The sequence below is a fragment of the Alosa pseudoharengus genome, unplaced genomic scaffold (assembly GCF_046254945.1).
Source record: "Alosa pseudoharengus isolate Yale_2024_CS ecotype anadromous, Long Island Sound unplaced genomic scaffold, YU_APseudo_1.1 YU_APseudo_1.1_scf_21, whole genome shotgun sequence".
Lineage (NCBI taxonomy): Eukaryota > Metazoa > Chordata > Actinopteri > Clupeiformes > Clupeidae > Alosa > Alosa pseudoharengus.
Genome location: NW_027468674.1, coordinates 33,066,085 through 33,137,540, shown reverse-complemented (window position 1 = coordinate 33,137,540; position 71,456 = coordinate 33,066,085). Strand labels below are relative to the sequence as shown.

Sequence of the window (71,456 nt, the reverse complement as noted above, 5' to 3'; positions counted from 1 at the left end):
CCTTAACGTTCCATCCAATCTTTCCCCTTCCTTTTCTTCGTGGCGCAGTCAAGCGAAAACACATGGCCGTAGCCGAGGCACTGGGCTACATGAAGCTAACGTTATGGGAAATACCGCCAAACACGTTAGCCTACGTTATTTACATTGAAAATGGCAAACAATCGAACATCTCAGTTTCAGGATATTTCGAGACAAATCTTACCTGAATATATGAGGTCTGTTTGCAAGTTTAGAAACGGACTTCAGGCGCCCACGAACACCATCATCCGCCCCTCAAGAATGCTTCCTAGCGATTTAGATTTTTAAAAATAATGTTCCACCTTTAAATGACAAAAACTTAATCCTTTCAACGCCGATAGTGTTTTCGTAACCTAGGCTAAGACAGTTTTCGAAACAATCTGGAGTGAGTCGAATAATTTAGTAGAGTTGGGGAAAATAGGAGGTGGTGAGTGGGTAGTCCCTCTTTACAAGCCTTTAAGGTGGCTGAGAAACGTTGGGTGTTCTGTTTTTTATTTTTTCTTTATCTTGCCCTCGCTCTCTCTATCTCTCCCACTCTCTTCTTTTTTATCTAGGCGGGGTCTTGGGTCGTTTAAACCAATGACACAAACCCGTAAGAGCCAGCCTCGCCCCCTACACGTATCTCACAGCCCATTCTCTAGACTAGAGATTAGCTCTCGGTGTGCGGACTCAACTCCACTGAAGTGGTTTATAACTCGAAAGCCGTGACTGTGCTCGAAAGTAAGAATTTGCCATTAGACCAATTCTCCAATGTTTCGGGATTCCAAGTTTCTTCTAACTAGCCTAGGCCTACTATGTACCGCGTACACAATGTTGTGTAGGCTACGTGGTGCATAGTTGTGAGTTTGCATACCAGTGAATCTTATTTTTAGAATAAGTAGAACTTTATTGTCCAATTTATTCAAGCTATTCTTTTCAATTAATTGATAGGCTAAATCGTGGCCTACTGCTATCATTATGGAATCCCACCTTCTTCCTTGCCTTTGATTGATGAGAAAAACAGGATCAAACCAACTGCCTTAGAGGATGTCTATAGTGTGCAAAGAAATACATATTAATTAATTACTTTTTTAATGTTGTTTATACCTTGAATTTGCTCCAATTTTATATGATTTACAAGGTTAGGCTGCTCAGAACAGAAAAGCTTATTGGCTTCTTGGCCTACTAATAGCCAGCAACATTATATTCCACCACCATTACACTGGCCTGCCTGTTTTGGTAGAAACAGAAAGGTAGGGCAAAGGAAATGGCAATGGGCTTCATGCAGTGCCAGCCAGCATGCTCTTTCAATTAAGTGTATCACATTTCCCACTTTTCAATTATCAAGCACAGACTGGCCGCCATATGCTCATGTATTGATCTGAAGATCAACTATTGTCCACCCCATAATAAGCCCATGCTTGGCCATGAAACCACAACTGGGTGTTTAATCGTTTAAAAAGGAAGAAACGATTTCATCATTGTTTGCCTGCAGGAATTGTTCTTTGGTCTCTCTTCAAAATAAGGTCTTTAATATTCTTAATCTCTCGTTGTACCAGGTAAAATGGTCAAATACAATGAAATAATTCAAGTCATTTTCTTTTAAGAGATTTGGTTGTTCTCTAGAAATGAAATGAAAGTGAAACTGTATTAACTGTGTGTTTAACCTGTAAAAGAAACTCTGTTTTTGCAATGAAACAATTACCAGTAAATCAAGTTGGCAGCCTGAGGATTTTTTTAACAAAGAAGTGTTCAGCCCTCAGCATCGTCAGATATGATATAGTCTGCCACATTTAGGGAAGGAGACTGTTTGCCAAGGTGACTGCGCCGAGGAGATTGCAGTATCTTGCTGCTGCATGTAGGCTGTTTGTGCATTGCGAGGCAGATGGATTCAGGGCCCTCGTTTCTGCAGTATCCCCTACATGGGAGTCCTAGCACTCCCACCTCTTGATGGCTCTGGAAGTTTTTCTAAGCTGCTGATTCAGTATTTTATCTGTGCCAACAATTACTTGCTGCATGGTCTTTCAGTCTTTTATCTTGTATCACACAAATGGAATATATACATAAATTATTATTATTTTAAAAACTGATACTATTGAACTATTTGAAACTGATATCCCTCAATATCATTTCCAATTTGCTGAGTGTCGTACATGCAAAGGGCACCGGGGATAGAGGGAGAAGTGGTTTACCCACTGAAGCTGGGAGATGCAGGTGTAGGGATTTGCAACAGTATTGCAAATGAGTCATGCGGCGAGGTCTGACACTGAATAAGACCCCTTTTCATGTTGTGACTCCTATATCCATGCTCACAAATATACAGGCAGACTTCAGAGCTGGTCACGGGGGTCTGTGGCACAAAGCCATGGACGGTGCACTTCTAAGGCACCCGCCCTATTCAGCCGTGTTGGATCCATGGTGTTCAATCTCTGGTGCTTTAGCACCTTCTCCAACACTGTCTGCTTGTGGATACATTTAAGTGGGTTTACGTAAATTGTTGCAGAAACCTGGTGTTCAGAGCACAACCGCAAAGCTTTGTCGTCATTTGTCAATTGGCCAATTAACCTCCTCTTTTAAAATTTGCACTGCAGATCATTCTTACTGTCACTCGCCAATGTAAGACATAGATGCACACTTAGGGCAGCCGTGGCCTACTGGTTAGCACTTTGGACTTGTAACCGGAGGGTTGCCGGCTCAAACCCCGACCAGTAGGAAGTGGCTGAAGTGCCCTTGAGCAAGGCACCTAACCCCTCACTGCTCCCCGAGCGCCGCTGTTGTAGCAGGCAGCTCACTGCATCGGGACTAGTATGTGCTTCACCACACTGTGTGCTGAGTGTGTTTCACTAATTCACAGATTGGATAAATGCAGAGACCAAATTTCCCTCACAGGATCAAAAGAGTATATATACTTATATATACAAAACATACTCACTCAAGATACACACTCTTTATCTTGCCCTCCCTCTTTGTCTCCTTCCTTTCTTTTTGAGAAATACAAAGTACATAGAGATATATGATCGGCCTAAGATGATGAAATACTCTCTGACATTATTCCTTTTGTTTCTTTGCAGGCATCTCTCATAACAAGCAGTGAAATGTATGTTTTCCTCATCAGAAGCCGGCCCGCCTCTAACCCTGGATCAGGCTCTTGTTCTCTGCTGCCCGCCAGCGCTCCATGATGGATGGGCTTTGTGAAGATCCTGGGTGAGGCCTTTGTTTTTTGGAGCTGTTACACAGGCCAGTGTGTGGCATCCCTCTCCTGCCTGAATCTGCACAACACACTCTGGGCTGCCTAGACAGAATGGTCGTCCTGACGCTAGTGTGTGTGTGTGTTTGGGGTGTAGGTGGCTGGGTGGCTGGGTGGATGTGTGTGAGCTGGTGTCGTTCGTTGAGGAGAGGGTTGGGCAATGTGAGACCCCCATCGGGTTCGCTTGAACTTGTGAAATAGGATTGACACCACACTCAAATGAGCTCCTGCCATTGCAGAGGCAGAGACAGAAGCCCCCCAGGAGGCTAACTTGAATCAATTCTGGTAATGATGTTTGTAATTTAGGAGGCTAATGACATGCACTATGAGCTGGAAGATTATGTCTGCATGATGCTTTTCACTCACAAGTGGTCCAGCCATCTTTTACTGATTTTTTTCACATTTGGTTAATAATGAATGAAAACAAAAATCTGAATAATCTTCTTTAAAGGGGTGGTTTAAACACCCTGAACTACAATTCAGTGATCTAAAAATCATTTGGAAAATATGGTTTGAAAAACACAGGTTTCGATTGCAGGCCTTTTTGTATAAATTGAAGGGAGCTTGGTAGACTTGTTCTGTGAGCAGGTTACAGGGGAGTGTGTTGTGTGTGTGTGTGTGTGTGTGTGTGTGTGTGTGTGTGTGTGTGTGTGTGTGTGTGTGTGTGTGTGTAGATGCGTAGGATAGGAGAGGAGTGGCTCCTGCTCCAGATCGCACAGCTCTGAACAGATGTTGTCTGTCCTCTCAGATTAACCACTGTATACGACTGAGCAGCTAATTGTGTATTTACCCTTTGGGTGTACTGAAGCCTGCATCCTGTGTGATGGGGATCAACCCCCCCCCCCCCCTTCTGATGATATTGTACTATTAACCACTGCGTCTGTGTTTATGATTTATGTTTGTGTGATGTATGCATATCTATGTGAACTTGCACAGAAGTCAAACATTTGTCCAAACATTTAGGATCACAAATTACACAAATTAGCATGTCAGAGACAAGGGAGGACATGGGAGACGCTGAAAAGAGGAGTTCAGAAATGCACACACTCACTCACTCTCACACACACACACACACACACACACACACACACACACACACACACACTTATGATCATTCTAAGATGGGGGGTGCAGCATGCGCTTTGCCTTTGTGCTGGTCATTAAAAACCTATTTGAAGACATTGTCAATAGGTGAAAAGACAACACACAGGATGCTAGACGCCACCCCCCCCCCCAGCACCAACCCATCGACCGTTTCTCATTAATATGCAAATCAGCTTGCTTGTTGTTAGGTTGGAAGAAAAGCTGTCATGTCTTGGGTGACAAGCTCAATGCTTGTGTTTGGACGGCAGGCTTGCAGTTTTTGGAGAACATGTCTTATCTTTGTTTAGGCAGTGAATCAAAAATGCAAACATCACTTCATTAGCATCTGTCAGGCAGCTTAAAGCTATGATTTTTAATACATGAGTAAACACCGTGAATGGCTAACCAGGGCCTTGTTATTCTGCCGCTTTCTTTTATCTCCATTTTGTGCCCCATTTAATTTCTCAAAAGGGAACTTACTTTATCTTCTACAGTCACTGCAGGCCAATTAAGGGTCTAAACACCTACCCACTAAGGCTAGGTTGGGTTACCACCAGTCATCACTTGACAGCCATGTCGGCTTTGTGTGCTTGTATTATGGTCTCAGCCTATTGGGATGTGTGGCCACTTTTCCTGTTGTTTGTCTTTTTCAACCCCCCCCCAAAACACGATAAGTGATACTTGATGAGTCTTATCTACCACAGAATGTCACTTGCAGAGGGAGTGAGGGTGAGATGAAACCGGACCCATGTGTGCAGGGCCACAGCGGACCAGTGGAGGTGTATAGGGGGAAAGCAGAGTGCTTGAGGAAGCTGATTGCAAGGGTCTGTCTGGCATCTTATGGAGGCCTGAGTTGTCTTGTGTGCTTTCATGTAATCATCACTGGGCCTCTCCAGGCCCTCTCCAATATTTTTTGATTGGAGAACACAGACGGGATTGAATTGGACCTTTAATGAGTATCTTGTACTGCAGTGTAGCGTTTCATCAGGAGCTTTCTGCATGGTCTAATTTTCGGAAGTAGCAGAAAATAGTAGTCTCCAATGGAAATCATTAGCCATAAAGAAAAACACTTCTATTAACCTCAGACCTCGGCTGGGAAATATCTTTGTCAAAAAGTACATTGCTGGTGACTATATAATGGCCAATAAAAAGCACTGAATGCTTTGGTTATGACCCTTTGGACTATATGCTGTGCATGAACTGAACTGCAGTTTGGACAAATAAACCCCACTAAAATGAAGACAGTGAAAGCAGAAGAGTATCTTGAGAAGAATATAAGCAGTGCTTAAGAAGGCAGGGAAATCTGCCAAAAGCCCTTCCACTGGTAAAATATGAATCACATTCCAGCACCCAAAACTGAGGGAACATGTTTATTTCATTCAAATCTATTCATTCTTACAGAAAGGGAGGGACAGAGACTGAAAAACTGAGAGAGAGAGTGAGAGTGTGTGTGTGTGTGTGTGTGTGTGAGAGAGAGAGAGAGAGAGAGAGAGAGAGAGAGAGAAAGAGATGAGGGCTGGAGAAGTGATAATTCAGGGTGAATAAATGTCATCTGGCCCTCTGGGAGAAAGCTCGATTTATGGGCAGGAATTTGAACTGTAGACACTTGTGTCAAAGCATCAGGTCACCCGGGTTAGTTGAGTGTACAGTTCTATCTCACTGCCAAGCAGGACCAAAGCGACTGGAATCAATGAATAAATGATTGTAAACATATGACAAGTGTTCTGCTAGAAATCACTGTGTATCTACAGACCAGGGTACAAGAGCCATGAAATTAAAAGAGATGAGAACTGATAAAATATGGAACAGAGCCAGGCAAGGGGGGAATAAAAGGGAAAATGTAGGGAAAACACACATTTTTCATTCATTTTGGCACACACCATGCAGTATGCAGTGGTATACTTGAATGTGAGAGGATACACCTTTTTTAGTGAATGTGCACACGCATGTGCGCACACGCACACACACTCACACATGCCCGTACACACACACACACACACACACACACACACACACACACACACACACACACACACACACACTGCACAAACTGGTTTGCATTTATATTCATCTATCCATCTCTGTCTTTTGTCAGTGTGGTTTCATTTCCCTGCGTGTGAGTTATGCATGCAGATAGCAGAAATCCCACTAATAGGATATTTCTTTACTGTCTGCATGCAAAACAAAATGTCAAAATGCAGATAAAAAAACTCAACTCTTACTTTAGTGGAAACAAATTAAGTTTGTGGCAATATTGCAGAGGACTGAAGTTCTATGATGGCACTCGGCAGCAGCCCCAGACAGGAAAACATCTTTGAATTAGAGAAGTGTTTCCCTCTCTGATTCCCCTGAGTTGAGTTTTCATGCCTGTGGTGTTTCACACTTCAAAACACATCAAAATGCTACTTCACATTAAAGGTGCAGTCCATGATTATAATCCACATTTTTTTGGTCAAATTCAACAAATTGCTCCTTGTAGTCCTTAAGCCGTCTGTTTTGTGTTTGTGCTAAAACAACTCTGTGTTTGTATCTGTAGATAGGCTCTCTGTAGGTGGTCAAGCATAGTGGCTCGGACCAAGCCATAACAGTTTCTTAGCCAATCAAAACAGTGCTTCAGAAGCATGGAAAGGAGGGGTGTTATTTGATTGGCTGCTGAGTTTAAATATTAACAGCCTTTTGTGAAACAAAAACTTGTGGACTGCAGCTAAGGTTCCCTAAATATTAGTTCAGAAATATTAGTTTAAGGATTTTGAATATGTTTAAGTTTGGATCAATTGTCAATAGCTAATGGTTTGCTTATGTTAACTAATGTAAACCTAATTCAATTATAATATTGGTCAGTTAATTAGTTAACATCAGCATATAAGCTTCCACATTAACAAACCTTAAGAAAGTATTAAGACCTATTCAACCTGAATTAATTAAAATGCAACCATTAATAATGAAATGTTAATGTACTTTTACCTGTCTTGGAAGTAGAAGCCAAGAGCTGAACATTTTTATAGGTTTATGTCTGTCAAAAAAAAAAGAATTCAGATCATTTTGTAATATGTCTTAAGAAGCTTTCCATATTACCCACTACTGAATATCAACTACCTGATTCTGTTTCGGTGAGTTTTTGTGAGTGTGGCACTTAATTTGAATGAGCCCTTTGTATGCCAACTCACATAGTCTCTCTTTTCTTTATTCAGATGCAAGGGCCCAGTGCCATTGTTTCTGCTGGCTGCCCGGAGGAGTTCCTCCGTGGCTATGCTAGGACACAGAGAGTAGCCCAAGAAACCGAGAAAGATGGTGTGTGTGTGTGTGAGAGAGAGAGAGAGAGAGAGAGAGGGAGAGCGATTGAGAAAAAAAGAGATTGAGAAAGAGAAAGAGAGATAATGTGTGTGTGTGTGTGTATGTGTGTGTGTGTGTGTGTGTGTGTGTGTGTGTGTGTGGACTGAGTGATGGCTGTAGAGGTAGAGTGTTAGCGGTGATGAGTGTGGGTGTTTATTGGGGGACTCGGGGCTGAATGCATTGTTTTGGATGGGGGACTGTACTGCTCAGGCGCCCCACTGGAATCCTCCCTCCCAATATGCAGGAGGTGTAGAGTAGAGTAGAGGGGGATTGTTGCCTGCGGGGTTGGGAGTAGAAGAATGACCCGCAATGTTTCTGCTCCCCTGCTTCTTTAAGAGCCTGGTCTGGAGTGGTCAGATAACAGGGTCACCAGACGACGGACTAGGGCAAAACAGATGTCCCTCAGTGGAGGCCCACAAAAAGATCACCCAGAATGAACGCAGTGCCTTTCCCCAGCAGTCATGATTATATATCTAATAGTTAATGCCCTCATTATCTTGCCATAGAGTTTAACAGAAAGCCTGAGGTTGAGGAAAACGATAGTTTCCTTTCGCCTGGGAACATTACTCCTCCCAGTGTCTCTCCTCACTCTCCTGTCTGCTTTCCATTCTGGTGGCATGACAAAGCAAGGACAGCATCTTCCATTTTTCTATTTGGAACGACACCTTTGGCATGCGGTGATAAGGGTGAGGGAGAAACATCATGCACTTCTGCACGCTCCACAAAGCAGAAGGAACCAAATACTTGGGGCGTGAGAGCCAGCCACCGGCCGTACTCATCAAACGTACAGCCCTGGCTCTCAGCCGCTGAGGATAAGGCAGCAGACATGATGGGTAGAAAGAGAGAGAGAGAGAGAGAGAGAGAGAGAGAGAGAGAGAGAGAGAGAGGAGATGTGTTTGTCAGCGAGCTCAAGGTATTGTGTGGAGAGCATAGACAGTAAACCACTCTTTCTACCCTGTCTTAACTCATATCATGGAAGGAGACATGGCATGAGAATCATTGCTGTGCTAAGAGCTTTGACATCCAGCACTTGAAGCAAAAATACAGTTCTCAGAATTCAACAGAATATTGGAGATGAGCAGGATTACAGAGCTTGTGCAATCATTTTTCATTTATTTTCAGAAAACTCCTTCTTTGGGTTGTGAAATAATCACATTGACATTTCTTCTATGATCTCTATGGGACCCTGACGCATATTTTTTTTCTCACCATATCTGACATTGCATCATTGGGCTGAAGTCGTGGAACCGCTCACCTTAAGTTGATAGTGCTTTGGAGGAGGCACACAGCTCATTCTTTATTTATGATTTCATTTCCTCAAGCTCAACTTGCACAGGGTTTTTTTTTTGTGTGGCTCATGCGTGGCTGGTGGATCCCAGGCTCTGTGGTTAGCCTTCAGGAGATGATGTAGGTAAAAGGATCTACATACACAACATTCATCATCCGCAGGAGAAGACGCTTCCTGCTAGCACGGTCCCCTTCCTTAAGACCTTCAGGGCATCCGCACATCCATACAGATTACCAAATCAGATCGATGCAGGGGAGTGAGGGCTGAGGGGTGGGGGGGCAGAACACCACTGTTACAGACTTACTAGTGAAGGTTACCTGCCTCCCTAAAACCTAGCCCCTCCAAGCAGCGGGGACCTATGATGCCTCTAAGCCTATGATAACAACCAAGGCCACTCTAATCACCGGCCCTGAGCCCAGACAGGAAATGATAAGAAAGTTGGGTTTGGAATCAGGAGACGGAGAATTTAATTAGGTCAGCGCATTTGAGGAAGCGTTGATGTGCATTCTGATTCATCTCCTCCTCTCCTCTCTGGGCTCAGTTGGAGGGTGTCACCTGCATGCAAATGACGCCTTTTTCTTTTCCATGAAAAAAACTACTTGAATGCTTTGAGGTCATTGTCTATTTCAAACTAAATCAGTCTTCTCCCTGGAAGTGGTAACAAAGCTTTGGGAGGGAGATTAAATGGAAGCTTCGCCACAAGTCTTTCTGAGAGGGACGTTGACAGGAATTTATTATATCAGTACACTGATGAGGAAACTTGACAAATATATTCACATACATCAATACAGACTAGATATAACAAATTATTTAAGAATTATAAATTCTTCTAAATGATTTCATGTGTTTTTCAGAAACAGGGTTACAGTGACTTTCTGACTTGAAGAAATAGACAAAGAGGAGATAAGCATGTACATGGTCCCTTTCACTTCTAGGATCACAGCTGGGCATATCCTTTTCACTGGGAACTGGAAACAAATAAGCTGTTTTGAATATAGGTCTCTATCAGTCATTTTCTACTCTGTAAGGCATCAAATATTGGCGTACTGACATGTTGAATGGAAGATGCATGCCCTAGTTCCGTGTCTTTTTAAGCATGCAGTTTTCCAGGTTCGACAGGAATATTCCTGCCTTGTTTCACTGCAAATCACTTTCAGATACCCATTTATGTTCATTGGAGAGAGCATGATGCATTTATTGATCAGTGTTGCTGTTACTTCCTCACTGCAAAGCCCTTTTCCCCTTACGTCCCCATAGTGATTATTATCTTCAACATGTTGATTTGTTTATTTATATTGACAGTATGACGTCATGAATCAATCAGTTCCATGCTATATTAGTGTGTAGCAATGTAATTTCATTGGACAGGTATGTACTATTGTGCCCCACTGTAAAAATAATATGCAATGATTGCTATCTGTAATATAGTGTAGTAGCTAGGTTTGCAATAGAAAATACAGACTGGAGAAGGTAGAAGGAGTAAGGAGGTAATAAAAGCAACAGATTGTGTGTGTGAGTGTGTGAGTGCCTGAGTGTGTGCATGCCTGGCAGTCTGCATCTCCAGAACAACAGCCACAGTACATCTGCAAAGCTTTGAAATAGCAGCTCACCAACTAGTAGGAAGTTGGTTGGTGCACTAAGGAAGAGGAAATCGAAATTGCCCACATACATGGCAGGCAACACTTTTCGGGGCAGAAGGAGGCCTCCCATGTCACAGAGGCAGTAATTTGTTCTGAAATGGGGGGAAATATCGCTGTGCTGTCACTGCAGTCTCAAGCCTCACTCGGCAGGATGCATTTCGCTGACACGTCCCTATCCGCAGGAAGAGGATGAACTCTACACTCCTCCTCCAAGGGAGAAAGACACTTTCTCTCTCTCTCTATCTCTCTCTCTCTCTCTCTCATACACACACACACACACACACACACACACATACACCCAGTGAGAGAGAGGTAGAGAGACAGACCTGGCTTATGAGAGAGGGGGATGGAGGTTAAAAGCAGAAGAGAGGACTGTCAGTGTTAGAACAATAGACCTTGGCAGCGTTAGTCCTGATGCCACAGGAATACAGGGACACCATTAAGAACCGCTCTGGCTCTCCTACTTTTTGAATGGTCTCTGCTACCTGGCAGATTGGAGTCTCCTTGCCGGCATTTCCTTGGCACTGATGCTATCCACAAATCGATGAGCTCTTCCTCTAAACCCTGTTGTCAAATTCTTGTCGGTGTCATTTGTTTTGTTAGAATACTGCAAATTCATGCACTGGATCAATAAACAAAAGGGAGACCATGGAAGCAATGATGCACCTGGCATTATCTATCAAATCTGAGGGTTCATCTCAAACGATAGTGGAGATGAATGTTTGGAAGGGACTGATAAATTAGCAAAGCTGATGTTTCATTTGGAATGTTTCTCCCTCAAGAGTTATTCTGCGTAATTGAATTCGCAATTTAGCCCCACAGCTGGAGCGCGGCTGTTAACAGTGATCTAAAAAGAGAACACTCTGGAGCCATGTCTTCCAAACAAACTGCACTTAGAAGAAGGAGAATATTTTCCCCTCTTTATCAGAACACCTGTCTGGGACTGGCTCACGCTGTCCATGTGGTGTTGTTTCTTTAGGAAATTCATATTGACTCTGAAACCATCATGAACTGATGACTCTCATCAAGCTATCCTCTCTAATGACTTGTCCTCTCATTAACAAGACATATGACTGAGAAGCAGGCACTGAGAGGCCAGAGCTCCATTATTTATGTAACCTCTTCTTGTGGTTCAGAAGTGACAATAGATGAGATACAAAATGACCTACAGATGTGTTATATACTCCACCTCTATCAATTACTGTAATACTCAGTGCAAATTTGGAGAATGCATCTTTGTCCTGTTAACAACTGGTAAAGAATCCCAGAATTTTATAAAGCTAATGGTACTAAGGAACCAATTGCAGTGAACATCCAATGGACATCTAACGATACACACAAAATGGTGGCATCTAGTTTGTTTCATGATGTTTGGCCTTTGCAGCTGCAGCCATGTTGTGGGTGACACCTGTAGTATGTGTAACCTTTCAGTCTGCTCTGTAACTCATTTCACATTAAATGTCAAATGAGACGGATATGAGTCAATTAACCTAAAGGGCAACCCCCCCCCCCCCCCCCGCTCGCTTCCAGTTTTCCTTCGTCAATTCAAAAACTTCAATGAAATATCCTCGCCTGCTTTTCTCCCAGTGGAAAAAAATAACATTTTAGAATCTTTCAATAAAATATCCCTTTGCCTAGGCTTGCCTGCTGTTATTGCGCCATTAATTTCTTCACTGCAGTCAAGGAGACAACGCTGGGCTGGGTTGTGAGAGAGGCTTACTAATGCAGTCTGTAAATGAAATGCCCTCCGTGTTCATTCTAATAAATAAATAAAAAGAGCAGTTCTCTCTTGTCAGAGCTGGTTGTTTTTTATCCAGTCCATCCACAACAGCAAAATCCATTTGCCTATTCAGTTTGAAAAATCTACCCTTCAGATTTACCCCACCCCCAACACACACATGAGAGAAACTGAACAGCCGGACTGGACACCAGGGTCATTTATATAAGGCTGTGCCTTCAGATATTCCTGGAATGAGATTTATCTTAAAACAGACATATGAAATTCTAATCTAATGTGAATTGTTATCTTGAGATAATAGAATCAGTTACACATGTAGAAGCACTCATCTTGTTAATTGAAACTGTGTTAATGAATCCTAATTGGACATTCAATTTCACTTTCGCACTGAATACAACACGCATAGAAAATGTCTCTCTAATGCTGCACAGTACTACATCATTCTATTTATAGAAATACTAAACTCATCTTCATTATGATATAGAGTTGTTATGGAAACAACAGACCCTCCAACTGTATACCACAGAAGCTGAGAAATAGCCATATATGTCTTTAGAATATCGACTAGATAGTAACATACTCCAAAACAAGAAAAACATTTAATAACCCGTCTACGTTGTGTAATATTTTAGGGAAACAGATAATGAAATGAATATTGGAAAAGTATTGGAATTTGCCTGTCTTAGCTGACTTTCCAAACCAGATACCACAAAACTGATGTGTGTTGACCTGATTTGGTCGTTTAGTAGGTTTTGCATCTGTGAAAGCCATGATAAGATGAATGTTACATGACTGGAACCATCAAAGAAGGCAGGAGCCATAGAAGTCAAGATGGAAGATAGCTCCGTCTTCCCCATTCAGAAGATCTCGTATTGAAGTGTAGGAATGTTACACTCCTTGGAAGAGCTTGAGTGTCTGACTTGCATCACAGACATCATTTTAGTGCGAGAAGCATCCCTCCTAATCTGTGAAATTGGATAGAAATAAGTTTCTCACCAAATGGGATTAAATTGTAGGGGCTGCAGTGTTAGCCACGCAGGGAGAATGTATGAAAGGAGTGATATGCATGTTCCCTCTTTTAACACATGCACATGCAGATGCACCTTCCACCCCTCCTCTAGCTTTCTGTAATAGGCAAAGTGTTAAGGTAACAGACTGCCTGCTAAATATGCTACTCCAAGGGACCAACAGGGATGTGAATACAATTTGCTGTTAGTTTTCATACTCATTTCATAAACTACATTTAACCAAACTAACCATAGCAAATAAGAAACCACCTTGAAATAGGGTGAAATATACATATCCTACATTACCATATCTAGAAAGGACTGCAATTGAGAAAAAAAAGTCTATTCAATGTCTGTATATATTATGTTGATGATGGGCATAAACATCTGCATCATATCTGAGGCTCAGTGCATTACCCTTTTAAAATCATGCATAATCAGCCGGGGTTTTAAGCTTTAAACAGTTCCTCTTCTATGAGTGTCAAGACAAGCTGGGAATGTAGGAAGCAGTAAGGCCTAAATACGTGGCTCATTCCTGCGAGAGGCCAAATGGCCATGCACAGTGCACACACAAACACACACACACACATACACACACACAGAGAGAAAGAGAGAAAGAGAGAGAGAGAGAGAGAGAGAGATGAAAGTGTGTTTTGAGCTTTATGCACAGTGCTCTCTCTCCAGCCACAGATTAACATTGCCATTTAACCCAGGCCAGCCAGTGCTTGGCCAGATCTGCAGTGGGGTGCCTTTGAGTTCCCCAGAGCCCGTGAGATGACACAGAGATATGCGCTCAACCTCCCACTGCTATGCACCACGGACCACAACACAGATGCCGATCTCCTGTGCACCGGCAACGGGATAGATGTCTTTTCTCGTGCTGCAGTTTCGCAAATAATTTCGGAGGGCTGGTTCAGGGAACACAGAGAGCCGGTGGGGGTGAGGGGTCATTTCTCCAGGAACCCGACTCCCCCTGTTTGTGGAGAAATGTTTATCAGAGGGGCACGGCAGGAGGGGCAGCATGGTTTAGCATATTTATGATTCATTAGGTTTGGCACCGGGAGGTGGTGGTGGAGCCGGAGTCTGCCCGGGTGTGAATCACCAGAGAGGAGGGTATGGATCACAAGCAAGCCAGGCATTACTCAACGCCTGTTAACCAACACGCTCGGTATTATGGGTCTTGGTAATTAACTGCTCTCACCAGAGGGTAAAACTATTGTACAGTGTGCAAGGGAGGGTGGGGGTTATATGTGTTAGCATGGATTTGGGCCTGGGTTTGCCTGTGTGTAGGAAGGTGGGAGGTGGATGTAAGTGTGGTTTTTGTGTATGTTTAAGTGCCTCCTTTAGTAAGGTGTGTAGCCACTCAATGGAGGGGAAAACAGGCTTCAATAATTGGTAAACCCACCCATGGCATAACTGGTCACATCCAAGCATGAAGAAGCTACACGACACATACTTGTTTTTTTTTCAATCTGGAAAAGTAAGGACGAAAAAATAATACGACCAATGCGATGGATACAACTTTGAGCGTCAAACCCATTCTAATGAGTTACTTCTCACTCAGAAGAGACTGGGGGACAGTGCCTGATCATTAAGCTTGCAGTTGACTTATCACCTTCTCACTATTCCACACTTTATGAATTTCCCTCTCTTGCTTAAATGAGACGGCTTGCATAAGCACAGCGCAGGAACGAGACATCCACTTGCTTAAAATAATGGAGCCCTCTGCCAGACTTGGTAATAAGTGGCATAATGAAGGAGGAACACAGGGAGAGGGAAAGAGGTTGGCCCATTTTTTTTTTTGTCTCAAGCCTGAGGGGGCTGGGCACACCCTATGTGAGGCAACCTACTTTTTTTGCCCCAATCGCTCAGGAAAAAAAAAAAATGAAGGAGGGGTAAAGAATCCTGGGCAATCTGTTCTCCACGGCCCCATTGTCTTCTCTGCAGCGTGGAAGCTTAAGCCAGCTCTCCTCCTCTCTTAATTGTCCCACTCTGTTGTTTGTCCGTTGTTCTCCTGTTGACTGTGAATACATCATTAACAGCTAAAACAAACATGTAGACATGAGGAGTTCCACAGAAACTAATCACTAAACAAAAGGGTGTTTGGCCACCGAGGCAGAGGGGGGTGCAAGGATGCAGAGGAGTGTGTGTGTGTGGGTGTGTGTGCGCGTGTGGGAGTGTGTGTGTGGAAATTTTATCTTCAGGCTGTGTAAGAAATGATTATTTTATGTCACCACATTGCGTTCGTTAATAATACACTTGCATGGCGCTGAATGGCATTTTGTTTAATATGAATGTTTTATCAACATAATTCATACACGGCCAATATAAAAGTGAAATTATTTTGTTAGCCCTTTTCCACCCTCTCTCCCGCACTCTCTCTTTTTACTCTCTGGGGAATGAGCCTCCATCATACTTATCGCTTGTGCATCTGCATTGTAAATTAAATTGAACAAGGGCATGGCATTAGGATGCAAATTAAAGACCTTCCAAACCGTTCAAATAATGGAGAGTGGAGAAACCAAGAGGGCGTTGAGGAAAGTATTGAAGTTATGCCTCACTGCGCTTATGAGGCCTCATAACAATATTCAGGGATAATTTGTACAATATTCATAAGAACTTTTGTCAACACGGTGATAAAAAAATATTAGCCTGCTCATTTACAAATGTTGTTGCCTGAACAAGGCAGGGTTTTAAATGCAAATATTTGCTTGTTGGAAAGAATTATGTGCACCAAGGATTGTCAAATTTAATCCACCAGTAAGCATCAGTCAGTTGAATTTCAAAACATTTTCAAGAATTCTGCCACATGTCAAAAGTGTGAATTTTGCCACATGTCAAAAAAAGTGTTTTGACAAAACCGAAAATATTTCCTCAATTATTGCAGGAAATGTTTTGCCCATATTGACTGCTGTGTGATTAAGACTTTTTTGTAGCTGCTCCTCTTAGTGGCGGATGTAAAACTGTCATTGTTGAAAAATCTATGACTCTTTAACTTTGATTCAGATCCTAATTTTTTTGAGCATTAAGACAACAGTTAAAAAGGGAAAGGAAGCAATCGAGAACATTTTGACATTAATTATAAATCATTTAATGGTTTCATGTTGAAATGTACGTCATTTTGGAAACTGCTGCAGAATATCACAGAATAAAATACATTATCCCCCTGTGGTAATGCTGCACATGTCAGGGTTGAATATCAGACATATTTTCTGCTTACGATGCATGACATGTTCTCCACATGAAATTCATACCAGATTGTGAAGAGTAATTCCAGTAAAACGTCTTGCATGCGTTAAATAAAATGTGTGCTAACACAAGACACAGATATAAAGTGGTAATGCCCATAGACATTTAAATGTGTAAGACGTGCAATTGACATGCAATTGAAATAAAATAAAAAGAGCACATTGTGGACACATGGATTTTTTTGTAAATGAATCTTTCTCTTTATATGTCTCTATATTTATGTTTGTGTGTGCATGTGCAACATCAGGATCTGCTCATGTATGTGTCAGTACATGCCTGCGCAATGCAAACAAAATTCTACTGGCAGAACGGACTGATGTCCACTCAATTCAGATCACATTCTGAGAAGCATGCTTTTCCTGCATGGTGTGATTCATGCCCTGTAAAAGCCTTCAGTATGCTGATTTCTCTGCGGACATGCAACACCTTTTTATTTACCTCATCTATCATTTTTCTGTCAGTCATCTGCTGCTGATGGGAGGTACACAGTGGATGTGCAATCAGCCTGATGGCAAGAGCGAGTGTGTGTGTGTGTGTGTGTGTGTGTGTGTGTGGGGGGGTAATATGGAGGGTTATACAGGAATCCTCTGTGCTGTGCACGGCAACAGTCATTTAGAGCTGCAGGTAACAGACTCAATTAAACACATATTCTTTCAGGTTGAGTGCAGGTATGATATTTCATGTCTGATTCAAGTGGCACGTTTTATGTTCCGCCTCATGTTGAAATGGGCTGTGCTGGGAAGCATTTTTCTTCTTTTCTTTGCCTTTAGGAGTTATCTAAGCGTTATCAAATCCTCACACACAACAACAGTGAGGATGTCATTATCTCAGCATTACGTATGTAAATCACAATTATGTTCCAATTAAAGGCACAAGACAATCTCTGTGTGAATCAAAAGCAAGCCACTTGAACCGTCTTTGAAGCTCAAGCTTTGAGACACACAGGCACACACACACAAACACACACACACACACACACACACACACACACACGCACACACACACACACACACACACAGACATACACTCAAGCACACATAAGAAGCGCGCACACACACACACACACACACACACACACACACCTACACACACACACACACACACACACACACACACACACACACACACACACACACACACACACACACATCCCCTGGACACCCAACCCACCCTCATATGAACCTGTCTCCTTTCCTCCTCCTTCACCTAAGCATAAATACATTACACTGTGCACCCATATAACCACACACTTCTGAAACCTAAAGCAATCTCTGAGCAATCTCAGACATATCCTTGTCAGTTTTTCTGCACATCTGTTCAATCAGGATCTGAAATGAGATTGACACGGAGTTGCTCATTTAAGTCATTGAGTCACACTGAGTTGCTCATTTGTTTTTGTTACGTAGTCAATTGAGATAGATTACAAAACATGCAGTTTCAAATACAGCCTTCCTTTAGACCAAATTCAATAAATGCTAATGAAGATGACACAAGTTGTTTATGTAATCTGCAGCTCCAGCCTCATCTGACGCCGGCCTCAGATGACCCAGAGAGTATGGGTTTTAGCCTATGACTCGGTCATGGTGAAATCCTCAGGATATCCAATTGAAACTGGGTATCTCCACAGCATGCATAGGCAGATTGCACGATTACAGACTGCAGATTACAGACTACACGATCTTACACGATGTTTTATTGTCTGTGCCATCATGGTCAATACTGGTTGTATAGTTCTGGGTGGGTGACTAAAAGAATACATCATTAGTAAGAAATGAGACTGTTTGCTGGACACTGTCTCAGATAAATGTCTGCTCTTGCCTGAAGCAGACAAAAAGGCCGAGTCATGATCACAGTGGCCAGTTTGCAGTGTCCCCACGCTACTCCCTACAGCTTTCCTGAGCGCACTTCATCTTGCATGACAGGACAGAGTTCAGTTGCCGTTGCGTAACCCTGACCACTTTAGGGACACTAAAAAAATACAAACGTTGCCTGTCACATCCCACAAATATGTTGGTATGTGGGATAAATACATACACGCATACGCACACACACACACACACACACACATATATATATATAGAGTGTGTGTGTGTGTGTGTAGTGTTGCATTGCACATACATACATCTGTCTCTTCAAGAAAAAAAATACTTTCCATTAGGATAAAGTGCTCATAAATACCATCACCATTTTCTTGGGAGAGAAAAAGAATAGACTTTCAGATATTTCTGGGTCGCCAGGTGATGTTGACGTCAGCGGTGCCGATGGCTGGTCATTAGCTGAGCGGGACAGACAATGCAAGCGAATGCCATTTCAGAGTGACTCCTGCTAGTAAATTACTGCTCACCGCTGCTGAATACCCTGCTTTCTCTCATCCTGTGGAGTGTCAGTTATCATCTCCAGAGCAAGCTAATGAAACCTCCCCGCATTAACAAATAGTAGGGCTGCAGAATATTCTATCACCATGAGATGCTTTGTTTGATTCATAAAAGGCAGAAGCACGGGGGAAAAAGATTGTTGAAAGAGTCACAATAAAAGATGTCTCTGTCTCTATTGTGGCCATCAGTCCTGGCGGCTGAGTAAACAATGTAGTTCTACATAATGCTCAGAGACTTTCACTGAGCCATCACCATGGCAACCCTATTTTCAAGTCATATCTTTAATGAAAAGGTAATGAGAGAGACATAACATTCCCAACTTCATTACTGAAGCAAGAATCAGCAATAAAAAGTAAATCAAGGGCACGGTCATTTGCAGAAGCAGGCTGGCTTTATGTTAGAATCATTGAGGGAGGGAGATAGAGAATGAGAGAGAAAACAATTTCAGCAGTATTTTTTTCCCCCACAAGTGAATAAAAAGCAAGAGCCTAGCTGTCACCCTGGGCCATGACTGTAAATCTCCCTAAATGGTGGAAATTCAAAGGGAGTCCATAGCACCCTTTTATCTGGCTTGCCCTTCAACCTTTTATAAAAGATGAAATGAGTGTTTTTCATTGCATAATTAAAGCTACCCATAATCACATCCAATAGGTTTTGTACATACTTTCTTTTCACGTCCATAAAATACAAGACGATGACAAGGCAATGCTAAACAAGTGCCTGTTTACATCATAGTAAAACTTAAACAGCTTTTGCACATTGTTTAAAGATACCCCCTTCAAAAAATCATGATTATATGGTTTCCCTCCAGTGTATTCTGAGATCGAGAACGAGCTGCAGAGACGATGAAGGGAGGTGATGGAGGACAAGCTGAAGCGTGGCAGACACCCTCGCCACAAACAAGAGGAGGGAGCCCAAAGGCACCATTAATCAGCTTTTCCCAAAGCAGAATGGGCTGCCTCATCTGACCGTCCTGATAGATTATGATGCAGATCCTACAGGAAATGGAACATCTCTGGGCTTAAATGAAGATCGCTTTGACAAATATGTGTGTCCTCACGCTACCGTGAGCACAACAAAAGCAGCCCACAGTCACGGCAAACACCACAGTGGCAATAGCAGGGCAATGCATTTCACTTTTTTCAGTGTTAATCTAGAGAGGAAATAAAGACTTCACAGGAGAAGTGATTGGAATTTTTTATCTCAATTTTAAATCCAGGAAATGTTTAAATCTAAATTCAAGTGCAGAAAGAGTATATACAACAAACAGCTAGAATGCTACTGAATGTGTTTGAAGAGGGCTGTGCGCTATGCCACTTTCTTCACTGAGCTGAATGATCTTCAAAACGCTGTTATGATGTTTGAGAATGAAAGATGTGTGATTCTCCTGAGACATTCCATGTTAGCTCGTGCTCGGCCCTGCTACATACATATTTGAGGGGGCTGATATTACACACGCCAGCAAGGGGATGAGAGATGAGAATTTCAAATGCATCATTCCGTTCAAAAGTATCTCCCGGCACATTCCTTAAAGGATGGGAATTTATGATTCCAAATGATTCCAGTTTGTTTAATTGAACATGGTGATAGCGAGAGTCTCCCCACATCCTCTCCTTGTGAAAGCAGACATAGCCTTTTGTTTTCAAAGCAAATGCTCACCTCAGTGCATGTGATGTGGTGCTGTGGCCTCGTTAGTGCTGTAACCTTGTGATCTGTGTATTTTGCTACTAGTTAGGATGCTCGGAGGCCGTGTGATGTTCTGAGGCCAGATTTAATCTCAGCGACCGTGTATGGTTAATCAAAGTGCACCACTGCTGCCTTCATCAGAACACCTCGAACCTTTCTCTATCGCTCTCTCTCTCTCACTCTCTCTCTCTTTCTCACACACACACACACACACACACACACACACACACACACACACACACACACACACACACAGACACACACACACACAGGCACACACACACACACACACACACACACACACACACCCCACACAGATTCCTCACCCACTCCACTCTAACCCCCTACGTGGCATAATTAGGCAGGGTCCATGGAGGCTCTTGAGGAGAGGATGAGGTGTTTCCATAAAAAGCAGCTCTGGCGTCACTCTGCAGGTTGTGAGGGAAGCTGCGATGTTTCAGGGTTGATCATCAGGAGCGGCTGCCCTCCACACGACAACTCAAGGGAGAGAAGAAACTTCCGATTCTCTAGAGAAAGCTACAGTAGGTGCCAGGAACTTAGAAGTGGAATGTTTGTGCTTGTATGATACACCTTTGTGTGCGTTTGAATGTGTCCCAGTGTGAAAGGACTATTTGAGGGTGACCACATGTATAATATGGAGCCAAACCCCTTGTGGAGGCTTTGAACTAACCACATATAACCTGTTACTGTAACCAGCAGGAATACATTCAAAACACACACACACACACACACACTCACAAATGCACACACACTCCAATTGCTCTCACAGGTGCACTACTCCTCACATCAAAAAGAGACTTGCAAAAACACTCAGAAATGTGCTGTCATATCTTTGCCAATTGAACTCTTAAAAAAGAGACAGATCTTTCTCGCATGCTCCTCTCTATCTCTCCCTCTCTCTCTCTCTCAGTGTGTGTGTGTGTGTGTGTGTGTGTGTGTGTGTGTGTGTGTGTGTGTGTGTGTGTGTGTGTGTGTGTGTGTGTGTGTGTGCACGAATGGGGGTTGTTGTATAATTAATTTCCAGAACATTCTGCTTTTAATATTCATGCTGACAGTATTAGCATTTTGGCAGGCCTGCTCAGTGAAGGGCGTCTTTGTTCAAGACAATCCTACTTATTTGGCCAGGCCAGCACTGAGAGTTCCGCTGTAGGTTGTGTGTGTGTGTGTGTGTATGTGTGTGTGTGTGTGTGTGTGTGTGTGTGTGTATGTGTGTATTCGTGTACGCAAATGCTGCACAAAAAACACATGCTTAGTTTTTCATTTCAATCAGTTTTTGAGTGCAAGGCATCATTTTAAAAGCATGTTGTGTATCTAGTGTTGTGTATTCAGAATGGTCCATTATTCTCCCCTGGCCATAGTTCTCAGAGCAAGATACGCACTGCCAGAAATGTTACAGAGCACTGATGTACCACTGCACTGCCTTTTCTACACACCAGTCACTTTCTGACCATCAAGAAGTCTTGGAATGGTCACTATTGGCAATACTAATATGCCTGTAAGTGACCACATCTATGCCCATAACAATGGTCAGTGGAGCAAAATTCATCAAATTGATGCAATTCACATTCAAGGCTTTAAAAGCCTTAAGAGTTCTAGTAGATGTACTGACATTTCAATAAGGAATATTTGACAATGACCTTGCTCTTAAGAAAGTGTCTTTAAATGAGTCTTTCTCAGGTGCAAGAGGAAATGGTGATGTAGGAAGACCAAGACTATACATCTCAGGCAAGATTTATTGTTTTTTCCTCCCTCACTCCAGAAACGTTGGTACAGCAGGAGGATGGGGCGTCTCAATTTGTCCTTGACCTTCCTGTGAACCAAATTCATCAGGAGTCTGTTGCCGCAGAGATTAGAATCTGGTAACAATAGTCCATGGCAGGAACTCGGCACAAAGAAATAAAGAAGCTGTAGTGTCCTGAAACATATACACACTCACACACTCGCACACACTTTCTTTCTCTCCACATGCAAATATACACACGCACAAACAAACACACAGACATAAACTTGCATACAAAGGCAAATGCACACACACACACACACACACACACACACACACACACACACACACACACACACACACACACACACACACACACACACACACACACACACACACACACACACACACACACAAACACACACACACACACACACAATAACCAGACAGCTTCTCTTCCGCAGTAAGCCCCTCGCTGCGTTTTATCCCTGCCATGCGTGTAAGAGAGATTTTACGCTCCGAGCCACGAAGCACTTCCACGCTCTGTTTCACTCCTAGCAACACACAACAATAAAAATAAAATTATGACCACAAACACTGGTAGAGTCTGTCACTGTCTCCATCATCGTGCACTCTTCTTTTGGAATCGCACAGTTTTCTTCAGACTCTCTCTCTCTCTCTCCCCTTCTCTCTAGTTTTCATTTTCTCTCTCCCCCTCTATCTCTCTATCTCTCCGTCTGTCTCCCTGTCTGAGGGCTGCACAAGAGATGTGAGTGTGATGTGTGAGTGTGATGTGTGTGGCTGGCTTGGGAGGCGTACAGGGCGCAGGGCTGTCGTAGGTGTGGGGCTGCTGTCTGCCTCCCAGACGGCAGGTGCAGGCGCGTGTGAGCAGGTGCTGGGAGGGAAGTGCAAACACCTGGCCTCTCTGTTCCGCCAGGCTCGGCATCCACTCAAGATGATTAGCTTTGTTTCTGTAGCAGGGTGTAGACAGTAACAAGATCTACAACTTAATTAGGGGGTAATTCCATGATGGCTGGGATGCTCTCTCTCCCCCCTCTCTCTCTCTCTCTCCCCCCCTTGTCGGAGTCATCGCACCACTTAATGTTGGTAATCAACAACCAGTTGCTTTTCAAAAACCGACTGGCAGGCCTGAGAGGATGACAGGCTTAGAGGGTCTGCCAAGGGAAGGGAGAGCAGTTTTGTCCACTCTACAGACACCATTAAAATCAAGATGGCACCATTTTAGGACACTGTCCTAGGAAGAAATAGGAAGACAGATAGATTGATAGATAAACCAGTAAATACCTGCACAGATAAATAGATACCTGGACAGATAGATACATAGATTGATAGATAAACCAGTAAATACCTGCACAGATAAATAGATACCTGGACAGATAGATACATAGATTGATAGATAAACCAGTAAATACCTGCACAGATAAATAGATACCTGGACAGATAGATACATAGATTGATAGATAAACCAGTAAATACCTGCACAGATAAATAGATACCTGGACAGATAGATACATAGATTGATAGCACCTTGTGCACCTCTATCTACTCCACTGACCTGACAAGAAGCAATAAGCTCTCTGCCCAGTGCTTGGCATGGATTCAGAGTGCTCGCTCGCCCATCCTGTCCAGCAATAACCCCCCTTCCACCTCTGCTGTGAAATTGAATGTGCAGGCAGTTTGTCCATGTGTTCTACCTGGGAAGGGCCGAGTAATTACCCAACCCCTGCTTGTAGTGCTGCCATGCCTCGCCTCACCTCGCCTGGTCCGGCCAGGTGCGCAGTAGCCTCTTCTCAAGGACAAACCGAAGGAATGAGCTCTAATGCCGTGTTGGTATTGTCAGGCCGTCTGAGTCCCTGGACTGGGTTGATGGACTTCATATGGTGCTGGAGTAGTGAGCCCTAAAGCTCCTCTGAAATGTGTCAAGAAATGTGAAATGCCTCAAAGCAGAAAGGGCTGCCTAATATACCACACATGCGCATGGACACACACACACACACACACACTCTGGAAATGCCGCAATAACATCTGGGTTGATATAAGGTAAAACTCACATATAGACACATACAGAATTGAATATAGAGTACTCTTGAATACACTTGCAAAAGTGAAAGTGGATAAATGATTGTGCCAGGGAAAAAGCTGTGCAAAAAAAAGAATCAAACTTTTTTTGTTTTTCTCTCTAGTCAGATCGTCCCTGTAGGATCTAACCATTTTCAGGTTTGCATCAGCTCGACTTCATCATTCATAAAGCACTGCTGGGTTTGAGGTGATGTTAATCCAGAGAAACGCCACCCAGCTTGAGTGCAAATGTGGTGGCACTGTCACTTTGGATTTCTCACTTCCCCCTCAGATGCTGTTTCGGATTCGCTGCATCCCAAATGAGATGGGAGACATACATCCAGGCCCCCATACGTCTTGGTGCAGCACAAGCAGGCAGCCCGGCGTGAAACACACACACACACACACACACACACGAAGAAGACCTCCCACCATTCTCACCGAAGCAGATTCTTGGCATATGCTTTAAATACATTAAGTAGTGACCTACATGGCCAGGTGCCAGCAATCCCAAATTCCCAAACTGCTGCCTTCAGCTAAATACGGGGGCCTATTCAAACACAGGCCTATTCAAAGAGCCTCATTTGATGTTGGAGGCTGAGAGAGAATGAGCCAGAGAGAATGAGCCAGAGAGAGGAGAAAGGAGAAGAAAGAGGGAGAGAGAGAGGGAGAGAGAGGGAGAGAGAGAGAGAGAGAGAGAGAGAGAGAGGAAGCAAACGGCATTCTCAATCAAGGCTCTTGAGCACTCCACCTCTGTATCAGAGACGCTGTTTCCACGTCTCATCCGTCAATGTGAAAAGCATAGAATAATGATCCAGATGACAATTCATTGCAGCAGTTAGCTCTGCCTCACTTCTTTAGACACACTGCTTTATTTGATATGAAATGCATGCAGCTGTGAGGAGAAGGAGGCAGGAGAATAATACAATCTCACTGACACTGACTTATGAAATGCTTTGCTGCGCTGACACTCGTGAGAAATGACTAATGTTTGTAAAAGGGGAATTGTTCTCATATCAGGACAGTGCATAGGAATAGCATGGCAGCCTAACACAAGGATAAACTCCATGGTACACTTAGACTGACCCAGAGAAAGAGCACCATTGACAGCAGATACAAATCTCGTTTGTGTGACTCTGAATGCACATCATTTCTTCGGACACATTGTCAACTGCCTCCCAAACGGCATGTTATTATGAAAATGGCCCACATCCCCTCACTAAACAGTTAAGCAGAAAATGGCTTTGGAATTAAACAATGATTGCCTATTAAATGCAACTTCTTGGGCAGGACCATTGTGCGGTGTTGTGCCATTGATCTAATGCAGGATAGGGTTGCAGTAAAACTGTTATGGTGGAACAGATACAGCAAAACAATACAATACTTCCTCAGTGAGGCCAGGAGGGGGGAAATGTGTGTGTGTGTGTGTGTGTGTGTGTGTGTGTGTGTGTGTGTGTGTGTGTGTGTGTGTGTGTGTGTGTGTGTGTGTGTGTGTGTGTGTGTGTGTGTGTGTGTGTGTGTGTGTGTGTGTGTGTGTGTGTGTCATGAGAGGCTTTAAGCACAGGGATTTCATTGAGAGGGGGCAGAAGGATAACAGGCAGTTCAGAGAAAGGTGAAGCCCTCAAGACAGGCATTCTCACATGCAGAACAAGGCTTCCTGCATGGCTTCCCTCCATAGTGACAATGGCTATATAAAGATATGTGCACTGTCATTCCATGATTAGATACTTTCACTAATTTCTTCCTCAGCCACTCTGACACAAAATATTTGAATCATATATATTTTAGACTGAAGAAAGTCACGCTTCAACTTTTTTTGTTCAATTTGTGCTCAATATTATAGCTCTAATTTGATCTGAGGCAAAGGTCATACAGGTTCTAAGAGCACTCCACTCTCTGAACCCCACTGTGGAAAAGTAGTCATCTAAGATGTGGCATTTGCATAGGCTTGTATGAGTGAGTGACTCAAATGACTCAAAACCGTATGAATAATGATAATGAGGGCTTTTAACCTTCTGTGCAAACCTAACAATGTGACAAGGCGCTGAGCTAACTAAAGCAAAGAGTGTAATGGCTTCTCACCAGCCCCCATCAGGCAATATCATTTTGTAGCTATTTGCTATGCTGCTCACTTGGCCAGGAAGTGTGTGGGTTAGCGGGCGGCTGTGTGCAGGCCCACCGAGAGGCCCCCACCCCACTGGGACTGTTCAGAGCACAACCCAACTTTACCCTGAGATCCCCCCCATCTGCTCCCCGCAAGCAGGGGGAAGGGAAGCGAGGGAGAGAAAAAAAAAGAGAACGAGAGAGAGAGAAAGAGAGGGAGAGGGAGAGAGGGGAGGGATTTGGAGGGAGGGGTAGGAGGCAAGGAGTGGACACTGAGGCGAGAGAGAGAGAAAGAGAGGGAGAGGGAGAGAGGGGAGGGATTTGGAGGGAGGGGTAGGAAGCAAGGAGTGGACACTGAGGCGAGAGAGAGAGAAAGAGAGGGAGCGTGAATGAGAAAGAAAGAGAGGAATGTGCGCAGAGGGGTGGGAGTGGAGGAGAGCTGGGCAGTATGAGGACGAGAGGGCAGAATGGAGTTGAGAAAGGGCGGGAGGGAGGCAGAGAGAGAGAGAGAGAGAGAGAGAGAGAGAGAGAGAGAGAGAGAGAGGGAGGTACAGGAGGGCAGGCTGGCCAAGAGAAAGAAAGAGAGCAGGAATTCTTTTCTCTCCTGCCAGCCTCCAGTTGTGTGTGTGTGTGTGTGTGTGTGTGTGTGTGTGTGTGTGTGTGTGTGTGTGTGTGTGTGTTTGTGTGTGTGTGTGTGTCTGTCTGTGTGTGTTTCTGTGTGTGTGTGTGTGTGTGTTTGTGTGTGTGTGTGTGTGTTTGTGTGTGTGTGTGTGTGTGTGTGTGTGTGTGTGTGTGTGTGTGGACTTGGTGTCCAGTGAGTTTCATTCTGCCTCTCTCTCCCCTGTGAAAATAGCAAGGATGCTCTCCAGCCATCTAATCAGATCACACATCACACACACCAGCCTTCTCTGATGCAACACAATGAAAAACTAACCAAAGCACAGATTACTCTGCGCTGATCTAATCCAACATAAATAAGTCTCTTCAACTTTCTTTCCCATCAGATAAACACAGATCCTCAAATGTTGTCTGGATGATTTACTTCTAATTCGAGGCTTTGATGTTGGAAAAGCGGCATGTTCCGGAGCTGCTTACAGTTGAAGCTGTTCAGTTTGTTTCGTGCACAGAGGCTACCTTTGTTGTTTTGTGTGGGATCATGTTGCCGTGCCCCTCAGAGGCAAGAATAATGTTAGTCCGTTCCGCTGCCAATGGCATGTGCTGAGAGTCGTGCCAGGCTGCCAGAATAGCTTTGGCTGGCGGGTCATATGACTTCTCAGGAGCGGGCAGAGCTGCAGGTTGTCATGGGTGTGCTGGCGTGAAATGTGTGCAGTATGCGCGAGGGCATATGGGGGCAGCGGCCACTCAATCACATGCTGTGTCATAATCCTGCTGTGTGTGTGTGTGTGTGTGTGTGTGTGTGTGTGTGTGTGTGTGTGTGTGTTTGCAAATGTGCAGAAAGTGCATAGGTTACGGAGAGGATCTATATGTCTGTAAGTGAGAGCATTTGTGTGTGAGTGTGTTTGAGTAACACTTGGTGTGTATGTCATTGTCTGTGTCTGTGTCTGGGTGAATGCATCAGTCATTGAATGTGTGCCTACTGCACCTGTTCTGAAGCTTTCATCAGGGAGTTTCATTTTCCAGGAAATGTCTGTCGCATATTGCCATGCATACCTCTTCTCTTCGTCATGCATCAACTATCACTGCAAGTTATTATATCTTGAATTTCCCCTAGGGATCAATAAAGTATATCTATCTATCTATCTATCTATCTATCTATCTATCTATCTATTTATTAATGAAAGCATCTTCATTTTCCTACCTTAAACTGGAACAATGGATGCCATTTGTTTGCTGTCATTTGCTGATGGCTATCTCTGCCTAGCATGTGTGCCTCTGCATAGGATGGCCACCAGCCTTTGACACACACACTCACACAAACACACACACAAACACACAATATGGTTCCCTGCAGCTGTCACTCATGCTGGCATCACCAGCACACAGAGGTTTTGTCTCGGGGACCCCAGGGTGAAAGGTCACGAGGGGCACTGTGTCTGCTGAGGGCATGTCTCCCATGTCTCCCCCTCTCCCACACATATGGAGAGGAGGGAAGGGGACGCAAATTAGGGCATCCATAAAGTGTGCAGCTGGCCTGAGAATATGGGAGTGAATCAAAGCTTGTGGGACTGTATGCTTTTTTAAACGTGTATGTGTGTGTGTGTGTGTGTGTGTGTGTGTGTGTGTGTGTGTGTGTGTGTGTGTGTGTGTGTGTGTGTGTGTATGCATGTGTGTATGTGTGTGAGAGTGCACATTCTTCGTGCATGTTGGAGCATTTGTTTAGTGTTTGCCTTGGTATGGTCTAAATACGAGAGTATGCTTGAATGATTACCCTCCATTGTTAATGTGTACATGAGAAAGTGTGTATTTCTGTGTGTCTGTGAATTTCAATTTCAATTTATTGTGCTTATAGAGCGCCAAAACATAACACATGTATCATGGCGCTTTACAGAATGTAGGCAATCAGAGAAAGAAGGAAAGAAAGGAAGAAAAGGAAAGCAAGAGAGAGGCCCATGGGTAACAGGGGCGAGGAAAAACTCCCTAGAATTGGAGATATATATAGGAAGAAACCTCGAGCAGATCCACGACTCAAGGGCCTGACCCATCTGCCTAGGGTCAGTACATGACAGTAAGGTCTGTATACATGACAAATGCATATGATAGTCGGGTGTAGAGAATAAGACATGGTGTTAAGCACTTGAGCTGAAAGTTACAAGAGGTGGGATGATTACGTATCCGTTATGGTAGTTCGTTATTCCTGATTTAGTGACAGAAAGTTCAATAGTCCAGCGTTGGGATTGTCCAGGGGAAGGGAGTTTTCGAGGGGCATGTGGTGGGTTGGTGGATGGGCCAGTAATCCGGGCAGAGTTGTCATAGGCTGGTGGTGGGTCGCTAGGCTGTACGGGCCAGGAGTCCAGTTAGGGGGCAGTAATAGGGCAGTCGAGGATGGGACTTCAGGTGAGATGGGTGAGAGGAGGGCCAACACACGGATGGTTGATGACTGGTGATGATATACCTCACAAGTGAGGTACAGTAAGGGGGAAGAAAGAGAGATGTAGAGTGGGTTAGTATTACTGAAAATCAAAATGGTTAATGTCAATAAGTAATCAGTAGTACTATATATTGTTACAGTATACCATGGTGGGAATAGGCAAGAGAGGGAGAGTTGAGAGAGAGAGAGAGAGAAGGGGGGAGAGGAGAGGGGGGGGGGGTTGTACGGCGTGACACATGAAAAGTCCATGACAGCACTATGCTATAGCAGCATAACTAAGGCATGGTGAGGGGTAGTCGACACCAGCGCAGGTATGGTCAGTGACCACCATCGCACGTGCGACTGGGGTGCCAGTCACACGAGGACTCAGCAGGGTGGTCCATTCCAAAAAACCCTGAGGTGGGTGAATTTCCACGCACCATACCTAACTATGGGAGGCAGTAAAGAGGTATGTTTTAAGTCTAGACTTAAAAATAGGGAGGGTGTCTGCTAGTCGAATTGAGGTAGGAAGATTATTCCAGAGGACGGGTGCGCGATAGCTGAAAGCTCTGCCTCCTACTGTAGTTTTTGAGATTCTTGGAATTACAAGAAGGCCAGTATTCTGTGATCGTAGCGGTCTGGGTGGGTTATATGGAACTAGGAGATCTTTAATATATTCTGGTGCCTGGCCATTAATGGCTTTGTATGTTAGAAGTAATATTTTGAAGTCAATGCGACTTCTAACAGGCAGCCAGTGTAGAGATGCCAGGATAGGGGAAATATGTTCATATTTTTTAGTTCTAGTGAGTGTGCGAGCAGCTGCATTTTGTATAAGCTGTAAGCTCTTTAGACAGGTGTTATTGCAGCCAGCGTATAGAGCATTGCAATAATCAATCCTTGAGGTGACAAAAGCATGGATTAATTGCTCAGCGTCTGGTAGGGATAAAGACTTCCTTATCTTTGAAATGTTCCTTAAATGATAGAATGAAACTTTGGTAATCTGTTTTATGTGATTACTTAGTGATAGGTCTTGGTCAATTGTGACTCCTAGATTTTTAACACATGTGGATGAGGATAGTCGGAGATCAGTAAATGTAGCCTGTGATGAGGATAGGATATCCCTCATCTTTTTAGGACCTAAAACCATGACTTCTGTTTTATCGGAGTTCAAAAGCAGGAAATTGTTTGTCATCCATGTCTTTATGTCTCGTATACATGTGTCAAGTTTGGCTAACGGAGTCAATTCGTCAGGTTTTATGGAAAGGTATAGTTGTGTATCGTCTGCATAAGAATGAAATTTAATGCCATGTTTCCTAATTTCTGAGCCTAGAGGAAGCATATAGAGAGAAAATAACAGGGGCCCTAGTACTGAGCCTTGAGGCACCCCATATTTTACCATAGTCTGGGTAGATGGTTCATTGTGAACCTGTACAAATTGTCTGCGGTTGGAAAGGTATGATCGATCTAAACCAAGCGAGTGCTGAGTCTTTAATGCCTATCGAATGTTCAAGCCTGTGGAGTAGTATGTTGTGGTCTATGGTGTCAAAGGCAGCACTGAGGTCCAGGAGGACCAATATTGATATATGTCCATTATCGGCAGCGATGAGGAGGTCATTAAAAACTTTAACTAAGGCTGATTCAGTACTGTGGTGAGCTCTGAAACCAGACTGATATAATTCTTGGATTTTATTCATATGCAAGAAGGTACCAATTTGTTTCGACACTATTTTTTCTAGTATTTTTGACAAAAAAGGGAGATTAGATATAGGCCTATAGTGTGTGGGAACTTTCCTATTGTAAGTCTGTCTCTGTCTAAGTATGTGTGGTGTGGGAATCGTCCTGTGTATTAGTGTATGTGTGTGTATGTGTGTGTGTGTGTGTGTGTATGTGTGTGTATTAGTGTGTGTTTGTGTGTATGTGGGGTGTGTGTGTGGTGTGTGTGGGTGTGTGGGATGTGTGTGTGTGTGTGTGTGTGTGTGTGTGTGTGTGTGTGTGTGTGTGTGTGTGTGTGTGTATCGTGTGGTGGGTGTTGGATTAGAGAGCAAGGCTCTATGAGAGGAATTTGTTCCTCCTCTGAACTTGGGCACTTTGCCAGAGTTATCTTATAACTGCTCTTAAAGCCTTAATGTTCTGCATTCTGCCCACAGCTAAGAAATGTATTTATGAACACACCATTATTCAGACCTCTGCACAAAAATCTACGCGGTCTTTCCTGACATGGTATTCCTGTGTGGATATCTGTGATTAATACACTGCTCAAACCATTAACGCAGCATGCATCCTAGTAAAACTGTACAGCTTAAGAAAGTTCCAGAAAGTGAGAATTGGGAAAGAGTGAATTTATTTTATCTACAGCTTCTTTGCCTTTATTGTCTCTATGGAGATATGTCTTACACAATTCTTCATCATAAACAGAAAACACACACACACACACACACACACACACACACACAAATATTTCCATCAGTATATAGAATTAATGAAAAGGAAAACCAAAAGATGAACTCAAAATCCTATTTACCTCACCTTAACACTAAAGCTCTTTCCAAGAAGCACTTTACTGGAGAGCTTTTGATGATAAACCTGAGGAAATATTGATTTGAATGTGAAATTGAGCAAGTCTGTCAGCGGTAAATGCATCTGTCAATGATTTTTTTCCCTTTTAAATCTCAACATTCTTATCAGGAACAGAGTAAAGCAGGAAGATAGCAAAGGATGCCAAGAGAGAGAGAGAAAGAGAGAGAGAGAGAAATCGAGAGAGACTTGATTTGAAGCATAATACACAACTGCGGGTGATGGCGGCGTACGCCTCCGAGAGTTTGTTCGCACAACAACTTTCAAGTCCCCAAATCCTCCTTTCAGGAGAGTCTGAATTCCACGCTGATTACCATGGATAAAAACCCTGATCCGCACGCTCCCCGGCATGGCTGCCGAATCTTTGACTCATTCAAACCCTCAATAGTTCCATTCAGACAAGGGGGGAAACATGGCACTTTGTGCAAGTGTGGGCTCTGGTAAATATAATCTCAAGCCATCCACTTTCAGATCCCATCGAGGGCATAAAAGCGCCTGTCAGACTTTCTTCCACAAACAGAAACAGATTACGTACCTCCACTTCAGAGTGCAGACAGCCAGTCAGTGAAGCACCTGATATCTTCTCTCTTCCCCTGCCCAAGCTATGATCCCTATTTGGCCAGAAACTGTTGGGTGCCTAAAGCAACAGATATTTAAAAAAGGAAACAAGAACAAATGATGTATTGTCAATAAGCGTAAAACACTGGTCCTTGGCAGCATAAAGCATGTTACATAATTACCTGCAGCACCTCTTAAATTAGTCAGCTAGCTGAAGCATAAAAGTATTACCATATGTTCCGCATTCTGCTACGCCTGTGAGGAAGATTCTGTGTCTATTCCACCAGGACCTGCACAGTGGGCTCTGACTGTGTATCAGAGAGGAGATTAATGAATGCAGACAACAGACTGCATTACCAGGTGCATATTATGAGCCTCTGCAAAAGTGATCATATTGACACAAGTGTGGAATTAGGAGAGAGTTAGTAAACAGGCCTGGTTGTAAATGCCTCGTCCTGGATGGTAGATGAATGTGCAGCCAGTGTGTTGTGGGGATCTCCAGGACATGGTCTGGATGATATTTGGGATGGTGAATATCAGGCCATTAGTTTTTACATAGTACGAGAGGTGGAAGACCACACAATGGCTGTTAGGCTGATGTCAGCCCTCCACTCTAGTACAAATCCCCTGCAGTAATGAGAGGGGGAAAGGCACAGCATGAGTGAGAGACATAAAATGGCAGAGGTAGAAATCTCATAGAAATGGGCTAAGGGTCAACAAGCACCATTCAAAGAGTGAGAAAGCATACATGTGCATTCTTCAGTGTGAGTTTGAGATTCGTTCCTCTGTGTCTTTTAAATGAAATGAGACACATTCCTCTTGCACACAGCACAGAGCCTCAGTGCTTCTATGTATTGTGGCTGCTCTCTACTGGTACACCAAAGCACTGCACTTGAGCTCGCATGCCCCTCAGCGCTATGGAAAGCACACACTTGAATTCAATTGTAATTAATCCAATCGTCCATTGAGACAAACAAAAGATGATTACATAACTGCTCCTGGTCTTCTTCATATTGACACACAGCCTTCATTTTCCAATAGCTTATTTTTCTTCTGAAAAATGTCTGATCATTTGACCGGCTCTTACACCGAGTGTCTGCATTTTTCCAGTGATGTATGACTCTGATTTAGAAAAGTATAGTGAGGTCTTCAGCTAGCCCCCCTCTGTTTTCTGTGGAAACAGCTGAGGGCAAGTGATATACTACTGGGCTCCTTGGGTGGCCATTATTAATTTAACAATGTAGGACAACGCATCATGACTGGAGGTCTGAGAGGTTGAAATATGAACCAGCGTGCATCGACCTTTCAGGCAGCCCGCATGGCCATCACTGGCCATGAAGAACAGCAGAACTGCATTAAGCCTTCCTGGATGACAAGACAAGGGCATAATAAATGGAATTGAATTTCTGAGGGGGTGGGGGGGGGGGCGTGAAGGACATCCATGTCTCAGAGGGAGAGGGGGGTTGAGTGGGCTGGATCTGAGGGAGGAGAGGGGAGGAGAGGCAGGGTGTGTGTGTGTGTGTGGGGGGGGGGGGGTTGCTGGCGAGGAATGGAAGGAGACTGTCAGCAGCAGCAACGCAACCATGGAGATCAAGCACAGGATGCGGTGAGAGAAGAGCATTCCGTCTCCACGACTCCTCTCCATGGCAACTGATCAATACTAGAGGAGTGATGCGATTGTTTCATTTGTGTGTGGCTGTGTGTAAGTGTGTGTGTGTGTGTGTGTGTGTGTGTGTGTGAAGGTGGCCTTTTTCATTTTAATGTGTCAGAATTAGGAAGGTGAGTATGCATGGGTTATTGTGTATGCATTGTGAGTAACGACTGCTCATACAAAAAGGTACATTTGTGAAAAACAAAGCCACCATGACTAATAGAATGAATCAGGAACAAATGTATGTGTAATGGCCTCCGACATGCATGAGATATGGTCTCTGTCCAACATGTTTGATTGCTCTGGTTGCACTCAGAGGGTGCAATACCATCCCTCCAGCCTAACTAAGACTGACACGTCTGAAGCCAGCGTTCACAGAAACTGCGGCACCGGTTGTCAGCGGCTCCAGTCCTGCAGTATTTCAGTGAGTGAAATGGCAGGCGGCGCTGAACGACGGATTTCCCCATCTGCGTTATCACGCTCTCACCTTGTAACTTTATCTGCATCGAGCTGCGAGCTTCTCCATCTCCGCCACTTCCCTCTGAATTCTAATGGGAGGTTGTATGTGGTGCACTGCCAGAGGTCTTCAATAGGGTGCTTAGTCATTCTGCTAGAACCACACTGGAGATCTGCGGAGACGCAAGCCTTAATGCCTCTGTCTAGCTGGGATATAGGTTCCAAAATAGACCATGTCAACAAGACCTGCTCCATCCAATAAATGATCTAATGTGAGAGCAGCAGTGAAGTTCAAGGAGGTGAGAAATAACACGAAGAAGAATCCCGATTCAGCTGAATTCAGGGGTGGGTGGGGGGGGGGGGGGGGTGGACTGGCAGGGAGATAACAACAGCAAACTCCAGCACATTAAAAAGGCAGACCGGGCGAACCTTCTTTCCATGGAGGTTGGTGGAAAGTATGGGCCTGCCGATGCAACCCATTCGCAACCATCTGCTCTTCACAGCTCTCCCCTTCCCTCTCTCCTCTTCAGCCCTCAAGAGTGAGCACTGTAGTGAGTGACTTTCATTTCTGGCTCCCTCCTGCAAAGTTCAGATGAAAGGGCATGCCTCTGTAAGTTGGAACACGGAGAAGACCAGAATCTCTTTAGCCCACTAAAAAAGTGAATTTGTATTCGTTTGGTATGTAACGGGTCTGTTTCTGGAGCCCTGGTGAAATGCCTCCTGTGTGGAGTCCCGGTGCTCTGCTGGGGGAAGCCATTCGTCACTCTCTGGGCGCGTGTGACAGTGGCCCCATCAGCGTGACTGATCTCATTCATCCCGCTCGCATTCGGTGGGTCGCCGGCGGTTTCGGGGTGGGGGGGGTGCCTCGCTTGTGCTATAGTGGGAGCCAGTGAGCCGTGTGGCAAGCGTGGAGATTCATGTTTGTGAGCGGCAGCGCAGACGGACGTGACTTCTCTGTTTGAGGAGCGCCGAGCGGTTCCGACAGCAGGTCATCTATAATGGGATAGAAAAGGAATGGATGGTAGAGCACAGGCGCTGGGCTGTGTGAGGTCAGGTGTAAACAATGCTCTAGCATGACAGCTCAATAGGCACCTTAGACATGATCATACAGAGACAGCTCCTGTATGCACTGAACCAGAAATGTATCCTGGAATCCTGGAATATTTAGAAATCTATCCCGAGCTACAACTACTGTTATACACACATACAAACACACACACACACACACACACACACACACACACACACACACACACACACACATATGTGTGTCCACTCCCCTCTCATCACCTCTTCAACGTCCACTTTGAGCTGTCAAAGCATAAGTACAACAGCATATTTGTATACTCTTGAAGTACTGAGTTTCTGTGTTTCTTGCCAGAGAAGTGAGAGAGCGAGAACTGGGAGAGGTTGGACAAGCCCAAGCTTTTCTCACACACAGATATCACCAGGCAACAAGGTGTATTAGATTTAGAAAACAAATACAATTTGCAACAGCAAAGATAAATAAGAGAATTGATTAGCATGCTGATTATAATGTGAGTGGGAGCGAGAGAGTGAGAGTGAGAGTGAGAGCGAGAGAGAGAGAGAGAGAGTGAGACAGAGAGAGAGAGTATGTATGTGCAGTGTGCTTGTTGTCATTTTCTAACCACATCCATGTCTGCCTCCACTTCACTGTGCTATTTTGTAATTGATTGTAATTGATTTTTACTTCTATTTATTAATAAAGCCTCTGGTCCGCCTTTAGCTTTGTGCAGGTTATTTGAAGCCCAGCAGGAGCTTAATCTCTTTAAATGAGCCGAATGAGCTGAAGCTGCTCGCAGAATGTATTGATTTGAGAATCGATATGTTCTTCTACACCAGCCTTGCTGATGTATAGATGAGATGGGCTGTCAGAGTGAGTGTTATTCATCTGTTTTGAGCCCTCCACTTTCAGAATGTACAGTAGTCTTTCAAATAGATTACGACATAAAATATACTGAGACTCTGAGTAAATAGCAGCACAATAAACCTCCTCTCTCCACCTCAAGGCTTTTGTGAAAGGACTGTTAAGTAAACATCACATTCAGTCACCTCCAAGGTTTGCGTGTTACAGTAATGGACAGGTGCTAATCAGAATGTAGAGTGGGGTATCTCTAGGGGAAGTGTTGTGGTTATTGAGCCACTGCACACTGTTGATCATTATTAAACATTTAATTCCAATAGATATGTTATAAATACCAAAAAAATTGAAAAGGCAACTATTCCGTATCGAGTAGCCTGATAGAATAGTTGGATAGAGTAATATTAACATATTTTTGCTTGAAGTGACATACAATGGAATGAAATAAACGTAATAAGTGTTATGGTCCCTACGATGACCCTCATGTCTTAATACTACAACTGAGTAGGTCTAGTATGTGCAGTAAAGTAATTTACATGTGTTGCTATGATCCTCTTTTGAAAACAGCAAGACCTTTTTTGGCTAAACAGTATGTCTTTCTCTCTCCATCAAGGACTAGGCTATGGGAGCCCCATGAATAAATTAACACTGATTAGTTCAGTCTCTTAATCAGCAAATCATTTCATCCCTGGGCTGTGCTACTCCTTCAGTCACATATCCAAAACGATTACTGCTGGGTCTTGGTGTGCACAGAGAAGCTCTTAACTCACACCCAAAGGCCATTTCATTTACATGCACCAGCTTTTGAGAGGAGGGGTGAGAGGAGGAAGGAAAAGAAAAGAGCAAGAGGGAAAGAGAGAGAGTGAGTGTGTGTGAGAGAGAGAGGATGAAAAAAAGACTGTGGCATAAGAAATGTCAGATGACATTTGGGAATTACAGTGGCGTTGGCTGAGGGATGAAAGCATGTTTAAACAAGGCTTTCACTATTGACAGAGGACCAGTGGATGACAAATAACCTTTCACAGTTGCGTACTGTGCAATCACCCTTGATTTCAGAACAGGCAACAGATAAATGTGCTAGATGGTTATGTTTTCCCCTCACAAATGCTCATGTCGGGCTTTTACAATGTTTTGTGCCAAGTTATACAATTTCTGTCCATATAGTTGTGTTTAACCGAAATGGTTAATCAGCATAACCATAATCACATTTTCAAAAGAATGTAGAGAATTTAACAATTCTACTTACATTACAATCTGTCTTCCAACCAGAATGTGAGTTTCCTTTTCTTACAGAGAACACAGAAAAATACTACTGCTAGCAGCAGCTGATCAGGCTGGTGGCATAACTAAAGTTATGAGTGAGCTTTCAGGCATTTCCAGATATTTGTGAATGTATGTTATGTGTGAGAGAGACAGAGCGATGTGATGTTTTATGTTAAATGTCATCACTGTAGTCCCTCTAGTGCTTGAGGGCTATATAAAAGCCAGGCAGGTACAGGTAGTGTAGCAGAGTACTCTGCTTTTAAGAAAAGGCCATTTGCAAAATATGGTGCTATCAGAGGGAAGCCAGCAACCTGAACATGCTGTTCATTTATCTTTCATTGATATAGTCTGTGAAATATTATACACAACAAATGGACCAAAAATAAACGATTTAATAAATTATATTTAAGACAGCCAACATTTCTGTTTTTGTCCACATATGGTAAACAGTACAAACATGTCCATGTATTTATATTTTTACAGAACCTGTACATACTTGGAAATCATTTAAAGTATATTAATACATATAATATATAATATATAAACACTGAAAATAAAGACAGAGTTGAAGGATATGTGGGCTTGTCCCCTGATATATGAATTTGCACTACTGTTTTCTTGGGATCATAATGGGTTCCCATTTGAAATGGATACAAAAAAGCAAATGTCAACACCTTAACCAGTCCTAAAGGCTGGCAGAACATTTAGTATTTTGACACAGATGTTCACCTGCGAGCTATCCTCAGTGCGGTGCTGTGGACATTGCAGATGTCAAACCACTGCTGGTCAACTTCCCGGTGTGGCAGTAGGCTATTGTAAGGCAGTGAAGGCTTCCTCCTGCGATCTCTGCTGCCAACCACCTTCCAGTACCTGGTGTCCTTCAGTAGGAAAATGGCATTGTGTGTGTAAGAGAAGTAAGCTACATCCAGGTTAGCAACAGGATGGTCACCAGGCAACACTGCCGGGAACACCTGTGTGATCTTCTTTGGGTACCCCATTGCCAAGCGCTTGGCTTTCACATCAAAGGCATACACCTACAAAAGAAAAATATGTCAGAAGAGGTTCTTTCTATCTTGATTGTCCTTGCAAAATAGAAATGAATTACAATGCAAAACTGCATAATAATGAAATTTATGTAAAATGATGTTCTCAATGATGAAATCATTTCTGTCAATAATATTGCTCACATAAGTACAGTATTGTGAGAATTAATATTTTTGTGAACAAATCTTTTTCTTTTCACCTAAAATGAGGCTGTAGGTTAAGGATGCATGCACATACTACTGGTACTCTTACTACACGTTCTTTCATCAAAGAATTTCTGTTGACATAAGTATTGTGAGAATTATTAATGCTGTGACCAAATCTCTTTGTTTCACACCTGAAATGAGGTTGTAGAGAAAAGATGCATGCACTTACTAGTGCCCCTCTGAAGAAGTAGACGTGAGAATCTCTTCTGTCATAAAAGGCCGTGTCGATGGGGCTAGGCACCCCAGGGAAGCCTGCGGAGATGGGCCTGGGGTAGCGCTGACCCTCCTCGTCCTCTGTGAATACCTGGTCATTCTCAGTGTCATATCTCCAGAACTGAGTACCTGCCCGGCATAACCAATGTGTTAGAGAGCATTTGCACAAGAGCAGCACATCTTTTTAGCTATTCAGTGCCACTACACACTGACAGCACTGCTGCGGAGAATCAAGAGGCTGAAAACCCAGCTGCGCCAAGGTCGCTCTGTGGCAGACAAACACTGCTCTGGGAAACCTCGGCTTTATTTTGAGCTATTCTTTTAATTCCAATAAGCAGTGCCATTATAACACTGACCATGGTCATTCCTGGGCTCATATTTCATGACCTGGGACCTGGGGGGATTTGTGGGATAGATTATTAACCTACCTTTGAAGAAATAGATGGCATCGATTCCACGCGTCCACACGTGAACGTGCGCATCCACACCGCTGGCTGGTATGCCATGCCATCCCACCTGTACAGCTACAGGGTCACCGTAACGTGTGCGGTTGTTCCGGTTCTCATACAGCCAGTACCAGCCATCTCGCATGAAGTACGTGTTGAAACGGATCCTCACCTCCCCATAGGGAGTCCTCTCCTTCCTGATCCAATCAAACACTGTGCTAAAGCGACCCTTACAGCTGCCTATAGGATTGAGAGAGTGAGCGAAGCCGTGAGATGGAGGCTTCCAAGAAACACATTGTGTTTTGCAATAGCATGGCATAGCATTGTATATATAGTATGGTATATGGATAGTACTGTATAAAAATGAAAAATAAGTGTGAGTTGTTATTGCTGAGAACAGTAGCACACGCTGTGATGTTCTGGTAGTTGGGTCTTATACAAAGCACAAATGTAGCCCTACTTGAATGTGCTTTAATGAGTGACTGGTCTTTATTTATTCAGATGCACTGCAGGCTGCACTGCAGACGCATGGCAGGCTGCTCAGAAGTGATTGCATTCATGTTCAAATTAATGGCAGCGAGGTTTGATGAAACATCAAATTATATGTTGATATTCTTTATTTGGTTTCCTGGGCTATACAGATTATTATCTTTAATGAATTGTAATCTGGATAGATCTTTTACATAGTGGTTTGGTACAAAGGCTGATTCGCATATGAATGTTATGATCTGGCATAATGTCATGTGATGAGAATTGGTGTAGAAATTAAGATAAGATTCGACTGACATGTGTATTGACGTCATCAATGGGGCACATTGAGGCAATAAGGATTTATTTTCCCTTCTCGACTGTGTTTCTGAGTTTTGTGTAACACAAAGCACATTCTCTGAGCAGATTTACACTGATTATAGATTTGACCTAAAGAGAGAGGGAGGCTTTAAAGACAGGGGCATGCTGTACCGTAAAGATGCTGAATGGCTTTCCTGTCTTGCCAGTCGAGCTCAAAGCTGGACTCCTGGGGAAGGTAACTGGGCTGCATGATGGACCCAGGCTTATAGATATGTGGCAAACCCAGCACATGACCAATCTCATGCACCGCCACCTGTGGAGGCACACTCAAAATAATCACCGCTTGGCCAAATACAATTTGGTATTAGTACATCAGTATGTACCATCAGCATACAGTATATAACACATGTGAGCCAGGACTCTCAGCCTTGTGAGTATTCGGTTTGCCTTCTCTACAATCCAACTATAGCTTTCACAGAATTAACTCATTTTAGTTCCAGTGTGCCAAGAGACAAGTCAAGTCAAGCCAGAAGTAAACTATATTCCCTACATAGTTGAATTGCTCTGTAAAAGACTGAATTGTGGCACATGCGTCATGGACTCACTTTCAGCAGGCTGATCCCGTCCCCAGTGTTAGGGGCGGTGAAATGTTCATCGTCATCAAAGTGTATGTCTCCAAGGAACCACGCATGAGCAAACTCCCTCCCTGCGCCATCAAATCTCTGAGTGCAGCCTAAGTGTCGCCCTGTGGAGAGAATATAAAGGGCTGTATTAAACAGAATTGATTCATTAGAGGGCAGAAGTGGCCTACACTGAGTGGATTAAATAACTTATTATCTGGGTAGAATGGTTGAAGACAAAAAAACCTCACAATAAAAATGCAAATTGTGAATTTGAGCCAGGGGATGCAGTTCATACACTGCATTAATAGGATTAATAAAACAAAACAAATTATTTGTGTAAGCCACCCATAATGGAGGGTAACATTGAAATGTGAAAATATACCAATATGCCAGAAACAATGTGACATATGCCAAACCTGTTCCAAAGCCCAGCCTGATGTCAATGTCCTCCAGAGGAGAGCGTGAATCCTCCACAAACTTGAGAGGAGAGACCTCACTCCACATCCTGAAGGCCAGTCTGAAGATGTACCTCTGATCGTCAATGGACAGCTGGCTACTGTAGCCCTCCCCAATAAGCCTCCACCTCAGCAGCGTCTTAGAGAAGGCCATGTAGCCCGTCTCTCCCTCCCTTCTTCTCCTGCTCTTACCCAACAAGTCAGCCAAGTGGCGTTTCTTACGAGAGAGCCTCTGACTATGAGTATGGTCCTGTTTTGTATCCATAGTTCTGTTATCAGGATCCTTGATTTGTTGTTGGTCAGTTTCAGTGCTGTTACTGTGCTTACCGCTGTCCCCATCCGTTGTGGTTGTATTATGCTCAGCAGTGGTGTTGGAGTCTGCCTCTTTATCAGGAACCCCGCAGCGTGGCTTGTTCATGGCGGCTTTGGTGGCATCATCAAACAGGCCTGTCACAGGCAAGCCTGTCACCCTCTGGAACTCCTTGAGAGCGGTTATGAACTGTGTATTCCCAGTGGGGTCTTTGTCATTACCTGACCACAATGTACGGTCTCCTTCTTGGATGAGGGACATCATGTCTCCAGAGGAAAAGTCTCCTGATGATTCATCCTCATCCCATTGATTGTCTTCCCACTTTACAGGCTTTATGAAGCCATATTTGGAGAGAAAACCCTGGAAAAATTAACGTTACAATACCAACTTTAGTGACAAATGATTAATGTATGACATGACTTGGTGATAAACTTGTTTTGCCTACATGCCTACATTAAAATAAACTCATTACACTCTTAAAACTAATGTGTTGAAAACAACACAACTTGCGTTGTTTTAACACATATCTATGTTTAGATAGGGACAACAGATTAGTTTTAAAAGTGTACTTGTGAGTACATAGAAGGCCTTCAATAACGCAAGGCCCATTTAATTTGGCATGTCATCACCTAGTCGTCGCAGGCCTACTGATGAAAATCATCACACAAACTAGGCATGCAAAAAAAAACGGTGTAGCCTACTAACATAGAAGACGACATTACCTCTGCTGTGTCCTTATCCGTAATTAGCTCTGCTTGATGTGAAGGGGGTATCACTACATCGGAATGGTCACGATTATGGAAGAGTTTCTCCGCAAACCCTGCGCCGATGATGGTCGAACTAAAGAAAGAGATCAGCTGTACAAGTGTAAGCATCGTTGTGTGCGTATAGTCTACAACAGAAGATAGTACTGTGGACTAGTTCGTGTCGAAGGATCCACTGCAAAGTTGCAAACTCTGCTTTCATTATATGCGTCCACCGGATGCTCCACCTCCGGGATAACCTACTGGCACAGTAAAAAGCCTCTCATCCTCCCCTTTCCAACACCTCATTGCCAAAAACTTGGCAGGTTTTCGAGAACTTCTGTCACCCCTGTAGAATTTGTTAGGATAAGATGAGCCATATCAATGTAGACATAGAAGTCATCACAATTTATTCTTTTCATTTTCAAACGAACGCTGAACTGGTTTAGCCTATTTTCAATCTCATTAACAATAGACCTATAAGGGTTATTAATTTCAAAATAAGGACAACATTAAATATAAGTGTACTGTAACTAGGCAACCAGTCTAATCGTGTTGATATCATACAAAATAAGACACAAATGTTGAAGGATGAAAGGAGGGCTTTATTTTTTATAGCATTTCTGAAAATTAATCAAAGCAATTTCATGTCAGTCTCAACATCTTCCTCATCATCATTGGAAAAATGACAGACTTAATAAGGCATAAAACACCATAAACCCATCAGTAGTGCAACACCACTAGTGCATCAGATTTCACATTGAACAAATAAATAACAAACACATCAATCAGTTGTCAGTGGGACCAGATGTGACAGTAAAAACTGATACTGAATATACGGCTACAGCAAACAGTACACGATATAAGGTGAAGGAGCCACATTGCTACTGAAAACAGCTGCTATAACAGCTAGAGCAAGGTGGTCATCGGTGTGTACATCTACAGAGCTGCCAACTCACGCATTGACTGAGATTCATTCATTTGATTGGCTCCACACCCCACTCCAATGCGTGAGGGTTGGCAGCTCTGCATCTATGGTAAAAATGATTATATTCGGTGAAATGTCATCATCGTCTTAGTTTATCTAAATTATGTAACAGATTTATGTATATATGCATATAAGAGTGTGGGCATTTGTGTTGGCTCCAGCGAGTGCTGAGTGATTGAAAGTGATGGCTGAGTCTCTACAGGGCCTGAGCTATGGCTGCTGCTAGGTGCTGAGCAGTGGGCTTCTCTGCAGAGCCACTCACAGGCAGCCCCTCTGCTGACAAAGCATCTGCTGTGGTGGGGCCGATGGCTGCAAACTGGAACAAGAAGAAAAGTTAATGTATATCATGTATACACCAGGTAATAACAATGACAACAGGGAAGACAACAATTTCATGTACAGCGTTTGACTGCTAAACAGGCATAAAGCAAGGGAGATTGTTTAGGCAAAATGCACAAAGGCAGCTGAAACGATCACAAGTTAGATGGAATGAAAGAGGTTGGGGTGTAATGTGATGTAATGATTCCCCACTCCATCTTTCACAATTACAATTATGGAGATTCCTTGAGTTTTGATGAGAAAAAAAGCTAAACAACATTAAGGATTGATTTGGAGGAGTGCTGCTAAGTGTTGATCAGTATGCCAGCAGGTCCGTGTCTGCGCCAGCGCTGGCGGAGGCTTGCAGCTGCTGTGAGAGTGCATGTACATCCAGCAATTACACTGATGCCTGCCTCCCTGAGAGCCTGTGCACACTGGAGAGCCGAGTGCCGCTGGTGGGCATTTATCTCCGCGGGGAGTGTGGTCAGTACCTTAATCTGGCTCAGCTGAGGCCCGGCCAGCCTCCGCACTGTCTCCAGGCAGAACTTCACCCCCGACGGACTGAAGAAAGCGACGCTGGCAGGAACACCCTGTAAGCGCATTTGTGCAACATTGTGTTTATGAAACATAAAGACACAACTGGTTTAACATTGTGTTAATGAAACATATAGGCACAACTGGCTTAACATTGTGTTTATGAAACATAACGGCACAACTGGTTTAACATTGTGTTAATGAAACATAACGGCACAACTGGTTTAATTCTGATCCTGACATAAATTGCAGATGAGCTCTGAATTAGAGTACTGGGAGGAGAACAAATCAGAAAATGAACAGACATCCTGAAATGCTGCCATAAGCTTTCAAATCAGTAAGGGTTCAATAAAAGTATTTGCAGTCTACTAGACTAGGACTCATCTGCATTCATTTATGCATGGAATGTGTAGGATTATATTTGAAAACGGTGTCATAGAGTCACTGGTGTTGAATTTCTGGGTATTAATATAGTAGGTATACTATATAATGTATGGCAGAATCAATACCTTCTGCAGCTGAGAGCAATACAGAGGTTAAAAGCAAGAGACCGTCACAGTGGGAGGTCTCCATTATTTACCAACATTATTTACTCGTCTCCTCTCAATAATTAAACAATCCATTATATCATTAATAATGACCTAGCCTATAGTGTTCATGGCTGTGTAGTGGAGACTCTCGGTGTGTTATATATAACATATCTTACTGTTTACCTGCTGGGTGAAATAATTGGTCAGGTTTTTCTCCAAGTCTGGATGTTGTGCTGTCTGATAGACAGAACAGGTCTCCAAAGGGATCCCTTCAGAGGAAGGAAACAAGAAAAACAAGGCGAGTAAAAACACTCACATTTGCAGAGCTATATTCGACATATATAGCTGGCAATTACAGTTGCCCTTGGGGAGTTAGTCACTGTGAGTTTCAGAATATTGCTGTGTTGTCAGGGCAGAGGGTATTAAATTAGTCTGCATGAGTCCACAAATCCCTGAACTAAAGTGGTATATACAGTGTATATTATGCTGCACAAATATATTTGTGACCAGCCAGTAAGGACAGGCATATCACTAGGGACTGTTAGAAAAATATTATATTATATTTATTTTTTTAAGCAGACATTGCCTAAAGCATAATTGGCCTTTTCATCAACTTGAAAGAGTTGCCCTTACGGTTTTCTCTCAGTACTGTTGGCAAGACCTCCCTTTTGATGGAGCCACATGGAAAAAAGAGTGGCATTATACTAGGGTCTTCCCCTGTCACACACACATTACATAAAGAGTTAATACAGCACATGAACATAGTTTGAGAAAAATGCATTTATGGATAGCTATAGCAGAGATGACAATTTGCTTTCATACTTTCAAGAATGAGGCGTGACAAAACATCTGCAGTCCCTGTGTCCTCTCCCACAGGGGATAAACCCAACTCCTCCACTGAAAACCATAACAAAAGAAGGAAGGAATACATCATTCATTATTTACACACCATGCAGGCAGTGTACATCACAAAACACTTGAGGCAAAATATTGAACATTTCTAGAAGAATGATGTCTCAAGATTCATATTTTGCCATTGCCCACAGTCCTCTCTAACCAGCTTTACAGTTGTTACTTTTGATGTCAAACAGTGAAAGTAAAATAAAACATATCCGTCTTGATGTGTAAACATGTTTGTAGTTATCATTGTTCCATCAAAAATTCAGTAAAGTCTAAAGCTTTTCTGCAGTGAAAATGACTGACCTAGTTCAAGAAAACAAGCAATCACAATGTCGTAAATGGCACAGGTAGTGATTAGGTGCTGGGGCCTAACATGGACATTGCGCCTGGTGCCCAAACAATAGTGAATGAAAGGAAACAAACACGATGGGTGATTGGCAAGGCTCTCGCACTTCGACAGCACGCTGTGACCTGTTTAACTCCAGCCCTTGGTTTCACTAGAACATGAGGTAATTGCACCAATAGATTCCACAAGTGTGCAGGTGCCTGTGCAGCATCAGGCCTCTTCAATTAGCGGCTCATTAGCTAATGTACTGAAGAAGGAAGCAGCAGGGAAGTGTGAATTGCACTGAACTGTGCTAGCACGCCACTACAGCACAGGCTCTCCTGTCACACCGCCACAGCTGGGTTTACATAACAGGAGATTATTACCTTTTTGTCTACCCCACTGAACAATTTGCGCACGTCATGTCATATCATTTAAAATGAAATACATACAGATTCATGAAAGGAATCTGAGAATATGTGTGAATGAGACACATAGGCTATTTTGTTTTAAATCAACTTGACAAGCTATGTTAGGCCAATAGGAATAAACAGTGAATTACTCAGAGGGGATCTTACCTAATGAGGCAGTAGCCTTCCCAACAACGTAGATTGCTTTTGCATTCCATTTGTTCCTCAAATTCTCCCATTCTAATGCAAAAGGAAGCACTTAGTTTCACTCAAAATACAAACGGTTAATGAATAAAGAAAAAAAAAAACAACAGTAAAGAATAGATAGGAATATCTGCACTGAATACTGAATTTGACAAGCCTAATAAGGTTAAGGCTGACATCTAGTGGATACCTTTGGCATTTCTAATTTACTTGGAGGCTTGTTTTTACTAAAGTTTATGTGCAGAAATATCATTCTTGGAGGTGCAAACAAAATCAAGGTTTTGGTTGATTTGACCATTTGTTTGCACCTCCAAATGCATGGCATACCTGGTTACTGCCCCAAAACGCCCATAAATGCCCGTATGTTTGTGTGAAAGAATAGGTGATTAAGGTTTGTAAGTAATTATAATAATCACTTTTGTAGGCCTATGTAAGGTGCAAATAAATGAACTTCAGAGGAATATATCTCCTTCTATCTTACCAATCTTCTTGTTATTGGCATCTAAACACATCTTCACTGCTTCCACTGCTCGTGGGCTTGTAAAAATAAGTCCCCCATACTTCTCTGGCTGAAAAACCTGCCAATTGAAGCAGTGAGAAGAGCTTACCTCACACAGTCACATAGTCAAATCCATTTTTCATACAGTACAATCATGGTAGCAAGATCAACTTGAAGGACAGCACAACAATTCATACAAACCTTTTCAGATAATGTGTCTAAAGACACAAATTTGAAAGAGAGCACAGGGATCAGGGTGGCTTTATGTCCAAAAGCTGACAGCTCCTAAAAATAATCACAGAAAGGACTAGGCTTATTCTGATGAGGGTAATGTATTAAGTTTAATCCTTGTAACTACAACCTAAGCTTGATCTTTAACCTGAGACTATGGGCACAACTCCATCCGCATGTACCTTGATGTATGGATCTGGTCCATTCCCCTCTTCTCTTGGTTCTTTCAGAAGCAGAATGTTCATGTCTTCTGGTGCGTTCAGTGTGCTATGGAGAGGCAGAGTGCTGTCTATGTGTGAAGGTTGTCAACAATACTTTTACATTAAGAACTGACCAGGGCAGTTACTGCAATTTAATCTCTAATGACACACAACTGACTGTCAGAAACTTGCAAACCATGAATAAGGGGTTTACGCCCAATACAGTGGACTCCTGATAACAGACAGAAGGCAGTCACTTGCGCTTAATGCCTAACGGCAGATGACAACAGAACTAAAATTCGTATAGGACTTCTACCATAACGCTTGGTTGGACTGTTTACAATTGTTATTGTCACAAGAGGAATGGAAGTTTGCTTGCAGCATGCAATTTCTTTACCTATGCGCATCACTTTATGTCCTTTTGAGCTATTCATCTGGCTCCTTATGTACCGGTACCGCAAAGGGTCTTCTGCATTCGGATATTACCCTTTACGGTCTATGGATATTACAGTAGTATTTTTCTTGTCCCTTCGATTTCCTCTTTTCTCGCTAGAGGAAGCGGCTGAGTACAATTGACTTTAAGTAAGGTGACGTTTGCAAATATTACACATGATTTCAGACTTGATTGAAAACCTAACTGATAAGTCTTTATTTATCTCAATATAGCACAGTTTATTGTGTTGGTATTGAATTCTACATTGAAAGTTATTTCTGGAACATTATTCTGAGAATATATAAAAGCACGCTCCTCTCACCTCTGTATGCGAATGGTATATTCCAATTCTCAGCCATTTTCACAGCGGACCTCTGAGGAAAACGCTGTCTATGGGAAAACGTCGACATGAAGGCTCAATATAGTTGTACTTCCATTGGTTTCATTAGTGTACAGCTCGAGCCAAAATGGTGGACAATGCGCAACAGATTCACACTACCGCTGACATACGGATACATTTAACCTTTGACCTTTCTCTAGTTTCACGGCGTGGAGTTGTTGGTGTGCTCTACTACAGGCTGCAGCATGGCTTCATCAGCGAAAAGGCGAGCAATTGGTGTGGGGAAAAATCCTGATGAAGATGAAGGCGACAGCTCAGATGAGAGAATTGACGACGACGATGGAGACTCAGAAGAAGATAGTGATGAGTCCGAGGAAGAAATCAACGAGGTAGGCTAACGTCTTCACGATAACACTTGAAGCTAACATTCGTTAGCAAGCTAACGAGCATCATGGAATAGTGGTAACGTGACACCTAGGCTAATTAATGTAATCCGAACATATCCTAACTTTTAATGTTAACACCAAGCGTTGTTAAGACTCATTGTCATCAGGAACCTGTCATTGTGTAGATACTATTTTACATTTGTTTATGCGTGCTGGTAACCTGTTTCCATTAAATTAATATTACTGAAACTGTAAACTGATGTCCATTTCAGGAGGTGGTAGTAGATTTTGAGGCTCACACAATATCAGACAATGACTTCAATGGGATAAAGAAGTTGCTACAACAGGTAAGCTGTCAAAGGTGTCACTCGATTTACCTCCCGTTTACCTTAAAGCTGCTTGAATGGAAAAAAATACGTAAATGAACACATAGCTAATAGGCTAATGACTCTCATGTCCACCCACAGTTGTTTTTGAAGGCCCACGTTAATATGTCTGAGCTCACTGACATCATTATCCAGCAGAATCACATTGGAAGCGTCATTCGGGTAAGATTGATATGCCTACATATAATATTGTCAAAGAACCTGCATTGTATGGCAATGATTGACTTGTAATCATATGCCTCAGCAAGCAGACGTTCCTGAAGACAGTGATGATGATGATCCAGACGAAGTTTTTGGCTTCATAAGTATGCTGAATCTAACGGAGAGAAAGGTAAGGGATATTGTGTTTGTTATGCTTAATTGTGAGCAAAGTGTCACTAAGTGGGACTTGTTCAGATTTTAATTAGATTATACTATTGCTGATGATGCTTGTTCAATGTGTTGTATATCAAGACTGAATGCTGGCAAGTAACCAGAATGCAATTTCCTTATTTTGTCCTGGGCCGTGCAGGGTGTGGAGTGTGTGGAGCAGATTAAGGAGCTGGTTCTGGCCCATTGTGAGAAGGCCTGTCCCCCCACCGTCACTGAGCAGCTTGAGAAGGCCTTGAACGACACGACCAAACCGGTGGGGCTGCTGCTGAGCGAGCGCTTCATCAATGTGCCCCCCCAGATCGCCCTGCCCCTCCATAAGCAGCTCCAGTGAGTATCCCGCACACCTTCCATTTTCAGGCTCTTACACTTGTCTGTGAGAGGCTCAACATGTGAGAGTAGATGATTCCTATTTGAAATTCATTGCAATAATGCAATCCATTGTATTTGAAATTGACATAAAAATGGTTACAAATTAAAATATAATTGTGCCTGAAAAAATATGGTAAGAAAATGTCAGTTACTCTATAAGTCTGACCTCAATATCCTAGTTACGAATTATTTATAAAATTCATTCTGTCTGCATTTGACTAGATTTTTAGATGCTGCTGCCGGTGGGCGACCTTTATTGTTAACTTGGTCATTCTAGGTCTACATCATAAGCTGATTCCCGTTTATTGTACTGATGGGCTTTTTGAAAGGGATCCTAAGGGGCTAATGCTGGACCAAGGTTATTGTTTACATTGTTCTTTTCAGCAGGGAGAATGTAATATGTTCAACAGGCAGCTATAATAGTATCACCTGATCCGGTAAAGTCTTCATCCAACCCTGTGGCCCAGATATGATTATTCCTCCCACAGATGGACAGCTGGATACCAAATCCAGATTCTGTTTCAAACTAATCTCCTGCCAAGTCATCAGACTATGTAGCCTAGCAAGATGGCTAGCTCACTCAAAAATGTGAACCTTGTAACCGCAGTCATTTTGATTAATATTTTAGAGTCAGATGTTTGGGCCTACAGTTTTAAAAGATAAACATCCAAGTATACTTATGTCTGTACCTCCATAAAATAGTTGTTGTGGACCCAGTCAGTTTTCATGGTCAATATAGGCCAGCTAAAATGGCTGCTCCTTTATCCACTTCCTCTATTTTTTGGTATTCATCATCATCTGTCATAAACATTTTGGTTAGCCTTCAGTCTGTGTTCTCTGTGGTAGACAACAAACTCTGTATCAGTTATAGTTCAAAACTATAAAATATGGACAAAACAGACCTCATCATAGACCAGAATACATGGACAGGACATTTTGAAATGTATTTAACAAGTTTAACAGCCACAATATTTTCTGACAAGTAATCTTATTATGTTGTCTTTCTGATGCAGAGATGAGATTTTAGAAGCACAGAGGACCAACAAACCCAGTGGGAAATGCCATTACTGTCTGATGATCAGCAAGACCTGCAAGGAGGTGAAGAAGACCATCCCTAACAGAGGAGCCCCAAAGGAGGATATGATGTTTGTGAATGCAGAGGAGGAGTTTTTCCATGAGGTAAGTCTACAAGTATGAGCAGTTAGACACAGCTAGAGCTGACACAAATGTGATGTTCAGTACACTGTTATTGTGGCCAAATTAAGTCATAATATTATGACAATTATACAAACTAAACAAACAAAAATAATAATAATAGTAAGGAAATGTATGTATTTTTATACAAATGAAATGCATGCATAATATGAGGATAGCAAGTGGAGAGGGATAACTCAAGCGTATGAGCTTTTATTTAGATAACACTAGTTAATGGATCTCTGTGACAGTGCTGAACCTGATCAGTATCTTTAACTGGCCTAATTCTGACTTTATCTTTAAATGTCTCTAATGTTGAAACCATGTACTCAGTTAATTTTAGCTTAAAGAAGTATAAGGTGGTGAATTAGAATATTGGATTCTGCAGTTTGTCCTGTTTAGTAATGCAAAAAGTAATTGTTTAGTTTGTTAAATTTACCAAGCACTTTTTGAAATTCTTTTCTTCAGCAAGCGTCTGTGAAGTTCCAGTACTCAGTCCAGGAGGAGACAGACTCATGCCTGAGTGGAAGGTGGTCGTTTGATGACGTGCCGATGAAGCCGTATCGCACGGTCATGTTGGTTCCCATGGACAAAATGGGAGTTATAATGGACAAACTCAAGGAGTACCTCACTGTTTGATCTACTTTTCATATGTTGTATACCTTCATACAAACCTCTGGACCTTTAAAAAAAAAAAAAAAAAAAAATGTGGCCGACAGTTTCTTAGTCCATTGAATGGTTTCTCTTCACCTCATTAAGTCCAACTGCATTGGAGCTTGATTTATGTTTTTTCTAACCTGGTCAACAAATTAAGGCCAAGTGGTAGTCTTAGTAGTCATTTGTGTAAATTCATATTGTCACTTTCCTGAAATATAATTATTTTTGAAATTATTTCTCAGACTTGAGGTGAAAGTCAGATTCCTCAAACCCAGTGAAACATTTTTCTGCGGCTCCATGCATTAAACAAATCAACTTCTGTAGTCCATAAGTGCAATAATTTATTCATCTGTCATTTGTGTAAATACTAATCACAGAATAGCTGAAAATAATTCAACCTCTCCAAGAAAACTTTCTGTACACTAGAAGTCCAACATTTATGTACATGTATGTTCCAAAAACCATTCAGAAATTGCATATTAAAATGCAATATATTCCTTCCCTGAATACATGTTCTTTCATCTGCAACATGTCCTACATGACGAGACATTTAACATTTCCACAGAAGGACAAATGTGCAGACATGCTTCATAGTTCATTTTGGCAACTGGTCTTCAGATTCTGAGTGCAGTATGAATTGTTCTACTGGATCACACATCTGTCATAAGACTGTGGCTCTGGACAGTCTGTTTGTGTGGTGATGGCCTGTGAGGTCTGGTTGTTGTCCTTGCAGCTGCCAGGGCCTTCATGATCCATGATGCACTGCAGTATGTCTCTGCTCTCACTTGACGGCAGATTGTAGAAGAAATACTGGGGTGCCATCTGAATGAATCTATGGAAGGACGACAAAATCACTCAACCCATTTCACTGAAACCATATTTTCAGAATGATTTACATTTACCATCTTTCAGATTTAATTTAATCTGGGTTTGTTTTTTACACCTAAAAAAATCCCTTATTTTGGAAAACCACAAATCCCTTCAGTTCTGGGAACTAATCTCCAAATTCCCACTGTAATACCAGCCAGCAGATTACATATCCAAAATAAAAAATACTGAATTGTTTACAGTTTTGTTGTGCGCTACTGTTTTTTCCCAATGAATATTATTCAGTGTTCCACTCAATACAGGACACACACCTGCTTTCCCTTATGTCATAACTGAGTAGAGCGTTGAGAGTTGAAGGGGATCGGAACGTGTTGACTTACGATTCAGGGGAGATTTGAGACACGGTGCGGATGCAGTTATTCTCAGACAGCGTGTACTCATGGAAGAGCACCCACTCGGGCAGACCCAGTTTGTGTGCTTTGGCTCCATAGCTGGACAATGGATGGACTTGAGCTATGTGCTTGTTGGAGAGCATGAAGTAAGTCCCTGAGCCATCTACATCTCTGGCAATCTGAAGGAATAGGAGTTCAGCAAGTATTAATATACTGATGGATCATGCATGTAAATTGTGTTAAACAGTTGTGAATACAGCTGTATCTCTAAAAACAAAGGATATCTGTTGACTATAGAAAAACTAGACCATGATAATCTTTATATTTACATTTAATCTATTAGGGTGTATGCATGCATACCTGCATAAAGAATCCAGCCAGCAGGGCTCTCTTGACATTGAGGGTATTGGTTTTTGTTCCAAAAGCTGGCTCAGAGATAGGCAACTCGAGCCTTCTGAGGATGTCCATCAGTTCAGATCGGATGGCACCAGCGGTGTTCAATGCTTCGTAACACAGGAAGTAGTCCTGGCACCACTTCTCAGGGCTGAAGTCTGAAAGAGAGGTCTGATTAGAGTAGGAGCTGCATTCACTTTCATCTAAATTTAGTCTTCACAACTGAACTGAAATGTGCTGCCCTACTGCTGAGCATGGGGTTCCTTACTTGAAAATGGCCACCATCTTATCACTAGGTCCTCAAAACCATACACTGACAGAACACTTTACTCTGATTGGCCACACATGCATGCCTGTGGGAAACAGACTTCATGGCACCAAAACAACTGGCACCAACTGGCTAAAACTAACCCCTGAAAACAGTCCAGGAGGGGTTTGGAATCTGGATTGGATTAGACATGGACGTCATTAGATAGCAGTTCTAAATAATTGAAACCGAACAATCATAGTGAAATGTGATTTACACCACACATTTCGGCCATAGGGAACAACCTCTGCTGAAACGTACTAGATCGATGCTGCCAAACTATCTTGCCATCTGAACTTTCACTGGGAATATAGTCTAGAAACCCTCTGTTGACAAGACCTTGGACGGAATTTTACTGGATCTATCAGCAAGCTTTGGGGAGTGAGATAAATGTTAAAGTTACATTTGAAATCCAGCTGCAGTGGTTGTCAGCAACATGTTTGGAAAAGATGCAGCAACTGGACATGTTATCTAAAGGGAATCATGATGAGGAAACCTGGGTGGAAACCTCCAAGGCCTCCTGGATCCACTCCAATGGGAGTAGATCCAGTCATGGTAAATTATTTTAATGAGTGTTCATCAGTAATGGTTCCCCATCACAATGAACACTCTGGAATTGTCCCAATGTTCTGACCTCTCCTTTGATAAATATTTTTCTGCAATTTCTGTCTTAATGCTATTGTTTAGCGTGAAATGGTCATGTAATCAAACTAACAGGGTTCTCTCTGGCTCTGCTTGAAGGTGTTGTAGATGTTGATGAGCGTGAAATGGTCGCCTTCTGGATGCTGGAATTTCAGGTGGCACTGCATTGCCTCAGTTGCCATGCCGACAGGTGGTTCCAAGAAGCAGCTTGGTGCTACAGGAATCAGAAACAACAATTATCATCATGGAAGCATCATACCAGTGTCTGGAGCGGTGTTCAAACTAGGCTACTGTGTAAACTTGTCCTCAATAATGTTACACAATTCAGAAATCTAAAATCACACCTTATTTAGAATCTCAAAAGGGGCAAACCGTACAAAACTAGACAATAACAGAACATATTTTAACTCATTGAATGCCAAGCTGTTTTCGGAAGCTTTGTCCTAGAGTGCCAGCAATCTAGACCATTGTTGATGATTTTTGTACAGCCACAGCATATTCTGTGTTATAGCTATGAACACATACAATGGCTCGTTTGAAAGGTGAGACTTTAAGCTCTCAGTGGGTGCAATTTTATACACGCCTCTGTTCCTGAGAAATCCCAAGCTAAACAGTGGCTAGTTTTCATCAAAATCACTGTTTTTTTTCTAGAAATGGAGATATAACGTCTTTCATGAAATATGAAGTGTTGCCTGTAAAGTTTCCAGGAAGTGACCTGGCGAGACTGCCACCTAGTGATAGACCCACGAAAATGGCCTGGTTTTGAGCTGACGTGCATGCATCACTGATTCGACCCAAAGTGGCAACCGAGTTATGATAAAATGTCCAGATAAAATGTCCAGATTGTGCGTTTTCATGAGTTTTCGATCGTCATATATTTCATTTCCATTCATCACAGAGTTCCCAAAAGCACATATAAGGTGTGTTAGAGTGTCTAGTTTCGTAATTAAAAAAAAAAAAGCTAAAAACGTAATATTATGTTTTTGGCACTCAACGCATGGGAAGGAAAAGGCACTCAATGAGTTAAGTGATAACATAGCTTACAAAAGATTAGGAATAAATTCAGAATAACTGAATGAGAACTGTAGATTTTGAATGGTTCATAAGACTATACCTGCTAACATGGCTGCGATCGTCACCACTTCGCTTACGCAGTCAAACTCACAGGAGGCCAGCAGTGACTTAGCCATCTGGGGGTCCAAAGGAAACTCTGACATGATGATTCCAATCTCTGATAAATTCCCATCATTGTCCAATGCAGCCAGGTAATCCAACTCCTCTAGAGCCTGCATTAGACCTTCAGGATCTGAAAGAAATAAGAAGAGGGACCATGCACAGAGGGCATTGTGGGGACAAAGAACTTTAAAATAGTCATTCAGTCCACCTCTAACATGTAACCAGCAAAAAGGGAGGGAAAAAAACAATAGTTTAGAAGTAATAGAAAACAGGGATACGTGTCTGGAATCGATGCCCTCTCCAAATCAACCCATTGAACTAGGCTCTGCTGATGAACAAAACAGAAAACTGATGATTTTCAATAGCTATTGAGCCAACACAGACAAAGGTCGTACATCCCTGTACATCAGTTAGACTTCCAGTTACATTTTTAATCGCTTCAGTATCATTACCACAGTGGGCTCCACTGGGTGCATTTGGATGCGGGCACAGCACAAACATTCCTGGCCCAACCTGATGGCCAAAGGGTGGGGGAGCTTCCTGTCCTTTGTGCTGTGAGGCCTAACACAGAGCCACAGTGTAATCGCTAACAAGCCTGTAGTCTTTATGTTGCCTCTCAACAGTGCTGGCAATAAGATCCAAACCTTCCCACACATTCGCCTCTCTGCCTCGCAACAAAGCCCCGTGGCCTGCTGCTGTCAGCTCTGCTCAGGCATGGATCACTGGAGCCACTCAGTCCCAACACAGGGCCACAGCAAGGGCCATCTGTGGCCTTGAAACAAGCCAAATGTATGCACACGAAGCACACATGCACAGGCTCGCACACACACACACACACACACACACACCTATCCCATCTCTCACACTGGTCTTTCGCACAGTGAGGACTCACCTGGTCTGTTGATGAAGTCACAGTGGCCTAGGCCGGCGACCTCCATCCTCTTGAGGAACAGAACGGTGGGCACAATGCTGGACTCCAGCAGCTGGGGAGCGCTCTCTGCAGGCAGCTTGGTCTCCTCAGGGTACAGGCAGAAGCACTTCCCTGGAGGAACATTCATGACACTGATCATTCAATTATACTTGTGAATATAATATAGAATAAGCCAAGGTAAATTGGAGACATAAGTTTGGCCAAACAAACAAATCAAATCCATATCCAACAATATCAAAAGGAAAAACATGTTGATCCTCCTCTAGTGCATTCTCCACCCAGCTTTCTGACAATAACTTTTATGTTTCTGTACTGAATAATGGAAACTGAAGGCAAGCTGAATAACACTAAAAAATGTGTGATTAAATGTTTTGGAACGGAAATCTATTATAGGAACTTGCAAAACAATGCAAAAGCAAATTCCAATACTTGACCTGAGGCAAAAAAAACAATGCAAGGGCCTCCCCTTTATTATACATAATTATGTTCAGTTCTGTGTTTCTTATACCTCCCTTACTCTGAAGGAATTTTCTCAAATGCACAGCCAACCAATCTGGCTAGTAGTTATGAAAGCAAGCCTGTTTTGAGTTACAGTTCTTTTAAGGAGAATGTCTTGTTATATGGTCAAATTGAACAGAGCAGCCCTTGGCAGTTTACAAGGGTAAATCCTTTGAAGTGTGTTCTACCTGCAGGCCTGGTCAGCTGCTTGCGGATATCAGCCTGACATCTGCTGATGGGTCTTATCACCTCTGCGTATGCCCGGACACGAGGGTTGTATACCTGTGGAGGAGCAATCACAGTCATGTCAGCTCACCGAGCCAGTCGAGCCCAGCTACGGGCATGCAGACCATGAGAGAAACACTCGGCTGTTGTTTACGCTGGCCTGGAAGGCAATGCTGAGGGGAGAAAACAGCGCTGACGGTACAGCAAGTGGGTTTGTGCCTCAAGAGACGCTCTAATTTGGTTTTAAAAAAAATACACGGCAAGCTTTTATCACGCTCACAAGAAAACATCCTCACTCACATATTTCCTCTCCATTCCAGTGTCGATCACAAAGTTGAGCGAGTCCACAGCCCAGAACATGTCCTCGGCCTGACTGTGGGAGAGGAAGACTCTTCGGCTGTTCGGCTGCTCCTCAGCCATGCACGGGTCCAGCCCCAGTCTGCCCGGGTGAAGGGCCACTGGGATCAGCTGCCCCAGTCCGCCACTCAGCCTGGCCCCCTCCTTACACAGGATCCCGTAGGCACACTCCACCTCCTGTAATGGGTCAAGACCACCACAGATGAGCCTCGCAGGCACCACGTCAAATTGAGGGTGGTAAGAACAATCCGATGACTATACTTTAATGGGCGTACAAAAAGGGCTTTATGGGATGTACCACTGCACTTAAAGTCTTTGGATTCTGCATAATCTGGTGACAAGCGAAAGTCTTCGCAGTTCGCACAGCATACAGTAAGCTCACTCTCAGCTTCTGAGATCAGCAAACACTGGAGAAAACCTCAGTGAAGTTTCTCTCAATTAACTCCCCATTACCCAGGATCAGTTCAGCTTTCAATTCTATCAGGAGAAAAACCCCAGGCTTACATAGGATATCTCAAGTAGGGGCTACTGGGGGCTACTGCTTACTGATGAACATGGACCAGGCCGCTGTATGAGGGCACAGAAGCACATAAGAGAAGTGAAATAAATAACACAATGATACAGAATGTACCACTATTACGGGATTTGTTCCCATAACTGACAAACACAGCAACAATTAAAGGGCTGAGCTGGTCTGGTGTCCTGTGACTGAAGTGCATTGTGCCACGAGCACAATGTTGTTATTGTCCCTCTGTTGATATTGTCATAAATAGAGCCATGCACACAACACTAACATGCTAACATACAGTGCCAGTCAGAGCTAATGCTCACTTCCCAGGAAAAATGTCTATGCCAATGCCTACATACGTCTCATTCCACTGCAACCATATGTAAAGAATGCTATTGCAAACTCTATGGCTATAGTTCCCTTTAGCTTGTATGTATGTGGTGAGTATGTTCTGGTACAGAGCAGAGGAAAACTGATGTGTGTGTACACACACACACACACACACACACACACACACACACACACACACACACACACACACACACACACACACACACACACACACACACACACACACACACACACACACACACACACACACACACACACACACACACACACACACACACACACACACACACACACACACACACACCTGAGCGGAGGCCAGAAACACAGCGATGTCTCCCTCTTCCCTGGTGCGGTGGATCTCCAGTACCAGTCGGAGCGCTGGGTAGAAGTAATCCTTATGGCTCCCACTGCTGTGCACCACCTCAGCACTGTTCAGGGTCTCCAGCGTCAGCAGGGGCACGCCGGCTCCGTAGTGGCCCAGCAGGCGCTCTGCGGCTGGGGGAGCAGACAGCACCACCACTCGCAGCTCCGGCCTCTGGACCAGAACCTCCTTGAGCAGGCCCAGCAGGAGGTCAGTGCTGACGGTGCGCTCGTGAGCCTGGTCTAGAATGATGGCGCCATAGTGCTCCAGCAAGGGATCGGACATCATGTCCCGCAGCAGCACGGCGTCTGTGCAGTACCTGGGGAAAGAGCAAGGAAACCATCACAATGCTAAAACCTCATTCCATTATGCATGCCTGCGCAGTTCACATCACAGTTATGTTCAATCATGGAAAATACTTGGGGATTATGACAGATTAGACACATTATACACATTTGCTAGAGGTAAAATCACGCACACACACATGGTCCCATACACAAAGCACAAAAAACATAGAAATGTCTTTGTACAGAGTGCTACATTAACAGCAACAGCATCTCCTTATTAATGATGCATCTGTAATGGGTGGGAAACACTTGATAATTGACATGGTGAATAGTCAAGGCAAACATAACCAACATTTATTTCAACCATAACTAACTGCTTACATCTTAGTTCAAACCGTTCAAAACTATTTAGGACACGCAATTGAAATGCATGAAGGTTCTTGCCATCCGTGTGTTAATCTTCCTCTCCTGGAGGTACTACGCGTGATCAGTGCCCCCTCACTCAGTACATGTCTTCCCTGAAGCAGAAAGACTTCAGAGTTAACTTTTCCAGATGAGCGCCCTTCCTTTGTTCTTCTCCCCACTAAAGCCTGGACATGAGAGGAGTTCTCTAATCAGCCCTGGTCTCCACAGGGTGCTTAAGGCCCCTCAAAGTCAGACGTAATGGACCCTCTATGGGGCACACACATCACATAACTGGTCACTGTACACTGATAATCAGCAGGTCAGGTCCATGTCCAAACCATACATTCATATTACTCCTACACAATCTGGACTGTGGTCATAACATCTACATCTTATAACTTATTCCCTGTTATATATTGTTCTTAAAGTATATTCTTTTTCTTTGTTTGTTAAGCAATTATATTATGTTTACATTCTTGTCTTTTCATAGTCATAGTTAATATTTAATAATAAGCAAAGTTATTGCACTGTTCAATCCCTGCACTGTTCACTTTGCACTACCACCATTGCACACACTCTACCATAACATCTTATTATGGTCAGTCTACCAGACCTTTGTAATGTTTTCACATGCTCTTTAAATGTTTACATTTCTTTGAGTGATTTGTATGTATGTGAGATATGTGTGTATGTGTGTTTGTTGTGTTATGGTTATATAACCCGGGGCTACTGCCTCGGGATTAATAAAGTATGTATGTATGTATGTATCTATCTATCTATCTATCTTAGTGTATAAATAAAATAAAATATATGAAGATACTGGCAAAATCTGGATCAAATAAAATTGGGTCTAGCTGTTCTAGCATGTTCTGAAATAATCACAGGAAAAAGGTGTGTGTGTGTGTGTGTGTGAATTTTCTTGTTTCAGAAGCATACAGTATGTCCACTCTAACAGCAAGCATTTCCCCTCACCTGAGCACAGTGTCACTGGAGCAGCAGGTCTCCAGAGGGATGCTGTAGCCCACCTCGTGGCCAATGTTCACGTCCATCTCGTCGGCCACGCGCAGGGCCAGCTCCACAGCCTGCTGCCGGTGGATCTGCGTGCACACCACCATGCCATTCTGGAACTGCGCAGACAGACAGAACTCGGCACACCACTGGGGGATCTGCAGGTGGGCCACAGACAACACAAAACGGCTGCATTAGGACCGTGCTGCTGAAGATGCAGTAGGGCTGTGCAATTAATCAGAAGCATATTTCAATTATAATTATGACTCCCAATGATTATGAAAACAGCCTTTATTATAAAACAACAATTGTTTTGCCATATTCTGCTTTGCAACAGTGTTTTTGTTTTGTCATAGTAATAAATCCAACTTTTGCTAATGGGTAAATGGATGGTGTCTCCATTATGATGGCATAATTGTGTTAAATAATCATGATCTCAATATTGACCAAATGTACTGTAATCATGATTTTTGCCATGATCGAGCAGCCCTAAGATACAGGCCATTCTCAGTTTCCGTATAGCCTACATGGCATTTCAGTTTCAATCAGCATATTACATAGTAAAGACAACCACACCACAGAGTACATGATCACCCTGCAGGGATTAGATGAGATGAGATAAGATAGATACGATTAGGAGACACCCTGGGGTATTATTTCACTATGACCATAACAACCATTCACTAACAGTGTCTTGTGGCAACATCATTATTGGCGATAGGATATGTTCTGATTTATGACATGACTAAAATATATATACTATTTTGTGACATAATAGTGCACCATTATCTGCCATTAATTGCATTTGTTTCTGAACAAATATTCAACTTGACCAATCTACCACTTTTGGCAACAGAAACACTGACCAGATTTCAGAGCCCACACAGAGATATGCCCACTTGGGGAGGTCAACCCCTTGCCTAACGGACGGAGGCACATCACAGTCTATGCCCCTAATGGAAACTGCTTGGGCAGCAAAGTGACAGCTCCAATGGATGAGGGCTTAGCAGCGGGAGGGCCCCCCCCCCCCCCCCCCTTAGACCCCTCTAACTCAGGCCAACAGCTGGACCTTTTGTATGAGCGCCGGCTGCATTAGGCCTGCTCTGAAAGCACAGGCAGACAGGACACACACACAGGCTAGCGCCTGCATCTGCTGCACCAAGCCTATTGAATGCACTAAAGACTGAGTTTATCTAGGACAAAACTAGGCTGGGGGATGGAACCCTTCTGTCAGCCTGTCTGCCTCATAGCTGCTGTGTGTGTGTGATCAACTAAATTACATTCTATTCTTAAAGTGAGAGGATATATGACAATAAAAGTGTTCAATATTCACTCACAGGGACGTCATTCACTTACAGATACAAATATTTAGGCATTGACAACAAAAAGGTAGATTCCAAACCTCCTCACATTAAATACTTCACATAAAACCTGTGCAGTCATGACATAGTCAGACACATAAGCCTAAACCTTCAAGGAAAGTTACATTTCTGTGTAAAGGGATTTGAAAGTGATTGCCACCACAAACAGACAGGGTTGATGGGATTAAACTGTCAGGATAAATACAGGCATTAGGTAACACAGGCAGTCAATATGATTAGTGTTCTTGTTCCTTCACAAAGACTACTGACTATTTTCACAAAGCTACTGACTCCCTCTCATGTTAACCAGGTCAACTCCACAAAGGTCTGCGAGGTCATTCTGCTTGCTGTAATGTAATATGGAGTCCCTCTGGCTATATATAGACAGGCCAAGCCAGTCTGAACTACTTTGTTTAAGAAACTTCTATGGTAGGAAGTCGTGTTAATTTATACAGATTCACGCATCATGGTAAATATGGTTTGCCTTAGAGCTTCAAGCAAGTGCAAATAATCCCACTGTAAATTAATAGTCTACTTCATCAATAATATTTTAGATCCGCGGTCATCAGTTGCAGCCTATAGGCTACTTTTGTGCTTCTGCCTTTTGGAAAATGTTAACATTTTGCACACAAAGTACCACTAAAGGCAAATTCTGTCTCATCATAAAACATGCCTGAAAATACTGATGCAGAAATCATGCACTCACCTGCGAACTTTTTCCAGTTTTTGTTGTGCCTGAAACTATTACAATTTGGTTATTCATCAACAGGTCCAGGAATTCGCATCGTACTTTCCAAACAGACAGGGACTTTCTCTCTTTCAAAAGTTTGTAATAACGGGAAGAATATGGCAGACCATCAAACTGATTCAGCTCAAGATCATCCCCAAAACCAAAAGCTTCCTCAGCAGCACCATCAACAACATGAGAAAGAGCACAAAGCTCAGTGTCTGTGTGATCCTCTGAAACACAGGACTCCGCCATAATGATTGCCTATAGCCAGCCGCGAGTCGCTATGCTGAGCAAAGGAACCCGACCAGGGCATGGAGAAGTCTATAGCTTCCAGTCAGGTTATGTCCAAAAAATAGTTACAAAGAAATAGCAGAACCTAAGTCTTCCAAAACCACTCGTGACTTTGTCAACCGATAATAACACAACGCCAACTGAGAGCGCGCAACCCGAGAGCGGCAAAACGCTTCGCTTAAGAACGTAAAAATAGTCTACACTTCAATAGTTTTTAACAGTTTCGTGTTTCCAAGTATATTTCTCCAAAGTGCCATTTACTTCCACATAAACAATGTTGATCCCGTCGGATTGTTACACTCCATCCCTTGGAACACGTGAACTGAGCCCGACGCTCTCACGAATGAGTTTATCGAGAGCCTCAGTCTGATCATGTGGTCACTAATCCCATTATAAAAAACGGTGCTCTCGAACTGTTCATATACTGAGCCCAGTTGTAGGAAATGTTTTCATGACACATTTGTTAAAATAAGTTGAGAGTAGGCCTACTATGTCATGCTAAATGTATTTATTCAGAACGCGCATGCACAGACAGACAGTAGCCTACAAGAAACAGGCACATAGACACACAAGTGAAACTTTGTAGCCCATGCAATGTGTAGGGTCCGCACATGTTCCTATAGCAACTGCAATCATCTGGTGAGCAATGATGTACACAGGTCGACCACTGGTCAAAGCCAGTGGAGAAAGCAACCAAAATGGCACTATCACGAACAGCGCAGAGCTTTATGGAGAAACAAGGTAAATTGACCATCTTGCTATGCTTAATATTGGTTTTGGTGACATGCAAAATTATCTCTTAAGTTATTATAACAAGAGTCATTCGATCTTTAAAGTAGTAGACATGGGATTTAAAAATCAACTCAATGTAGCCTAGTCTAACAACACTGTTTTCCTCCTGGAATCCGATTGAGTTTAAACTGGATTTTTTATATCTGTGGTAGGCTAAGACATGTGCGCGCCTATCCAGTAAGAGGTCATGATTGAATGGGTTGGTATCATATAACAAATTAGATACCCCTGAACAATAGCAGCATAGGCTAATCATTGAACCTCTTCGCTTTCAAGGGATTTTCTAACTCCCAAATGATTTATGAAGAGAACATGAATGGCATGTAGGCCTAGACAAAATCTATCTTGTTTTTCAGAGCAAATGCAATTAATATTTTCAAACCAAGTCCCTTTTTCACTCAGTGATGTTACCCGATAAGTGTAGGTCTAAGAATGTAAAACCAATAGCCAAACATAGGCCTAGAGCTCTGGAAAAAAACAAGAGACCATTGCAGTTTCTCTGATGTTACTATTTATAGACATGTGTTTGAGTATTAACAGTTTTGTTTTATTCTATCAGCTACTGACAACATTTATCCCAAATTCCAAATAAAAATATTGTCATTTAGAGCATTTATTGCAGAAAATGACAAATGGTCAAAATAACAAAAAAGATGCAGTGTTTTCAGACCTCAAATAATGCAAAGAAAACAAGTTCATATTCATTTATAAACAACACAATACTAAAGTTTTAACGTAGGAAGAGTTCAGAAATCAATATTTGGTGGAATAACTCTGATTGTCAATCACAGCTCCACCAGTCTTTCATATTGCTGTTGGGTGACTGTCTTCCTCCTGATCACATCCAGAGGTTTTCAGTAGGGTTCAGGTCTGGAGATTGGGCTGGCCATGACCGGGTCCTGATCTGGTTGTCCATCCACACCTTGATTGACTGACCTGTGTGGCATGGAGCATTGTCCTGCTGGAAAAAAAACAATCCTCAGAATTTGGGAACATTGTCAGAGCAGAAGGAAGCAGGTTTTCTTCCAGGATAACCTTGTATATGGCTTGATTCATGAGTCATTCGCAAAGACGAATCTGCCCGATTCCAGCCTTGCTGAAGCACCCATTACCGATCTTCCACCAAATTTCACAGTGGGTGCGAGACACCAGCTTGTAGGCCTCTCCAGGTCTCTTTCTAACCATTAGATGACCAGGTGTTCGGCAAAGTTGAAAATTGGACTCAGAGAAGATGACCTTACTCCAGTCCTCTATGGTCCAATTATGGTCTTTTGCAAACCCCAGCCTGGCTCTTTTTTGCTTCTCATTGATGAAGGGCTTTTCTTCTAGCTTTACACGACGAGCCCTGCCCTTAGGAGTTGTTTCGAATCATGAAATATTATAATATATTTTCAGAATGAATTCTGATCTGAAGTTAATTGCAAACACGCAAGCCAATCACACTTTCTAATTCAGTGGTAGGCCTGTCCCACCTTGTTACTGTTGCTACTGTTACTGTTGTCCAACTTTAGCTCACGTCCAAAATGACAAGTGAACAGCCCGTTAACTGTGCTGCAGAGTCTCTCATGTTTGCAATGAAAGTTCGACAGAGAGATGATAGCATAGCAGATCATGAAAAATGGTGAGCAAGGTAATCCAAAGTTTGCTGATTTCTACATTGTTAGTTACCAGCAGCTTGGATGAAAAGATATTCAGTCTAACGTTAACATTAGAACACACTTGTTCGGCAGTAGCCAATTTAAAGGGACACCAGGCAACATTTTCGTGTTAATTAATCATCTTCGTAAGTCGGTATATGGTTAAATAACTCATTACGAATGAAGACTCTCTCGCCCGCCCCTACTGCCTGTAGGAAGAATATCCTGCTTGCAAGTTCGGTGTATCGTACCCGCCGACCTTCAGTCTCACAAAGTCTCAGACATCACGAGAAGCAGGATCAGTTTACATCCTGCATCCCCAGCACAGAGGCTAACGAAACGCTAGCGATTGTTGCAAACGTGTGTATAATGGCAGAGCCGGGGAAGAGGCAGCGAAAACCCTTGACGGAAGATGCAAAGAAAGGGAAAAGAGCTTCAGACCGAGCGAGGGCTCACACACGTATCGACACGTACAGACACTAGGGGGAGCTTCGTAGAGACAATGTATCAGGCTTGCCTGGTGTCCCTTTAATGTTACAGACAGGGACGCCGCTTGGGGGAGTTTCTTTTCAACTCTTTTGGTATGGTCAATAGTTATTTTTTTATTCCAATTATAACCCCAAAACAGAAAAAGTTGGGACGTTGTGTAAAATGCAAAATAAAAATAGAATGTGATAATATACAAGTCTCGTAAACCCATATTTAGCAGTAAAGAGGACATTTACAACATATCAAATGTTGGAAATGACAATTTGGACTATTTCATGGAAAATATATGTTTATTTTGAATTTGATGCCAGCAACATGTTTCAAAAAAAGTTGGGACAGGGGCATGTTTACTACTGTGATGCCTCACCTCTTAATTTTAACAAAATTCTGTAAATGTTTAGGATTCTGTAAATGTTTAGACCATTTGCTAGAGTTTTGAGAATGAAATGTTGACTCATTACTCCCTGATATAGGATTTCAGTTGCTCAATAGTATGGGATATTCTTAGTCATGTTTATCATTCCATTATGCACCTAATTTGACAATTCTAGACTGCAGACTGCTGGATCTTAGAACCTGGACTCTTCCTCTATGGAGAAATACTATATACTATACTATACTATACTATACTATACTATATTAATATGTGCAGAATTAATTTTCACATCACATCATACAATTTTAGCTGTTACAATTTTATCTGCAGTTTTTGAATCAGTATCAAACTATGCACATAGACAATGGTTATTAGAGGTTTTCCTGAGCCCATACAATGACCGGTCTGGAAACAGGTCTGGTGTTGATGCACTGCCATCTGAGGTCCCAAAGACCATGCAATTTGTTTTTCAGCTCTTTCCCTTGTTTGCAAAGATTTCTCTGGATTCTCTGAATGTTTTAATAATATTATGTCCTGTACAGGGTAGGAATTTCACGGCGGCCACGACGGCCATGGCCTTCGTAGCCCTTTGCGTTGGCCGTGAGGCCCCTTTGAAAATCAGAGGTTTACAGGCCACGGTGGCCTTGGTGCTCCCTTCTTTCAATATTCTGCTTTGCGTCCTACTAATAGCGATTTTTATTTAGCCTGTGGCCTGTCAAAATAATCTTAGCATTCACAGCGCAAATTAATTTAGTCTTTTACGCAGTGGAGAAAGTGACAGCGCAAGAAAGAAAGTGCGTCCAAATTCACCCATTCTCAGTTGAACTATTTGCGAAGTAGCCTATTCATCACACAGACATCACAAGTATCACATGAAAGAGCTTTTTCTCAGCTTTTAAACGATGTTAGCCGACAATTGCTGTGTTGAACGGTTCGCGAGAAAAGTAAATATAATTCAATTTAATCATACATTCTACTGAAGGTTTTGCATCCCGTGATCTCCCTACCCATTCATCTCGGTGGAATACTTTACTAACCCTTCTTTTAACACATGACAAACCCTATATCAGAATAAACAGGAGACCTTACCGAACACAAAGGTGTAAAGCAGTCCCATGTACAGTTAGCCGTTCCAGAGTAATCCAGTTCTGAATTTGCAGTAAAGAGACATGGATGTCTCCAAATTTGGGCTTTAAGTTTTACAATGTGTTTAAATTGTTCCACATCATTTCATAACGGGCCAAATACAAAATAAATGTTACAAATATCGCCTAGATATTGGTAAATCAGAGGACAGCTGACTAAGAGTTTGTGAAAGTAGCCTTAATGATCACAAAATGCTAAGCATGCATCTAGGCTATTTGAGTTTCTTAAAGCTGAGCTGTGCTTAAATTGTTCAATACATGATTTCATAACAGGCCAAATATAAAATAAATGTTATATATAGCCTAGATATCTGTAAATATTAGATGATCGATCAGATGATTTACAGTTCTATGTAATATGTCATGTTTCATGTTTTTGTAATGTTTCATACAGTGATGCAGGTCTACTGCAGTGAATAGGCTAAATACAACTTTGATCATTTTTATAGCCTACTACTGTATAGTTAACTTTGGCCTTGGTGCCCTGACATGTGGCCTTTGTGCCCCCCACCAAATATGCCCAACTGAAGGCCAAGTGGCCTTGCCCCCAGAATGGTGAAATTCCAAGCCTGGTCCTGTAGATGATAAACTCCCAAAATACTTCACAATTCTGTTAAGAAGCATTAAAATGACATTGTTTCATCATTTGTGCACACAGGTTTACACAGAGTAATGAATACCCCTACATCTTTACTTCTAAGGGACCCTGCCTCTCTGGGATGCTCTTTTTCTTACCCAATCATGTTGCCAGCTACCCTAATTAGTTTTTAAACATTCCTCATTTTGTTTTCTTTATTATTAAACAACTTTTCCAGCATGTTGTTACCCCTGTCCCAACTTGTTTTGAAACATGTTGCTGGTATCAAATTCAAAATGAACATATATTTTCCATGAAATAGTCACATTTGTCTTTCAACATTTGATATGTTGTCTGTGTCCTTTTTGCAACTAAATATGAGTTTAAGAAATTTGCAGATTATGACATTCTGTTTTTATTCACATTTTACACAACGTCCCAACTTTTTCTGTTTTGGGGTTGCACTTTTGATATACTACTAGCACTGTTTTTGCCATCCAGCTGTTATTGCAAGAGGATAGTGATGGAAAGTGTTTTTTATACTTTTCCTCATTAAATAAGATTTGGTTCAGGTGATCACCCAATCAGTAACTCATTAAGTAGAATGAGGTGTGCTTGTGTTGGAATTCAACAGACACTGAAATTAAATGGCTGTTATACGTGTAGAGATGCTGATTTCAGAAAAATTACAGTGGTGTATACACAGTAAGTGAGACCACAGTAATTTTTTCTGAAATCAGCATTATGATCTCATGTCCGCAGAAATGTAGTTGCAATGCTATTTTGTCATGTCCAAAATACTGCATTCCTGCATATGAACTGCAAGGAATTGATCAAAAATTGCAGTTTTGCAGTCATTTTTGTCTGGGATTTTTGACAAATGAATATAGACTCAACAATAGGATGATATTCAAGAACAATAGGGGTTCATACAGTCTGAATAAAAAGACCCTCTGCCTATTTTGAGTGAAATGGGAGTCATGTAATGTGAAAATAACACCACTATTTTGGCGCCATCCTGTGGTAGAATACGTGGTATGGTGTAATAGTTGCTTATAATGAAAGCATTGTTGTTTAGAGAATAATACTGTCATCTAGACAGGTGTAGACTCTCTTGCCTGGTCCCACTGGTTATCAGTGATGTCAGCCACCACAGTATTGAACTGACCTGGGGAAAGGAGGAGAAAGAGGAACGTGTGGGATCGCCTGAGGAGTGGACATGCTTCACCCTGGAGGAGGAGGATCCCAGAAAGCACAGCTTTGCTGCAGTCTATGTGTAAGTGTAGCCAAAGTCCTTTTTGACAAGTCCCTCCACTCGGCGGCCATATTACAACGCTTTTTGGGCACTCATCGGGCATCCTCTTCGGCAGAAATGCGCGTGCGCAAGGATTCACGACACCAATCTTGCTCCAGCTGCGAGTTCACAACACTTGATTGGCACGATGTCTTCACAACACACGATATGATTGGCTCAATGTATTCACATCACACCACATGATTGGCTCAATGTATTCACATGTCGACGTTTTGCCAAGGATGGGTGGGATATGTGTAGACTACGCCCATATTGGCGTTACAAACTAGCCCCATTCATTTCTATGGAGGATTTTCTGAGTGCTGTCTCCACATTAGAAAGTCTCTGGTGTAGCTGATATGTAAGATTCATTTGCTGGCAAATGAGTAATGCTGACACATAAGGACGGATCTTGGTGTGAGTTGCAGGGCATTCTCATATACTGATATTAATTTCTTCATTTCTCATTTCCAAGAGTTGTTTGTCTGACCACTGTTATTTGTTAGCCCTCAACTACATGATTCTGTCTGTGTGGTCTCAGTGGCTATGGCACACAGCACACGGTGGAAGGTCTGCAGGCCAGCACTCTGTACCGGTTCAGAGTGAAGGCAACACGTCCTTCAGGGGAGACCATCTGTGGGCCCATCCTGACTGCATCAACAGCGCGTGAGTGCAGACAACAACCACACAGCACACTGCTGAACTCAGCCTTGTCTCCTTATGGGAATTAGGTTCAGGAAAACATTTTATAAATGCATACATGCCAACTTCAGTTATATATAGGCTAAACACACACACACACACACACACTCACACTCAGATGTGTGACTGGGTCTGGTAATTGTTTAGGTGAGCCAGTGAATGGCAGGAACCTGCACCAGGCTGTACTGATGAACGATGAGGAGGAGCTGAGCCGAGTGCTGCAGTCCAGGTGAGCACTTCACCCACACTGATCCAAACACCACCCACAATTACCCACACTGATCCAAACACCACCCACAATCGCCCACACTGATCCAAACACCATTCTCAGTCTCTGTGGACGGCTGACTGCACATCACTGCTACTATTAAATCCTGTAAATACAGACAGACACGCAGGGAAAAACATATTGGAATGCAATTGGTCAGTGTATTAGCGTATGAAATGTGTATGTAAAACATACACGTGCCCATATGCCCATATCTCCTGAGTACTTCTGGCTGATGAATGATATTTACTTTTGGAAGGCTGGTAAATGTGGATGTTCCAGATAGACTGGGCTTTACCCCACTGATGGTGGCAGCAATGAGAGGATTCCTAAGGTATCATCACTTTTGTGTTCACTCTGTCAAAAAACGCTCTTGTCTGGTGTGGAATTGTATAAGTATATATACTCTTTTGATCCCGTGAGGGATATTGAAACTGTATTTAAATAATATCTCTATCTGACTTCTCCACAGTCTGGTCCACATGCTGGTGCAGCATGGTGCTGATGTCAACATGACGAATGGCAGTGGGAAGAACAGGTGGGCTCCCATTGGTGCTCTATCTTTAAACAGCCTGCTGCTCATTGCTCGTTCTGCTTTCTTGGCAAATTTCATTGTCCATGCAGGTGTATCCAAAATTATTTGACCTCTCTTGATGGTCTACGTACAATATATTTTTAAATAATCCAGTGAAGCATGTGAGTAATTGCATGGGTGTGTTTGTGTGTGTGTGTGTATGTGTGTGTGTGTGTGTGTATGTGTGTGTGTGTGTGCATGGGTTGCAGTCTGATGCTGGCATGTTTCTGTGGGCACCTGGAGGTGGTGCGGTGCCTGTGTAAGTGTGGCGTGCCGTGGAGCGCCATGGACAGGGCTGGCTGCACAGCACTGCACTGGGCCACAGATGGCGGCCATCTGCCTGTCTTATAGCACCTCTTACAGGACGGCTGCAAGGTCAGACACTTCCCAGGGTCACATCCAGGGCACAACCGCAGAACCGCTTCAGTCACTCAAACTCCAGTAAAAGTCACTTTTCTGCTGTAGCAT

The 71,456-nt window shown here is 42.8% G+C and overlaps 6 protein-coding genes across 6 annotated transcripts in view; 2 read left to right on the top strand and 4 right to left on the bottom strand.

The window, feature by feature from the left end:
• ctbp2l (C-terminal binding protein 2, like) overlaps positions 1-484 on the bottom strand; it is an 81,878-nt gene extending 81,394 nt beyond the window's left edge. Inside the window, exon 1 of the mRNA XM_076298682.1 lies at positions 203-484. The gene's annotated coding sequence lies outside the window, so the exon portion shown is untranslated. The remainder of the gene's footprint in view (positions 1-202) is intronic.
• A 38,219-nt stretch (positions 485-38,703) lies between these two features.
• Positions 38,704-42,939, bottom strand: mmp21 (matrix metallopeptidase 21). The gene is made up of 8 exons (XM_076298678.1): positions 42,787-42,939; positions 42,096-42,424; positions 41,716-42,017; positions 41,282-41,421; positions 40,848-40,989; positions 39,870-40,127; positions 39,398-39,570; positions 38,704-39,012 (listed from the first exon to the last, which is right to left on the bottom strand). Exons 1-8 carry the CDS (start codon positions 42,937-42,939, stop codon positions 38,704-38,706), a joined length of 1,806 nt encoding a protein of 601 aa, XP_076154793.1.
• Positions 42,940-43,391: 452 nt separating this feature from the next.
• On the bottom strand, positions 43,392-48,512 carry uros (uroporphyrinogen III synthase). The gene is made up of 10 exons (XM_076298680.1): positions 48,344-48,512; positions 47,929-48,013; positions 47,717-47,800; positions 47,498-47,594; positions 46,981-47,052; positions 46,000-46,074; positions 45,811-45,894; positions 45,361-45,446; positions 44,605-44,703; positions 43,392-44,111 (listed from the first exon to the last, which is right to left on the bottom strand). Exons 2-10 carry the CDS (start codon positions 47,989-47,991, stop codon positions 43,992-43,994), a joined length of 780 nt encoding a protein of 259 aa, XP_076154795.1. The 5' UTR covers positions 47,992-48,013; positions 48,344-48,512; the 3' UTR covers positions 43,392-43,991.
• Positions 48,513-48,790: 278 nt separating this feature from the next.
• On the top strand, positions 48,791-53,148 carry bccip (BRCA2 and CDKN1A interacting protein). The gene is made up of 7 exons (XM_076298679.1): positions 48,791-49,108; positions 49,378-49,452; positions 49,573-49,653; positions 49,736-49,822; positions 50,003-50,190; positions 51,246-51,411; positions 51,895-53,148. The coding sequence occupies exons 1-7, from the start codon at positions 48,965-48,967 to the stop codon at positions 52,063-52,065; spliced, it is 912 nt and encodes a 303-aa protein (XP_076154794.1). The 5' UTR covers positions 48,791-48,964; the 3' UTR covers positions 52,066-53,148.
• LOC143138185 (putative pre-mRNA-splicing factor ATP-dependent RNA helicase DHX32) lies at positions 52,726-63,146 on the bottom strand. Its single transcript, XM_076298681.1, has 11 exons — positions 62,820-63,146; positions 60,717-60,910; positions 58,996-59,371; positions 57,776-58,009; positions 57,439-57,532; positions 56,714-56,863; positions 55,760-55,951; positions 54,719-54,859; positions 53,664-53,854; positions 53,292-53,482; positions 52,726-52,915 (listed from the first exon to the last, which is right to left on the bottom strand). The coding sequence occupies exons 1-11, from the start codon at positions 63,093-63,095 to the stop codon at positions 52,726-52,728; spliced, it is 2,229 nt and encodes a 742-aa protein (XP_076154796.1). The 5' UTR covers positions 63,096-63,146.
• Positions 63,147-68,754: 5,608 nt separating this feature from the next.
• Positions 68,755-71,456, top strand: part of fank1 (fibronectin type III and ankyrin repeat domains 1) — a 4,002-nt gene continuing 1,300 nt past the window's right edge. The window contains 7 exon segments of the mRNA XM_076298834.1: positions 68,755-68,759; positions 69,289-69,426; positions 69,986-70,110; positions 70,294-70,375; positions 70,674-70,748; positions 70,887-70,952; positions 71,198-71,363. Coding sequence (XP_076154949.1) covers positions 68,755-68,759; positions 69,289-69,426; positions 69,986-70,110; positions 70,294-70,375; positions 70,674-70,748; positions 70,887-70,952; positions 71,198-71,363 — 657 coding nt within the window.

Coding starts and splice junctions, on each gene's coding strand:
- mmp21 (XM_076298678.1), bottom strand. CDS start 42,939: ATGCTTACACTTGTACAGCTGATCTCTTTCTTTAGTTCGACCATCATC. Junction 39,571..39,869: donor TGCCATCTATTTCTTCAAAG/GTAGGTTAATAA, acceptor TATGCCGGGCAG/GTACTCAGTTCTGGAGATAT. Junction 39,013..39,397: donor ACTTCTTCAGAGGGGCACTA/GTAAGTGCATGC, acceptor TTTCTTTTGTAG/GTGTATGCCTTTGATGTGAA.
- uros (XM_076298680.1), bottom strand. CDS start 47,991: ATGAACATTCTGCTTCTGAAAGAACCAAGAGAAGAGGGGAATGGACCA. Junction 47,595..47,716: donor TAGACACATTATCTGAAAAG/GTTTGTATGAAT, acceptor TTCAATTGGCAG/GTTTTTCAGCCAGAGAAGTA. Junction 45,895..45,999: donor GTCACGCCTCATTCTTGAAA/GTATGAAAGCAA, acceptor TGTGTGTGACAG/GGGAAGACCCTAGTATAATG.
- bccip (XM_076298679.1), top strand. CDS start 48,965: ATGGCTTCATCAGCGAAAAGGCGAGCAATTGGTGTGGGGAAAAATCCT. Junction 49,109..49,377: donor CCGAGGAAGAAATCAACGAG/GTAGGCTAACGT, acceptor TGTCCATTTCAG/GAGGTGGTAGTAGATTTTGA. Junction 50,191..51,245: donor CCCCTCCATAAGCAGCTCCA/GTGAGTATCCCG, acceptor TTTCTGATGCAG/AGATGAGATTTTAGAAGCAC.
- LOC143138185 (XM_076298681.1), bottom strand. CDS start 63,095: ATGGCGGAGTCCTGTGTTTCAGAGGATCACACAGACACTGAGCTTTGT. Junction 57,533..57,775: donor CTGGAATGGAGAGGAAATAT/GTGAGTGAGGAT, acceptor GCTCCTCCACAG/GTATACAACCCTCGTGTCCG. Junction 53,483..53,663: donor TGGCTGGATTCTTTATGCAG/GTATGCATGCAT, acceptor CTATTCCTTCAG/ATTGCCAGAGATGTAGATGG.